We start from the raw sequence: 72,089 nt of genomic DNA on the forward strand, positions 1-72,089 counted from the left end.
GAAATGATAATGACAATATTAGAAGAAGGAAATACTGTACTGGCTACTTAATTGGTTCTATGCGCAATGACGAATTGCATATTAGGGCATTATAGGCATAAGCAAGCACGCAGGGTACTTCAATTAAGCCACATCTAATCTTAATTCACAGAGTGGCGAAGTAGGTCTTATTTTGCATTAAGAAAATTATGGTTGAATAGTGGCGAGGTAGTTCCATCCTCGATTCAACCCATAAGATATTAAAAACGCGGGTTTAGGGCTTAGACAATTCTCAAAAAATCAAGATTCGTGAACTCAATACTGAACTTAAAAATACCTATATGTATAAACTATCTACTCACCATCTAGACACAACAACAAGAGTATTCTTCTGGTCCAATATCTGCAAGAGATGTAACATCCTTCCCCCTGCATGGGCCTCTCCATCATCATCACAGTCCTGCAGTATGCTGGTGCCTTTAGCCGTCTTGCGTTCTATGCGGTACGCGTACATGTTGTGTGTGGCGTTCAGAATCTTCTTGTTTAGCTTCAATTTTGTTAAGACAGCACTGGAAATATTAAAAGACATAGTTTTTAGTGGAAGTTGTGCGTAAAATACTAGCTTCCGAAAGGTTCCTCCCATTGCATCCCGTGGAAACTACGCCGTGCATCCGAATGTAGCCATCCTTGATAAATGGGCTAGGTATCTAAAACTAGGGGAATTTTTCAAATCGCTGTAGTAGTCCTGAGATTAGTGCATTCAAACAAACAAACAAGTTAATCTGTCAGTTTTATTATGTTACTACAGATTTCCCTAGCCCCCAGAGAACAATTTATTTATTGATAGATAGCAAGTAAGTTGTAAAGTATCAATAAGGTTTGTGACTGCAAGAAATCTGCCACAGTTGCACTACATGTCTGTACGTCGTTATATAAAATGTATTGGAATATGGTTGTAGTCACTAGATGTTATACTTACTTGACATCTTCAAGACAATGTACTTCTGCAGCATGACCTTGGAATGAGCTCTTTCTGTCTACGATCACTTCACCATGAGTGATATCCGGACAGTTTATATCTAACTGGAAGTTAAATAAGAGATAATGAAGGTCAATGTTATCATAGTAAAGTAAAAAATTGGGTAAGAATAACAATTTTAAATTAGCTGAGTCATTTTCAAGTGATATATTTTTATTTTATAAGATATTAATCTTTCATAATAGAACACTGTAAGATTAGAATTCTTTACACATTGTCACAAGTCACAACATGTGTTTGGGTCTAGTCAGTTAAGACTGAATTTACAAAAAGCAAGCTGTGATGCAAGGAAATATATGCTATTCAAATGTAACTATGATTAACTGGATATTTCCTGCACTTTTATGGATAAAATGATGTCCTTTCTTTTCTTTGGCTTTAAGCAGTTCCATAGCAAAGTTTATTCATATGGCACTGGTACTCAGCTATGGTTGGACTGGAAGTTGGCCCCAACATAGGTTTTATTTTTTAGCAGCAGGGTTAGCAACGTATCAGCAGTGGCGGCCCTAGGGGTGTGCGAACTGTGCCTTCGCACAGGGCCTCGCGCTTGGGGGGGCCTCGCGCTACAACCCACACTAATATAAAAAAAAATATAATTAAAAAATACATATATATCTGGTCCAAGAAAAAAAATATTTTTCTTTATTTATTTCTTATTCATTCTGCGTTTACTTTTTGAGTTCTCAATTTAACAAAAAAATTGGAACACCAACGTAACAAAAACAACTGGCTCTCGATCCAGTCACGGATTCTTTTTATTTGTGCTTAATTCCGAGTTTAATTTGAGAGTCCTTAAACAAACAATTTAAAAAAATTCGCGCTCGCTACGCTCGCGGCTGTTCACTTGTCAGTAACTACAGTTCATTCTAACATGATTAGAGTACTTTTATGTCCCAAAACTCAAAAATTTTCGCGCTCGCTACGCTCGCGGCTGTTCGCTTGTCAGCACCGTTCATTCTAACATGATAAGAGTACTTTTATGTCCCAAAACTCAAAAATTTTCGCACTCGCTACGCTCGCGGCTGTTCGCTTATCAGCACCGTTCATTCTAACATGATTAGAGTACTTTTATGTCCCAAAACTCAAAATATTCGCGCTCGCTGCGCTCGCGACTTCACCTTGCACCGTTCTTTAATATACAAGTTTAGGTGTTTTAGTGACCCAAAGCTCAAAAACTTTTGCGCTCGCTACGCTCGCGGGGCTTTATTTTCCACTTCTTTTATTTTTTCATCCTTTTTTAGCCGAACCTAGAAGGTAGCGCCGCTTGTAAGTCCTTTTATTAACAAGAAAATAACTCCTAGCTCACAACAGACTTTTCACGTAGGACAAAGGGCCTCGCATAGACCTGCCGCACGTAGCCTCGCAATGGCTAGGGCCGCCGCTGCGTATCAGACTCTTACTGACTCAAACCCATCATCTTCCTTCATAGGCCTTTTATGAACCAGGGTCACGGTAACTCTTTGAAAAATCCTGAAGACCCCAACATAGGTTGGGAAAAGATAAGGGATAAGGATAAGGATGTTGTACTTATATACTCACCAAAGCTAAATCTAGTGACTCAACAGCTTTAGGCTTTGCTTCTACTTTCTTCTCAGCTGGTTTGATTGCTTGTAACACTTCTCGTATCTTTTCCACCCATTGAAAAATCACATTCTCACCTACATTCTCTCTGAAAAATTATATGTTGTGATTAGAAACTTATATATTTACATAAAAGCAAGTTCTGTGGTTGACTAATTATCAAAATTAATTGCCTCTATACTCATCTCCATAAATTAAAGTAAGTATAGATTTAGATTAGTGTAAAACAGAACATGTTCTGGGTAATCATGTCAGGTTATTGATCTACTTTAAAACAACAAAATAATAAATATTATATTGGAGTACTTACCGCCTAAGCAAGTCATGGAAAATAACGAAATAGAGACATGAATATATTGAAATTTTATAGAATAATTAGGTCAGTGGGTTGTGTTAGGGATTAGGAAAATACAGATATTTAAATTGTTAACTTGTGGTGATGGTCAGATAGAGAACTCAAGTGTATTAACATAAAAATATTACATAGAAACTTTATCAATCTTTTATCTCATACATATACTTACAAGTATACTTCGTCTAACTGATGGTGTAGCTGCGTTTTGGCCTTCCGATCCATCCAAGGAGCCGACAACTCATATTTTGGCGGGGAATTAGAAGGATAGTCATCAGGCATTGTCACATACAGCCTTACTTCGTTTTTATTCTCCTCTATTCTAATGCTATACGACCTTGTTACTTCACTCTCTGTGATCCAGTCGTCACCGTAGATGGCACTCAGGGCTTCTACTTCCTCAGCCTAAAAAAGTCATTAATAAATACCACGACACGGGAATATAATCTTTGGAAAAAAAACTTGAATGTAAATATAACACACCTGTTTAGTTAAATTGTCTGAATCCATAGCCGGTACGTTTTATAATAGGTGCTTATTTGATAAAGTTAATTGTATTTAGTCACTTAATTTAATAAAAAAATAGAATATCGATCAGTATTTCGTAATTTTACTGTAATTATGATCAGCAAACACCACGATCGCAAGAGATCTTTTACTGACATTAACTCATAACTGTCAATGCCATTTGTAGATGACAGTTTACGATTAGGGATGGCTAGGTTGCAGTTACTGCTCCGATAATTAACAAAATGATGAGAAACAGGGGCCCGATTCTCCTAAGTTAATAATGTCAAAATCGAATAGAAATCGAATCGCAATATGATCGCAATAGCAGTTTTAACCATATCGGGCATTCTGCCACTAATAAAAGACCAATCGTAGTCGATTGACATTTGATTGGTGTGCGATTGGTCTGCTATTTTGGTGATTTTGGTCTATACGGTAGTTTGCTGTACAATCATTTGCAGACAAAATGATTCATTATTGAATGACAGAAAAGGATAAAAACGTTTATTTCAAAGAAAAAATTGCGGAATGCCACATACGCTTCAATCGTAATCGAGTCGGGATTGTTTCTCAGTCGAATCGAGTCAAACGTGAATCGTATGTTGCTTAAGTAAAATTAGGAGAATCGGGTCCCTGCCAAATGTTTTATGTTGACCAGTTGACGCCAAAATCAGGTACATTTATAGTTTCTGTTTAATTATGTCTTAATGATAAAACTTCAAGCAACCGGAGAAAAATAATTACAGTTTCCAGTACTAACATTTTGTTCCCTGTTTTTGTACCAAAAGTAAGAAAATATATTAAATGAAAAAGCTTACTTTGTATGTATTTTTCATATTTATTGGGTTTTTTTAATAACTACTTGGTTTTCCAAAGTGGCTGCTAGACATGTGATGAACATCCCTATACGGTTTGACGTGCATGTCAAATACGTTTAGTTATCAAAGTTGTGAGAAGAAAGGACAATGCCGGATTTTGTATGGACCCTGTCCCCACCCACCAACAGACTTGAAACTAGTGTCATCGGAAGCGCATCCTTCGATAGATCATGATTATCAAAACGATTTACTCCAAATGTATGGGGTTTTGGAGATACACGACATTTTAATATCCTTAATAATCAATAAACGTCAAGTTTGTTAACCAATTACTCGGAGTTGCGTGGACCGATTTTGATTATTTTTGTTATAATGCAAAGACGGTGTCTCAACGTTAGTCCGATATAATTTTCATCGGGATCTTTTTAGCAACTTTTGAGTTATCACCGGTTAGAATGATAATTGGTTTAATGATTTTGTGTGGACCTTTACTGACTCCAACAGAGTTGAACCTAGTGTCATCAGAAGCGCCTTATCCGATAGATATTTTTTACTGTGACGACATACTCTAAATGTTTGGGGTTTAATGAATTATTTTTTATTTTTAAATTATTCAAATCTCATAATTGTTTTTTTTTTTTCATATGAACGTTTACTAGTCATTGGATACATGAAGTGGGCTGCCGTTGCAAGACGACTAAAAAGTCACGGTGTATACCTACTAACCTAACCTAACGTTACGTTAATTGTGGATACTAAAATGTCGAATATTTCCAAAACCCCATACATTTGGCGTAAATCGTTATGATAGTCATGATCTATCAAAGGAGGCGCTTCCGATGACACTAGTTTCAAGTCTGTTGGTGGTGGTGAAGGTGTCCGCACGACATCCTACATTGCCTCTTCAAACCGATTATTTTAACCGATGATAACTAAAAAACTGCTTAAAAGATCTTGATGAAAATTACATTAGACTAACTTTGAGATAGATTCTTTAAAATAAAAACATCAAAATCGGTCCACCCAACTCTGAGTAATTGGTTAACAAACTTGAAGTTAATTGATTATTAAGGATACTAAATTGTCTTATAGTTCCTAAACCCCATACTTTTGGAATGTGTCTCCATAATAAGAAATGATCTATTAAATGAGGCGCATCCAATGACACTACTTTCAAGTCTGTTGGTGGGTGGGGACGTTTTTAGGCATTGTCCTTTGATTTTGAAAATATCAACAAAATTGTCTGTAGTTGTTTCATTACCCTATTGCTAAAATAAAAATAACTTTATCTTTGCGTCTTTATAACTATACCAACATTTAACGTTCAGTTAGTGTTGGTGACGAATATTTAATAGTTTCACGCTTACACTTTCGTTTTAGGTAAGCAGAGCTTCGACTAATATAATAAAGTTCGGGTGAGAATTCACTGTTACTTACTATTTTTTGTGCGTTGCTCAGAAGTAGTCCTGTGACCTACGCTAACATTCTCGTCAAACAAAGTTACTTTTTTTTTTCTTAGTCCGTACTGTAACACTGCTGGGCAAATGTTTCCCCATTTTGCCTCCAGACATCTCGATCTTTTGAGACCTCCCACCAATCAGGATTGTAGGCATCCAGGTCATCCCACCATCTCTTTCGGGGCCTACCCCGCCTGCGATGACCATCCTGTGGTAGCCACTGGGTGACGATGTTGGCACATCTGTCAGGATGCATTCGGCTGACGTGCCCAGCCCAGTTTTATTTGAATTGAGCTGCTTTTCGGCCCATATGGAATTTTTTAATGTTTATTTTCATTTTAATTTTTTAGCCATGACCTATATGCTTGTTCAAACCCACTTGCTATAGCAGATATTATAGTGGTATTATTTATCTATCACCAGTCACTGGCAGAAACTCGATAAAATCTCCTCTTCTATGTATTTGGGAATAGAATTCCTCATTATGTTTTGATGATCTACCTACTTTACTTGTATTATACTTGTTCCCTTTAATTATATACCTAGGCTAGGCATAAACTTGTGGACCTTACGTGTAGGTACTTACCTCCCTTCAGAATGGAATAACTTAGGTGTGAACGTAAACGCAAAGGCCCTAATTACATTCAAATAACATAGAAATTAAAATCAAATCTCACGTTCTAATAACCAAGTAAATTCTAATTCCTCAGAAATGTCGCGTGAAATGACTAATTCTTATTCGAGCAAAACAAAAATCTATGAAATTACCAAGTTTCCGGTGGTCGCCATATTTCCATAATACATCTATTACACACCATTTGCATATTGTAGGGGTTATTACGCATAGCATAATCCTGTGCCCTTTGATTAACAAAGGCATAAGCACAATTAAGTTTTTTAATCTATGCAGTTTTATGAATTTTGTTTTGACTTTTTCGTAGATATATAAGTACCTATTCAAAGAACTTAGGCATGACAGATGAATGAAAAAAGTAATTAGTCCGGTTTTTAGATAACCCTTTCTTTTCTTTCACAGACCAGTAACAACGAAGATAAAACACGTTTTAATTTTGTGTTACGTCACTCTAAGGTAAAAAAATAAAAATGAAGACGGTAGGTTTCGGCAAATTCAGTTGTTGCTAGATAGTTCGATTAAAAGTACGAATAAAATGAGTAGACATCATAGTTAATTTGTATTTGGTTTATTGTGCCATTTCATAAATAAACAACTACTGTGATTACATTATATACATATAAGTACATCTATCAACTATTGCTACTTACAATAAAATAACTATGATCTCATAATAGTAAAACTAACGACAGAGGAATGTATTTTCAAAGAGGATATTGAATCAATGAATCAACATACATAGAATACTTCCTACAATATCACAGAATTATAAATACGGCATTTTGTGATAGTAAAATTTAGTAAAAATGTTACTATTTTTTACGGGATTCTTCAAAAGTGGATGTGTCTGTACTTTTTAAATAATTTATGTAGGGAAGTATTACATTATTATTGTATTTAACTACAAGCTATTGCGTATCTTCTATTCCGAATATTATTACATAGTATGGACACATTACGCAAATATCTACATTGTAATATGGCATTTACTATTTACAACAATTAATAATAAAAATCTATTAATATGTTTTTTCCTGATTTTTCCGATAGATGGCGCTCTCATGTACTGTTTTATACACGCAAATAATACGCTCTAAGAGATTATGATAATATAGATTTTTGTACTTAACTAGTTTATTTATTTACAATATTATGATACAATTAGTACTATTCTGAATGTAAAATGAACAGGCGTTTCATGCGACAAAGGTAAGTAATATGCGTTTTCCAGAGTTTTTCCTTTTACTGGAATCTCAAATAGAATGGTTCCTAATTTTATTTATATGAATCTCCTTAAAACAAAATATTTTAAGTGGAATGTAATCTAACAAATGTCAAAATAACAGCAAACATAATACAACAATAATATTAACAGCGGAATTAATTTCCCGCTTTAATTTCAGAACTGGCTGATTCAGAAAAGCAGTCGTTCGAAACTCCACTTTGTACAGAACAGAAACTCGCTGGAGAGCTCCTGTTACTCAGATCCTGACTACTCTCTATCATACTCCCACTAGGCTGCCGTAGAAAGTTCTGGAAACCAATCGGATTCACATTGACCATCTTATCAGGTTTTTTCAAAAGCTCCTCTATGGAATACGGATTTTTCTTCTTTTCTTTTTCGTGTGATTTCTGATCATCATCCACGTCAGGCCTATCAGTGCTATCGTCGCTGGCTTCAACAGAAATATGTTCTGAATTCTCAGATTTCACTTCGTCAGGGTTTATTCGGTTTAGAAGATCGTTGTGTAGATTCAGAGCGTAGGGAGAGAAGTTTTTGCCGTCATGGTAAGGTAGCATTATTCTCTGCCAGGGGTTGATTGGGTAAGGTTTTAGGAGGCCTTGGGCTTGGACCTGATTGGCTAGCAGCCAAGAGGTGGCTAGTCTCCTGTCGTATAGCTGTGTTGGGTCTGTGTGTTGGGGAGGGGGTACTCTGACGGCGGAGTGAGCGAAGTAGGGAGAACTCTGCTGTGTTGGCATCGCGGAAGGGGGTAAAGAGTTCTTCATTGACATGTATTCCATCATGTTGGGTGGTAGCTCCGGCTGTGGGTATGATTCTGTAAAGAAAAGAGAAAGAATTTAAAGATTGGCACTTTTCTTTTTAGCCGGTTATTGAAAAATATGAACTTTCATTTTAATCACGCAGTAAGAAAAAAATGCAAACATGTTTTAAATATTTTCCGCTATGTCTCAGTTATTTTTCCTTAAAAACACGAAACATTGTAAAATAGCCAACAAAACTAAAAAGTGTCACAACAAAATGCCCCTACGCATAGCCGCACTGGATTTAATGTCTTTTAAACATGTCCACCTAAGATTTAAACGTAATTAAACAAGAATAATAACTTTTTATACCACTAGAGACTTCCTGACACCTGTTTGTAAGAATCCAACAACTTACGCCTATCTGCCATTAATTAGTTAAATCCGTTTATTTTTAAATCGTTTTAATGTTGACTATTTAACGTTCTTTATTTGAATTTGATGTTTGTGTAACGACTTTTTTTTGACTAAAGAAGGTGTTAATGAAATATTAAAACTTTTTGATGATGCGTTAAGTACCTAATGGACAGTTAAAAGGTACAAACAGCGTGTTTTAGTAGCCGAAAAGTGTTTATTTGGTATAACATCGTATAATGTCGTCATGATTTTCCCCGAGAGGCATTTGGTTTCAAAATCTTATGAAGCTAGGTAGGGAACGAAATTATTCTCATATCCAAATGTTATTTCTAAGCCCTAATTACTCCATCCACTGTGGGTGAAACTGAACAAAGAAAGAGTGTATAAATCAGAAAGGCTTACATCCCACCAATATTCATTATGGAGCTCATAGGGTACTTTAAATTTAAAAAAGAAATCAGCAGCAAAATCAAAGTCTTACCATGTGCATTCCTGGTGTCATCATCACTCCAAGCCAGGCCACTGTTCCTCAGGATCCTATTGACGCTGGACACCGAAGGTATGGAGTGCGGCTCACACACCCTCGCGCTCAGCAGTCTCTCGCGGATCTCCCACGCGAACATACCCGGGTTCTCTTGTTTTAGACGGAGAATCTTCTTCACCACTGTCGGGGTTGCTACTTGCTGGAAAGAAAATTGTAATGTTAGTTTTTATTTAGGTGAAAACTATGGTCGTTTGAGTATGATGAGTTATAATAGCAGTGGCTACGATAATGCTGGTTTCAGGTAGTCATTTGTTACTTAACAGACGTTGTTTAGAAGTTGAAAATATGTGGAGGCTTTCACTTCAGTGTTGCTTTTGACCGACTTCAAGAAAATAAGTTTTTTTTCAAATAAAAGCAATAGAAGAAACTCAGATCCATCAAAATTGGAATAGGTACAAATTCTGCGCTATTATGCGAAAAGTTAAGGGAGTACCTACCTACCTAGTTAAGGGAAGGTTTAAAATGTTACACCTAAAATGACCTTTAGGAACGTAACTAAGATATTCATACACAATCAAACCCTATCTCCTATACAAAACACGTCAGATACCGTATCCTTTCCACCTTTGCAAACCAATGAAACAGAAAAACAACAAAAAAACAAAACGCATCACAAACGGAACTACAGTACTACAGTTAACCGATTGCGCTCAAGGAAGAAGTTGTAATGACGATATAATAACACAGATGATGCGCGTCCACTACTCAGAAATACCATCATTCGTACCTTTATGAAGCACTGTGAAAGTCTACGTTTTTGTACTGTATCGTTTATTTACGGTTAATGGTTGCCGTCTGTTTGTTTTGACTGTACTTTTTGAAAGTACTAAGTTTTGGTTTCTTTACTGGAAAAATAGAGAGTCTATGGATGGTTTAAATCTTATACAAAGTTAGAAACTTGTCATAAGTCTAAGTTTTATTAAAATGGCCTGCATATTATTCTAAGTCACTAGCTAGTAAGTTCTTTCATGATTATCGTTTGCCAAACGAAAGCTTAAGAACATTTTGGACCCACAATAATTTGATGCTATACTACCTTTGGCTTAGGTAAATTAATATTTTATTAAATTGAAATTGAATCAAGATCCTCTACACAACGAACGCTAGAATAAGCTTCTACAACCATAGGAAAGCTAGCTCAATTTTCTATCCAAAACAAAAACCGTATACAATAAGCAGAAAAATCCAACAATAACATCGAAAAAAAACCGATAAGCCATCGTTTAATAAACCGCTACCTCTCGCCACTGCAAAGATATTATCGATAGAGACCCCCTTTACTCGAATCGAATCTGATATATCGACACTCTAGTCGACTAATGAGCAAATCCAACGGGCTAAGCTAAGTCATTACTGAGCACACGTGGCCGTTCGCACGGACTTTCATATTACCCACTGATATTAGTCGATTATTTGAGTAGACTACTTATAATGTTGTAATGAATATTCCTACACGAATAAGTTCGTGTTTGTTCTATGTGTGATAGGAGATAACGTCACTGTTTGGACTTTAATTTTGTATAGGTTTTTCCGTTTTCCACTTGTTATGTTGTTGTTGATGCGCTCTTGTTTTTAAAACTGAGTGACATTGCGGTACTGGAAAGCGTTGATGGATTAAATGTGACTCTTTCAGTTAGATAACATTGTATAATTAGAGAAATGCAAAACTGGATTATTTTCGGCCTAGTGCGTTTATGGTGTTATTTTGATTAAGTAGTCTATAACATTAGCTAAACAATTTCTGCAACTAGGCTTTCATGTTTTTCAGTAGTCCTGATCAGTCTTGCAAGTTTCAGTCTAAAATTAATATGACGCATATAATTTCCCTTAGAACTGCGACAAAATGAAAATTATCAGTTTCTCAATTACAATAGCTGTCTCTTTTCTGTCGGTTAACAATACCAACGTTACAATATACATTATAAAGTATCTCTCTATCAACCGGTACTCTGTTACGGATAAGCGTACGTAATAACTATAGCAATACATATCATGAAGTGATCGTTCAAAGACCATTAAATGTTGTTCATTGCTGTATTGCTGCCTACATTACCCGTGCCTCCCGGAAGACACGCAACAAAATGGTTTTTTCATTTGTTTGTGGCGTAAGATTATGCCTACGTAACTATCTGTGCGGTTGTCGCTTTCAGCTAGTTTGCTAAAATATGTGGTGTCCGTCGGCATTTTTCATATATCTATTAAGTTAGCTTCTTAAGCAGTGGCAAAAAAATATTTAGTTTTGTTCCTTAAACTTGCATAACCAAAAGCTTAGCGCCATTAACTGCTCCACTTTACACGAAAGTCAAAATATTCCAACATTTAAAGGATGACTACCGATTTTTTAACATAATTACACCAATTTCCTCAACACCTAACCATCGATACATCTGTTCAAATCGAATCAATATTCCGACAATTATCTAAATTCGAACCACCGAAAATCCATTATAAGAACTTTTTTCACACAACCTCCACGGCTGTGGTTTTAAAAAATAATTATAGGACTTTTAAGTAGGCTGTCAAACTTAATGGGTAAATAGTAGTGTATGGTATAGGGGAGTGGCTAAGCCAAGGCGTCAATTTTAAAGGGCAACCGATCATTACGCCATTAGATGCACAATTGATATCCTATTGAGCAATCGATGCATCCGAATGCGCATAGTAAATGGTAAGGTTGTTTTTTAAGGGCGCTTTTTAAATTCAAATATGGAACAAGTTTTCATTTGTTTTTATAACGGTTAGTTGGCTGGAAAGTTGTTCCTATAGAGCATATAGTATCAATATCAGTTATTTTTTGCAACGAAATAATTAAAACGATTGAGTGTAAATGTGTTTTAAAACTGGCGTACCTAGGCTTACGTAAAAGAAAAGTTTGTTGAACATTCACTTTCTGATTCCATTAGGTATTAAAAAATAATAGGGGTTAAAGTATGAAATTGCCGATTTGTACTGAAAACCTAAATTGTATTTTTTTTTAATTTTTAACAAACTTATTTAATCAAAATAGTTGCCATTATTATCTATACATTGCGGTCATCTAATAAGAAGGTCATTTATGCCTTTACGATAGAACTCTGAGGATCTAGACTGCACAAACAGTGTGAAAGAATTTTGTTCTGCCTCCTGGGAAGAAACTTCTTGTGACGTAGATAATTGTCCAAATCACAAAAAAAAATGGTCGTCCGTTAGAGCAAGGTCTGGCGAATATGGAGGAAGACGAATAGTTTCCAACTGCAGTTCCTGAAGAGTTAAAACGGTTTATTTTGCTGTATGAGGCCTCGCGTTGTCATGGAGCAATAGCGGTGAAGGTCGATTCATGAGTCGTGGCTGTTTTACTGCTAATTTTTCAACATTATTCGGTGTTCGGCTGGGTATCTGGGTAGTTTGACTAGGATCGGCGTTCACCGTCTCTCTTAATTTCTCGTTAATCACCTGTCAGGCGGTCTTTCTCATGGCTCGTTCTTCAAGTCGAAGTTTCCACCACGAAAGCGTTTAATCCAAAATCGCACGGCGCGTTCTTTAGCAGACACCTCTTCAAATGCAGCATTGATATTGCGGGCTGTTTCTGCCGTTCAATCCCGCGTCGGAACTCATATTCAAAAATTACTCAAATTTTCGCAGTATCCATCTTTCTTGTTTAAGTTGAATAACAAAAACAATTGAACATCGATAATCAAATGTTTCACATTTTTTAAAAGAAAAACATCACAGAAACCACGTGAAAAAAGTTAAATTCGAAAACCTCAAACCATGAAGACTCTATGGCAATTCAAAAACCTACTAGAATAAAACGGCAATTTCATACTTTAACCCCTAATATATGAACGAAATAAAGTAGAACCTGTGGTTTCAATTTATTTACCTCTGTATTTACCTATCTATTTTCTAATAAAATTAAAAAAACACAAACTTTCTCATTTTTTTTTATCATAAATCTTTTTCCATCAACGTGTCGTAGAGGAACAGTGGGTCTTTTTTTTAAGCGGTGCGAATTGCTAGGACTATGTAATTATGGCAGATGCGTATCAAATGCGTCTGTCAAAATATTAAGGAAATCGCTATCCTTTCTTAAAAACCGATCATTAACTAATCTGAGATCTGGTGTTTGCAAATTCCTGATGTAGCAAAAACGTGTTAGTCTGATATTAATATACTTGACTAAAAAGAAAGAAGACATGAAAAAAAATATAGGTAAGTAGTACCTACTGGAGTACTACACCCCAAAAACGGACATCAAAAACTCAGATAAGGTCACATATTACTTATCAGAAAATTCATATTAGTCGAAGCTCACATACTAGTCATAAAAAATAACAAATATTGGCCTAGGCTCCTTTGGAAAATACCTATGTATTTTAGAACCTATCTTGTAGATTAATTACTTTTACCCCAAATAGTTGAACTTATCACGATGTATGGAAATACATCCACCTTCATACAAACCTACTTCAATGTCTCTTATAACTTTCAAAACTTCAAAACTAGAATCAATTAATCAATGGCGCCTTAAAGGTGTTCGCTTCGACACCGCTAGATGGCGCTACCTTCCCACGCGATTGTATCAACCAGTTGAACAAGAATATTTGATTGACAAGCACCCAGCGAGGCACGACATCCAATTACACAGACTCTGCTTACTGAGAAAAAAAAGTTTCGTTTACTAGAAGAATACTTGAAATGTGGTGTTTACACTTGTAAAATTCCCACCGCAAAAGCTTCTGAACTTTGGTTGAAGGTGCAACTGTACTTCAAGGCCTATTGTGGGGACCTAATCCTATGTATGTTTATCAAAGTTTCTATTTAGATACTCATTTTAATCTCTACTACACTGTACCTCTAATTCGCTGAAAGGGTAACGTTGCCTAAAATACTATAATAGGGTATTTTAGTCTAGATGAGAAAAAAATTAAAAGTGAATTACAATGATTGTTTAGAGGAAAAGCAATCGGGAAATGTTAGTTTCACTTCGTAAGGTACATAAATATATTTTTTATTGCAGTTTAAAGTTTTTAGGTTTTTTTATCTGTCTTTGAACACTACGAAATGTCGCCGCCATGCTAATGACGTCATTACGGTAGTGTCAGTTAAAATTTTCAATACATACCTATCAAAATATGTATTACTGACAGCTGTAGTAGCGTAATGACGTCATGACCAAAAAACAATCATGGCGTCCGTTGTGTGCCGCGTTTTCGCGAAATACGCGCGAAATTTGAAATTATGATAAAACAATTAATTTATATTCGTACATAACGTGAGAAAAAAAAATATTTTTAATTTTTTAGAGATATATCAAGACTAAAGAATTTATTTAAGATATATTTCAAAAATGCATGTAATACCCTATTATTTCAGATAAAATTATTTTCCTACATGTGAAAATCTAAAATCAATCAAATAAAGACTGAAATAAAACTATTATAGTACTTTTCCTTATACACAGCCCTGAAAAGATCCTGATAGATATTCGTCATGTTTTGTCTAACGAAGTCAAGCTATGCGTGATTGGCGTCAAACATTCCCGGATACTAGGTATTACAATTCTCACTAGTGAGCTCGATATCAAACTATAAACTGTAGCTCACGATCAAACGAACGCACATAACCGCTTCGCATTCCCTGCAACGTCACGGCCCGTTCCGTTCAACGCAAGTTTTTGCCGACTCCCGCGCATCAATCATTGCTGACACATCCAATATATGTTTTTGCACGATGCCGCAACGCGCTAACTGTCTACGCGTGCGATTAGCCTTTCTTATTACGTACCACGGATTTCTATTAGACTTTCCACGTTTGATGGGGTGAAAGATAATTCCGCGGGGCGTGAGACCCGTTGCTTTAATACCTTAATGGTAGATTGATTCGATATTAATTCCAAGGATGCATTAACAGCAGGTGTCTAGGAGTTGACATGCGCCTTTTTTCTCGGGTAATAAATGGGTCAACGTCAGCTCATTAGGCTTGCATCCTATCAGGAACTAGGGTGTAATTATATGCTTTACGGAAGCTATCAAGAGATAGTATTAAAGCAATCTATATATCATTAGGTGTGGTTTTTTGTGTATTTTGATTGCGAATAATTAATGTTTGTGTGCATGTCGACCGTAGTAATGACATGCATCAGCTTTAAATATAGATTATAGTCTCGTAGTGCAGTAAGTACTCTGAGATCCTGGTTTCGAATCAACAAAAACATATTGCAATTCGGTTACTCTTGCATTATCACGACTTTATAGATTTTAAATGACTTTACACGGCTTAAGCGAAGATCTGCTGGACACATTATAGTTTTTTGGGTTCCATTTCGATTATTGTGCTTAAATTCCTGTCAATCATCTTCAGGGTCGAGTAGTTTTCCTGAGTGTTATAACGATTTTTAAGCTTTAGGCAACTTTTATCTTATATAGCAATAGACTAACCGGGTTATATGAAAAATAAAATTGAGATAAAGTTTTCCGCAACAAAAAATGCTTTTTTTTCTGTCTTCAATAAGGGTTACCTCACATTCATGGATGACAGGCGTGTCAGCATAGTATGAACACGTTTTAGCACGGTTCAAAATGCTAAATCAACAGAGGGGAATGGATTTTTCCGGTGACCATAGCCGATGAGTCAACATTTGTGCAAACAGGACATCACGCACTCTTGTTTTTATGTATTGATAACTTGTATTTGATCAGTTCCTAGCCTGGTAGTTTAGTAGCCTATATCCCTAACAACTACTCAATATATTATGCCATGCTAATTTTGGGTTATTTCCAAGTTCAACATGATCACCTCTTCTTATTCTTCTTAAAGTGTCTCTCCGACCACAGCAGTCAGCTTCACATAAACTTTTTTTGCGACCCTTAGAAGGAAAAACGGTTAGGAGTAGAATCCTGTTTCATTGAATATCACAATTTCATAGATGTCAAAGGAAGCGTTCAGATAGTATTTGTTAATGTCAATCTGCATTGAACATACCTAATGATCGATCGTAAGTTTGTCAGGTGTTTTTATCAATACTAGTAGGTAGTACATATTCTCCTAATGAATGTTCTTCTTCAAAAATTCTTGCGTAACGACTTCCCGGTATTACACTAACAAACCCATTAACTAGTTCAAAGCGTATAATTTATAGAAAGAATCACTTTAAAAAATCTCTGATTGATACAATTTATCATGTGATGCTATATAAGAGTCTGTCCTTTGCCTGGAGACTGGTTGTAGGTGTGAGGAATTCCTATAATGAGCTCATCAACATATCTGTATGTAGTGTGTCCCGTGCTTCAAATAGTTCAACAGAAAAAACTATATCCATGGCGGCATAGCGGGAATCCTGGCTATTCCTAATAGAGGGATGTTTCTGCATCTGTTCTCTCTAATTTGATAAATAAAACAATGATTAATTAGTATATTTGTGGTAAATGTTCGTTTTTTGAAATGTTAGTTAATTTATAATGATGGCGACAGGCGCTTTATTTCGTTACTAGTTTTTTTTTATGAAATCACTAATCAGTACGACGGTTAAATAGCTCTTTTGCCTTTGAACGTCGTCATCACAATACTTTGGGTAAGTTAGCAATTTTGTTATTTTCAATAGCTTTTGTTATTTTAAACATGGAACGCATAGCCAAAGATTGAAAAGACACATTGGCGCACAGATTCAAATAAAAAAAACCGTTATCCAAATTGATCCTCACCACAATCTGCGCAAAAAACAGCCGATCGATCATTGGAAATCCTTTTACCAAGGGTAACGTGCTTCCCAAGGCTTTCGGAAGGTAATCAAGGCCGGACGAGAAGACACGACCATTCCCGACCAACTCGATAATTATCAACTTAACGTGCCTTACTTCTTAACGGAAGAGGTCGGGTAATTAGAGTTTTTATTACCCTTTAAGTGTCGTGATCTCCTTTGTGAATGAACGTAGTTTTTGATGTTAAGTCGCCAGATGTGTGAGGATTTTTTGGTTTTATTGAATAGCGAAGGTTGGAAATAGTGCAGGATGTTTATTTTTAGATTTGCTGTATCAAGATCTGTGTAAGACGGCGATAGTATTCCTGGCTTATTATCTAATAGTCGCATGGTTGATTTATTATTCAAGATGGTGATTCAGTTTTGTCCCACCCGTGTAGTCTTACATGGGTCTCACCGAAACGCTCTTATTTTCGAAACTTTTTAAGTTCTTTATTGCTAACATAGGATTCGATTTTTTTGTAATTCCTTCCTAGACTTAACAACAACTATCTCTACAGTTACACACATTCTCAGACCCTCTTGATACACGTACAAGACCTCTCCATAAATAGCAAAAAAGGCCTGTCCAGCACTTACACCAACTACCCACATTCTAAATAAGACATCTTTTTCACACAAAAGCAGCAATTTCCAATACCATGATAAAGTTGACGTAGCAAGCAATAATTTCCAATATGTTTTATGGACAGGCTCAACGGTATTAAAGGCGAGTAATAATATTGACAGCGTAATCCACGGGGTAACATAAACTGAATGATATCGGTGCAAATCCGACTTAAGTTGCGAAAAGCCGGCGATCAATTCCGATAGTGATGTGGCTGGTTTAGGTGCGTGATTTTTGGTTGTTGCTGTAACGATTATTTGTATCGATTATCGTGTGGATTCGATTCGGGTTTTGGAGGGATTTGGTTGTTTAAACATGTGCTATATTTTTTTGAGTGGTTTGTGGTGTGAATCTAATAAGATGACTTATCTATTTTGACGCCTTTTTGTCATATTATTTAAAACAAACTTTGGGTAAAATATAATATATAAAAATCGGTAAATATTACAAGTTAATAGTATCTACTCTCTACTTTCTTCTCTTGATAAGAATCCAGATTTTAAATACACAATCGAATCAACGGCAAAAAATATACAAAACCAAACCGCCCAACCCTTTAAAAACCGAAAATTATCATCCAAATCCATTCATACCACCAAATTCCCGTATCCTGTCGTCCCCACGCGAGGTTATTAAGGCCTTACAGATAACACAGCGATAGTTTGACATTGTGACAGGTGCCACTCGCTCCCATGACCCGCTTGACCAATCGGACCATTATTGTTACAAATTACCCCCAGATCCGACCCCCGATTGTGTACGGAAGACCTAATTATGTACCTCACTGTTTCCGAACGTCTTTTTTATGAGCTGTCATTTTTGTTAATCAGCTGTTTTGGACGTCGATTCGAATTTGACAGATTGTTTTTTTTTCGAACGTATTTTTGTCAACTGTCACTTGTTTTGATTTAGTTCTTTCAAAAATTGTTAATAAACTATTTTGGATATCGCTCCTTTCATTTGTTTTTGTTAATAAGCAGTTCTTGCCTGATATTTTGAACTGCGTATCATAATCTCACCTAACTCGTATGATGTACGATGTAGCCATAATACTCATTTTGTTTACGCCGGTCCCATTTTCCGTGTAAAAGTTATCTACTTAAGCCTTTAAGCTGTACTTATCGACTATGAAAGAAGCGAGACAAACAATATTATTCGCATTTTATGATAGTAGTCTACTTAGATGACTTAATATTTACCATATATTGGTGGAATATTTACACAATTTGATTTTATTTTAGCTTGATGTTGTATTTATTCTTTGGGATCAACTTGACGGTTATCTATAGATTATAAATTAATTTTGAAGAGTTACAAGGGAAGGGTAACAAAGGAATATATCTACTTCCTTTAGATAAATAAGTTTATTCTTAATCTCAAACGTATTTATACAACTCTTTCTTTATTTAGTCGGTTTCAAGATAAGATTTAAAAGTTTCATTTCATTTTATCAATTTGCCACATGATCGATTTTGTTGTCTTATGGTAGGTTAACTGATAAGGGTGGATTATTTGTCTTTTTCTGGTTAAATTAACGAAATAAAATATCTTTGTCTATTAATTGCAGTCACTTGAGTTATAACACACAAATAAAATGATACAGTTAGATAGGAACTACATAAAAAGTAGTAAAAATAACACTCATGAAATTGATTAAGCACTAAACGCTTTCAGGGAACCAAACGTCCTTATAAATTACGTATATCGATATAATCGTCAGTGTTCAACACTAAAACCAACAATTATCGCAGTAAAACATAAATTAAAATACACACGTAACATAATGTACGTGTCATACGAAACACAGCGCTTCGGTATTGCCAGATCAATTAAAAACACGTACGGGTAATGTGTTGCCAGCGCTGAATATTTAATATTGCCGCGTTATATTGTTTGACAATGCTGTTAATGTCACTTTGGCATGTCATGGCGTTCAGGCGATGACTATCAGTTTTTTTCAATAATTTTCGAATATTATTAAGCAATTTAAATTCATAGAAAACGATTGGTATTCTAGTTAATCAGTAATTGTGTTTATGCGTGATCAATTAGCACTTCAAAAGTGGAACAAGATTTATGTTTAGTAATTAATTTGGCTAATTTGACTTAATTTAGTAAATCTTGTTTTCACCTTGTTGATCGAAATTATGATAAATTATTTATAGCTAAAATATATCAGTTTCCATCAATTCGATTAGCCAATCACAATTCGCCGTTCCTAAACCTGGCCTCTTTTAAAATAGTGTTAATTCAAATGACTCAAAGTTTTGGGTCACATATCTTGTTCAGAATCGAAATTCGAATAGAATCATTTAGTCTAAAAGCTTTGCACTGATGTCTATTGATTAAGCTACCAATTGAATGCAGCAGTTTGATAAATAAAAGACCATAAGAAGAATAAGATCACCCATTGTTTCTGCTTCAGCAGAAAGCCTACTGTAAAAGATTCAGTCTAAACATGCATAACGAAAACTGCTATCAAACCTCCTTGAAAAATAGAACCGTTTGTTCAAAAATAGAACCATTGCAACTTAAAACAAAAAAAAAACATCGCTAAAACCTCTTCTTTCATTCTTTAATCAAAAAGATACCACAAATGAGCGAACAAACCACACTCAGGTAAAAATTAACCCCTCGCGCGACACTCGATGTATTAACATGTTATTAAGATAAACGGGGTCGCCCCTACCCGGGATATTAGGCCATGTGAGGGTTGATCCGATGCATTGTATTTAATTGGTTCGTGTAGCTTTTATTTGTATGATTGTAAATGTTTTTCGTTTGACACACGACAGGTTTTATATCGATCTGTGGTTTTAGGATTTAGTATGGGAATATTGGGGGTTAACTTGATTTAGATCTTTATAGAAGATTTTATTTAAATTTGTTTTTGTATGTGTTTCTATCCTTTTTCAGTCACTCACGATATAAAAAGTACATCTTTTACTCTACCAATTTTCCAGCGGCCACAATCTAGAAATCCACCAAATGAGCTATGCCTAAACAAAAGCCACCTCCACACGTTTCATATATTAGGGCAGCGGTAATGCAGTAAACGTCAATTGTTAACGAAGTTCGCAGAAGTGTGCAAACTTCCTAATTGGTCATAAACAATGAATGGAGCTCACACCTCGAGTTTACGCTGAGATTGACACTAAAGTTATATGTTGTTATCTGGATCTTGGTGTGTTGGTAGCGGAAAGCTTAGGAAAGTATGATACACCCAGCTAATATTTAGTTTATTGGATAGAATTGGTTTGTAATTATCAGAATACCTCCTACCTCGGGTAGATAATAGCACTATTTTTAGCCTTTTTTTCTAGGAAATCAGGAACTCAGGGAAATAAATTATATTTTATATAAATTATTTCCAAACTTACCTATATTTGGAAATTATGTTCTGAAAACCACGGCATTAATTTTCATGCGATTTTCAAACTGGATAGAGTGATTCATGAGGAAGGTTTACACACATACTGGATGACGTCGGGACATGGGACCGTTATATCTGGACCTGATATAGAGCAGAAAGGATGTACAAGAATGAAAATACCAAAAAATATGTAAAGACTTGCCGGAATCACTCTCGAAGAAGGACTCGCGCTCGAAAGGTTATATTAAATTTATTTTAGTTTTCAGTATTTGTTGTTATAACGGCAACAGAGATACATCATCTGTGAAAATTTCAACTCTCTAACTATCACGGTTCATGAGATACAGCCTGGTGACGGACGGACGGACAGAGGAGCGAAAACGATAGGGTCCCGTTTTACCCTTTGGGTACGGTACCCTAAAAAGCAAGCAAAAAGTCTGAAGTCTAAAAAAACTGCGTGTGTAACCATGACGGACAGTTAGCACATAACACGACACAGAACTGTATCAAATGCACATTATCCGCGCGTCACTACAACAGTGACGGTTACAAACCGATGTTCGTGCTCTTGCGCAAAGGCGCTCGTTACTGAACGGATTTCCATAGTATGCAATAGTGACGGCATATTTGTTTTGAAGGTTCCGATTTGTAGGATTTTAATGTAAGAATAGGTAGAATAGTTATGTTGATCCTAAGTTGGTAATAAAAAATAGTTTTACGCGTGCTGATTTAATAGCGACGCAATTATTTGAGGAAAATAAAGTCCGTCGTTTGTCGCTAGTGTAAGTAGTGTAACTATATGTATTTTATCGAATCGAAAAGGAATTTCATATGGTTGACAAACATACTTTTCCTTCTTTTATACTGTATTTTAATTTTCATAATATTCACTTTGAGTTAGCCTATTTAATCTCTGTTATCCATGTTTATCAGGGGAAAACAGAACTTTATGGCTAAACTACTAGTCAGTGACTTTGTGAAAAGGTGTTACGAATTCAGTATAATTTTCCCGCTAACATTGTAATCACAAAAATCTCTTCATTCGAATCGTTTCAATCAAAGGAACCTCTTAATAATCACTGTTAAGATCTCCACCCGTACAATTAAACAGTACCACTAATAAATACAGGAAAAACATCGAAGCAGAACAAATACAAATTCGAAGTTAACACTAAACCGCTGTGTGAAAGCTATGTTCAATGGCTCACCGCCCAGCTATAAAGTCCGGTGGTACTCAGCCCACTAATTACGGTCATTTGGCCATAAATACTGGCCATCGATCATAAAGACCATAACTTGCGCTCATAAACCAGAGATAGGGGATATATGTGAATGTTTCCATGCAAATATCTTGGCCAGTTCGCCTAGCGCAGTCGAAGGGTTGACCCTTTTGTGTCTTTATGGCATCCTAGGATTAAGATGACAAATGTATTGTGCATAGGTTGTAAAATTATGTGCCATATAAATTAATATCTCTATTTAAGGTGAGTTGGTTTTATGGAATGTTTGAAAACCTGTACGGTATGCTTCCTCACTACTTATGTTTGTTATGATAATCTTTATTTATATCTTCCTGTATTGAAGCTATTCAGCTAGAGAGCAGTTTCAGGCTTTGCGTGTTATTATCCATATTTTAGGTTTACGTTAGGGATTTCTGTTTTAAGGAAATTGGTTTCGTTCGAATTATGGTTTCAACGTTGACAGCGCATAACGGAACGTAACGGAATATAGGCAAAATAACATCAGTAAATACGTACATAATATAAGTAAGATGTTTAGTGTAGGTGTACTAGGATTGCTGGTATAATCTTATACGTACTCCATTCGATAAGCTTTACGTTTAAAAACTCGGTTAAAAATCATGTAGTTATAATATGAATGGTATTTTTGTAAAAAGCCCTATCAACATATACAGAGAAGAAGGGACGTGCAATTAAATATAAAATTTTCCCCTTATGCGCGTAACGAATTTTGAGAAAGCAATTAACATTAAAAATATTAAAGCGCTCTTATTTTGTGATAAATTGTAGTCTATTTTATGACAGATTACCATAATCCACTGATTAGTGATGGCGGCAGACACAATTACGATTGATCCCATTACAAAAACAGTCAGTTCCTCGTAAATCAATAAATATTGAGATCACACGGCAAAATGTTGAAAAAACTGATTTAAATTCTGATTCGCGCAATAAATCATGTATTTCTAAATTACCTCCTCAGTTTTGGAGGTGATCGATTGTGACAAATTAATATATTAAATGTAACCTATCGTCTTCCTATTCTTTTCAATATCTTCCTATTCTTTTTTTCAATTCGGGATATCCGAGTATTTAGACAAGTTGTCGAGTCGAGAGATGTCGAATTATGAACGCACGGAGTTATACCAAAAGGAGTGGAATTTTACCAGTAATAATCTAAGGCCGTTTACGATGAAAAACAATATTCATGGACTTTGCGAGAGAAGTTCTCATCTCTGCTTATCTTTTTGAGGAAAGTCGATGTTTCAGCCTAAAACGGTTTATCGTAAATGAAAATTAAAGATATATTACCTACCTAGGAAATCTTAACATGAACGAACGCAACATTACTCAATAAAACAGGTAAAGTTTAAAGCATTTGTTTGCCATTTAGTACCTACTAGCTATTACAGATGGTAAAACTTTCGTGTGGAACAACGGTAAGCATTAACGAACAGCGCTCGTAACAACTTTAATTTTAATTAAAAGTGGAAGCTCAACCGGCCGCTAGAACTATAGAAATATGCTTCTGTAGTGATCAGCAATTAAGTTAGAAAAAGCGTATCGTAATTTTATAATAGCTACACGGTGTAATCGAGCGTTTATCCGAGGTTTTCGCTATTCGTAAACTGAAGTATTAACGGTAAATATTTGTTAGAAAAAATATTTTAGAAAAACGATAGCGTGGTTTCCCACACTAGTGATTTGAATTGGTTAAATTGTTATAGAATGTGTACGATTTTATGTGTTTCACGTTTAGTTTTTTTATCGCGATTGAAGCAATTTGGAGATTTGTAGCGAGATGTTTTGGTAGTTAGATAGGGTGAAGATTTGAACCGTTTGGAAACTGGAGGATAAAGACTGCTTTCGTCAAGCTTGCGTGAAAAGTAAGGACTTATGTTTTGGTATTAAAATTCAACGGCAGTGAAAATACGTGGAGAAATAAATTGTTCTAATAACTTATGGTAGGTGCTTGATATATTTCTCTAAGACACGGTCAATTCAGAAAGGAATCATTTAAACTTTACAAGCCGTTTTAGAAAGGGTTTAATAATTTTACAGTTAACCTTTAACTTTTTTGTGGTTTTTCTATTTCAATTAAAATTAAACATAAAAATAATTACTCCACATTTATTAGGTAGCATATAAGTATAATTAAAAGAGGAAAAAATCCAATTATTATTGGCGATGAACCTGCATAGGGTCGTAAGAATTCAAGGTGCCTCAAACGATATTGTTGTAACCTTTTAAAAACCCAAGGCTGGCCAAATTGTCCAATCAAACGATTTTTCACAGAGAAATCGTTACTGTTCATTTATACTTTTGATTTTGATGTGTTTAATTGATTGAGGTTATCGCACTCGTGTAATCATCGCTGCATGTTTTAAAGTCAATAAATATAACATTCAAAGAATAATTGCAGTTTTTTTTTCGCAATAAAACCAAAGGAAAAGCTTTTAATTTTCCTGCAAGGAAATATGAAGGGTTTAAAATCTACAATGTTTTTTTTAGGATTCAATAATTACTTAAAACTTTGCATTGTTTTATGTGACAATATTAACAATGCAATTTATATCGAATAATTTAAGGCGTTGATAAATTATTTAATAGACAAACTTAATTAATTTATTCGTATATTTTTATTTTCTATTCGAAGTTTTTTATTGTTAAATTGCTGTTGATTCGGTAAAGATAAAACGATGGAATGTATCGTCCCACGCGAATTCGGTTCGGTGGCGACAGACTAAGAATTCATTAGATTTCGCTTATTATTTACCTACCTACAAAAAGGATCTAACTTAGCATTTGTTTATATGATCTTAAAGTCGCAAAAAATATGCGTTTATTTGAAAGTATTATTTTTCAAATGAGAATAGATCACAGCTTTTGCAATTGTCATTAAATTATTATTATTCACGTTTCATAAATGATTAGGTACATAGTAATATGTTATTACATAAAATTTTCTTGATGAATTTAAATTCTTATTCTTCTTCTTTAGCCGAAAATATCAATAAATACCGAGCAACTTTCGCATTTCGTTGTTTATTATTTTGTTCCCACGCAATTATCATCAACTTACATTCTATGAACTATTCAGAGAGAAAGCATATTTTTTTCAAAATCTAATCAGTTCGTTAGGATATGACAATCAATTTCATAACGATGTTGATAATTTATAACTTTAGAGAGCATTGTAATAAAAATATGCATGCATTTAGAAAGTAACAGAACTTGCCAATATTTTATCCCACGAGCGAAATGTCGAAACATTGATTAAAGGCTATAACTACCATTATGTATTCAATCAACATATAAAACATATGCAACCATAAAATAGAAGAAAAAAAAAACGCAAAAATATAATTACGAAAAACGAAACATTTTACATAATTCACAATTGGTTCCGATAGAGATGAGATCACTCACTGTGGTATCGATATGATTCGATACCGATTCTAATCGATACATACGTTTCGATAGATGGTAGTGACGTTTGATCACCTTGATTAGTAGTCAATTAAGTGTTCCCATAACACCGTCAATAAAAGTATGCGGTGATTTCGGAGTATTTTGTTGTAATCAATTTTTTGATGTCGGCATCCGTTTGTGGAAGAACAAATGGTCGTTTTATTGGCGTACCGAATTTAGTGAGGTCGGCGTTGAATACGCTTACCGGACTTTGTTGTGGGGATCTAGTGAGTGGAAGTAAAACGCTTGCGGTACTTGATCTATGTTTAAGGTTTTTTTTTTATTATTTAGCAATTTTATGATTCTTATTTGGTCTTTTCAATAAAATAATAGGATTGTCTAAAAAATTGTTAAATATGTCTACAGTGCGTCCTCAAAAACGCTTCACTTAGCCTGCACGCTACAGGCTCCGAAAAATATTATTTTTATAATAAATAAAAAATATTTACTAAAAAAAATATTTACTCAAGATTTGTTAGGTCCAATTTGTAACTGCAACATTTTACAGCAATGTGCTACAGGCACACTACAAAACATGTGACAACCTAAACTAAGTCAAGCCTTTTTTAAATAAAACTATCCACAATATTATAACATACAGAACCCATCTCAACCCTACCGCTTCGTCCCTGAGGCGTGTCGAAAGGCCAGCTCAAGAAGCCGAAAGTCGGTCCCGGTTAAAATTTTATAGTTTATAATTACTAGTGATTGGTGGCGTGACCCGATCGATTCGCCGGCTATCGATAAAGCCCGACAGTACTGTTGATTTATATTTTTTTCTCTCGATCTTACAACTTTTGCTAAGGTTAAGATATTGATTAAATTCTTTTTTTTTCTGTTTTTTTTTTGTTTCTTTCCTGTGCTTTTTAATTGCTTGTAATGTGCAACGAAAAAGATTTTTCGTTCTTTTCTATAACCTTCGGCAATTTCGTAATTAAAGCAAGTTAATATGAACAAAAGGCAGCTTTCTTGACTGCAAGTTGTTAAAAAGGAAAAATGGCATAAACAAATATGATTGTTTTCTTTATCTTAATTGGTGTCCTCTACCTACAAAATGGTCAGGTATTATTGATTTTGTTTTTGCGTCCAAATATTTGTTAAAGGCACATCAGATTTTTGGAAACGTGCGGGGAATTTTTAGCGAGTTTTACGCTAACTTAGGAAGGAACATTTCTTATTGAATTTCTTCAAAATACCACGACTTAGTACGTATATTTCAGCGAATCTAAAATTAATGATAGTATTCCAAGTATTTTGATGAGAACCTCCAACTTCAAGTCATCTATACTAATATTATAAAGAGGAAAACTTTGTTTGTTTGGTTGTAATGGATAAACTCAAAAACTACTTTACCGATTTTAAATATTCTTTCACCATTAGAAAACTATAATATCTGCGAGTAACGTAGGCTATATTTTATCCCGGTGCGGGCAGTAGCTCCCACGGGACGCGGGTGAAACAGCGGGAAAACGGCTAGTTTTAAATACACAGAATAAAAGAATCTCCTTCCTTTTTGAAGTCGGTACATCATCGTATTGAGATAAATGCCTCCTTTTGAACTTATCACCTACACCTTTAACAAGCTTCCAAAAACAATACAAACACTTACCTTAGTCTTGCTGCCGCCAATAGACCCGGGTCTAATAGACCCCGTCTCGTAGAACCGTGTCAGGATCTTGGAGACGCAGCCATGGGAGACGAGGAGCTGCCTGCTGATGTCACAGGGTCGAACACCCATGATGGCCAGTTCCACAATTCTCTTGCGAACCACATCGGGGAGGGGACGTCCGTTCACGAAGACGCCCCCTAATTGGTTGACGCCGGCTTGACCTGTCGAAGAACTTCTTTTGAATATGCTTGCCTGGTACTTATGTTGTAGTGATTTAAAAAATGGCTTTAAATCATATATTTCGAGTATGTTTAAAATAAATATCTTTTTATAATTTTAAATGCCAATTATTCACAATGTAAAATTGACATTTTATCTGTATTTTCCTAAATCTAAAAATGTTATTTCATTAAAAGGTGACGTAAAGCGATGCTGTTATAAATAGCTTACCTATGTAAAAAAAGACCGAACGTTTATTCAGTAGGTATGTTTGTATGGTGCTGGTTTGAGCTGTTTTTCACCAATAACCGCCAATATTTGAATTCATAGAGAAGATCTAGGTGCTTTTAGTTACCCAGTAAAAAAGGATAATAAAGCTACCTTTCGGAAAATACCTTTCAAACAATTACAATAATATAATAAGCTAAGTATGTACCCGTGTATACCAAAATTTCCACTACAAATAACTGGCTAGCCCACTCACACCATGCGCGTCAGATTCCTATGACGCATCAAAGACATCAAAGGACCACCGCCAGTTAATCGGTGTCCACTTAATTTCAGTAGTTGTTTAAATCTTAACGGTAATAATGAGTCGTGAAGCATTCGTAATTGTTCATCGACTGCCACCACGGGTATGTTACACGCACGACACGCTAATACACGCGACTTGTGAAGTTTTGGTAATTCCCAGAGGCTTCAAAAATGTGCTTAGACTATTTGGAAATCCTTGGAAATCACCAAGATGTAAAAATATAATTAAAAACCGAAAAAAATTAGTCAGGTTGTGAAAATCAAAGACGAGAATTTCTTACCTATTTTACTTAAAAAAAATCGTTATCGTTAAAGTTATTTATGATTTTTATTTTAGTCTACGTTTTTATTTTAGTCTAATATGACCGGGACCACCTATGTAGGTTTATAGGTAAGTAACAGTTTTTTTTTATTTTCTAGTTTTCAGTGCACGTAAGATAAAACCGTTTAACTTAAAAGTTTTTTTACCGATTTTTTATTTTCTAGTTTTTAGTATTTAATGAAAATGCCTACCGAATATTCCTCATTCTATATATGGGTCAGCAGCAGTGAGGGAGTGCCAGACTCTTACTGACTAAAAACCGTTGTGTTTCGTCGTAGGCCTTTTATGTACTAGGACAATCCCGCAGCCCAGGCAAGCCTGGGCCCTGTTGGGCCCCGCTGGGGTTGCTGACAGTATTCTACTTGAGTAGCCCTTTCATTTGATACCCATATTGAGGGGGTTGTGGAAAAAATATGTAATCCGCCATTTTGTACCGGCGGCCATCTTGGATTTATAATGTTATTGATATTAGTATATTGTATTGTCATCGGAATTAAAGGTGTGTACCAAATTTCAGATCAATCTGACAACAGCAAGGTACTTAAATTTGAATTACTAAATTTGACCCAAGAATAAATAATAAAACAAACAGGGTAAGCTAAATAAAACCGTTTAATAATAAAAATCACATCCCACAGACATTCCTAAAATTAAATACAAAGATGATACTATTTGACAGCATATTTTTGCACATCGATCTTTAAAGACGACATAAATAACTTTTCTTCATATTTTATCAGTTCTATCAACACATTAAACTCAAATTACTCAATTATTTCAGCATATAAATTCATATTTACAAACAGCTCAGCCCATCAAAGTTCCCTCGCAGTTAATCAAGATACAACATTTATGCCTCAATTACAAAGGGCACGTACCCTAATTTCGGCACTTCACCTGTCTCAATTCCCTACTAATATTTATTTGATTGCCAAATTCATATCATCGGACCTCGACCAATTATGATCAAGTCAAAAAAGTTTTTTTGTAAAAAAAGTTCTTAGATCTCAAGATATGTCATCGAAATTTATTGCTCAAGTCGTTAATTAGAGAATAATGAGGTTGTTTGTCTATTTTCTATTAATTATAAGTCGTATAAAATGGATTAATAGTAGTTTTGTAATTTGATATTGTTTGTTTTATGAGTTTTCGTTTTGTTTTTGATATTATCGTGGTATCGTGTGTTGTTGTCAAAGGAACCGCATATTCATTTTTATAGTTATGACAAGTAAATGAACTAATAAACTAGGAAATTATTTTAAACGGACCATTTCCGAATTTATATGAATTTCGGTATAAATTTACTACATACGACCATAAAAGGCAAAAGGTTCCACGTTCCATAAATTTGTTACCTAACTAAAGTTATCTAAGTTTTACATATTAATAAATAGATTCGGTTTTAGTTAGTTTTAGTTTTAGAAAATTGATGGATGAAAATAAATCAAAACAAGATGGTGGGACGAAAGACGACGAAAGATATAAATGAGTGTCAGGTATCCGAGAGTGATATCTCAGAAAGAGCGAACTGGAGTAGAAAGCAGACCCCACCACTACGTAGGATACATAGCGGGAAAAAGAGAGAGATTCTGCTGTACCTATAGCTGTGACCTATAGCTATTTAAAAGCAAGGTTTTTCAAATCCGTCCACAGTTTCTAAAGTTCTAGTTCACAGTCTAAAGTTATATAACAATTGCATGATTGTTCAGTCAATGACTAATTAATCAGCCCAATAGCACGACAAGACCAAGGATACATAATTGCTGTACTAAATACTGGTACCATAATAAATTCAAATAAAACAATTTCTCAGTACTTCCATGACATAACCACCGAACGATAACGCAGAGGTGTGTCTCAGCCTTTATGAATAGATGACGTTATACATAATCAATGCGAGTGACATACAGGGCGAGGTTTTATTACATCTTAGACACACTGATTACACAAAATCTCATGCTTTTAAGCTTAAAGGACCACAATATCACACCTTGAAATTCGAACATGGAAAACCTTCTACGCTAAACAGGAAAACATAAATAACAGATGCAGCGAATTTTGCTAATAAATTCACACTTCCTTAAAAGGAATAAGCCGATTATAATAACGAAATCGCAGACTAATTTAGCAATAAACCAACCCATAATGCCCATACTTCGTCAATAAGAAAAATTAATCACATTTAAAATGCTCTCGAAACTCATTCTAGACAACCTGATTTAAATCCTTGCACCTACGTTAACCGCTACTGTAAGCCAGCCCATTATAAAGTAATAAAGCAATCGCTGGCTGCCAAACGGTTTACAGCCTTAATGCTAATAAAATTAGCGTTCTAATTTGTGTGCAGTAATTTGGGTTTATGACGTTCTTCTTTGAAGTGGCCGCTCCCGCCTATACGCCATTTCACGGGTGTTGTCGCGTCTCCTGCTCCGGGGAACGGATGCAAATTACTTCCCTTGCTTTACGATTCCTCTTCCAGACCGCTCGTTGTAATCATTATATAGGTAAGCCTTTTCAAGCTAATTTAGTCTTTAGAGCTAACTATTAAAATTTCATTTAGTTTGACAGGTGTGATAGTGTCCGCTATGTCGATAGGTTCTGCGAAGCGCGGCGAGTGTCATGTACCTACATTGATTGCTTGTGCATGTTTATTGTTGTGCCTGCGTAAATCTATTGGCGCATTTAAGTACCTATTAAGTCTTTTTCCATGCCATGATTGGATGCCTGACTGGATTTAAAATTCTCTATTATTCAACATCTCACTTTGGAAGACCACACTTACAAAAGATTTATCCAGAAAAATCAAAGCTTTCTAACACAGCTAACTTTTCGATCACGTAAAAATTCTTCAAAAAAATCTGCACCAACTTTTCCCTTTACTCGCAACCAGAAAGGGGATCCGAGTCGAAAGTTTTAAAAAAGGGAACGATAAAAAAAGCGGTGAGCTGATAAAATCTCATTTAGTAAAGCGCTCGTAAACGTTAAAGTGAGACTCGCACTGGACGGAATAGCTGCTCGTGTTACTGCGAGACATATAAAAGTGTTTATCGATCTGTGATGAGATTAGAAGGATATGTAATTATGAGTTACCGTGACGTAGGTGAGGATGTTAAATCAAGTGGACCTACCAAGTAGGCTACTGAAGATGAAGATTTAGATAAAGGCTTAGAAACTGATAAATATGTGGAAAGGACTCTATCGATATGATATACTTGCAGTATTTGGTTTCATTACAAGTAGTGTGAAGAGTGTTTAGCAGTGTGAAGGACTCAAAAAAGGAACAATTGCCAATTTGGTACCATCACATTTATTTTATATTATCATTTGGACCATCATCAAATCCCGTGACTTTAAGAAACATCTTTGTTTAAATCAAGACTGAAATCCACATGCTCAAAACCCTATAACCTCAAGACCTTACAACTACATACATAAATACAGACAATAGCAAAACTCTGCCACCCCGACAGTAGATAGCCCTGTTGGCACGCATGTTTTATTGCCAACAAGCGGTTCCCCGTCACCGTGCGCTTACGCATTCAATCTTACAATACCGGTAGCTTTAATTTCGCGCCAATCCCGACCATGATATTAGCCCAGCAATGGCGGCTGGCGTTAGCATCTTTGCAGCTCGTAAAAGCCTTGTAAGAGCGTTATTAGTGTTTTAGATTTGGTCGTAACTCCAAAATTGTACTTTATTTTCTTTTATAGAAATAAGTTTTGCCTTATTATTTTTTATAAGAAAGTAAGCCGAGGTTTAATTCGAAAGACCTCGGCTTCAGAAGGTTTCAGTTAGTAAAAGTGTAATACTTAATTCCGCTGTTATGTAGTCAAAGAAGCATGACATCTCCTTTGAGCTACCAAAAATTCTGCCTACCAACAACAATAAACCTACACATTTTTAGATGTTAGACACTAGATAACAAGAGTAACACTATTTCCACCTCCAATATCGAAGACAATACCACTTCAGCATTCATAGATATAAACATTCCTGTTAACAGCACATCTCTCTTGAAAACAAAACCAAACATATTGGGAAAATAAACGCCAGGGACAACAAAAGGCGTCAGACAGAATCGCAACAAACCTAGCGTAATGTAAATTCGTGGAACACATTTAAAGTTACGAATTGCACGCATCTCGATAGCTATAACGTTAATATGCTTCCAGTTTTACAATCGGTCGGTTGTTAAACTCTTCGTGTTTTTTTCTTCGTTCGCGTCTCGAAGGAATATCGACAGTATATCGTGCAGATTATTGCCAGTTTTACAACTTGTGACTGATTTTACAACACCGCCGATGGCTCGCTGTTAGGGATACAGGAGCAACGATTTTTCGTCCCATACTTTACACCTTGATGGGTATTTAGATGTCAGGGGGGCTTAAATAAGCGTTTACTACTATTACTTTGTAAAAGGATTCGTGGATGAAGTACTTTCTTCGTAATAGGTATTATAATCTATGGATAATTCATAATATTTTGTGTTAAATTATGTCAGAAAAATGGAACACCTCAGCAGGCACCAGTGAAAAAGTGTGTAATTTTATATCACAATTTATATTTTTGCTAGATATATCAGAGCTTACCTCTTCTATGGATTTCCGAACCTTAAATAGGAAACCACTCCATTTAATATTATATCTGGTAGTAGCTTCTTATAGCCACAATTTCATAACCAGATATATCCATTATTTTCTTACCACCTACAAAACAAACCCAAAATCACTAATTGAAACTCCTTTAATAACGAGGAATAAAGACTAACGAACAAAACGCCTGTCAAAATGACAGTTGTAAAGCAAAATTATTTGTCAATTTATTTTGGTGAAGTGGTGTTTAGTTGGCGATTACTTCCTCATGGACCGGTGTCGCTGTGCCGATTACAAGGCAGCTGTGAAGAACCTCAAGTTCTTTACCGTCGGCACCCACAGGCCTGACATTATTGAAAATTATGATAGTAAGTATTGAGTGTGGTGACAGATGAGTGGCGTGCACTTGGAGAGGCCTCCGTCCAGCAGTGGACTGCAATAGGCTGATGATGATGATGATGATGATGATGTGGTGGCAGATGGTTTACGCCCAGACTCGACCAAAGTGAAGCTTACCCAGTGTCCGTTTTTTATTTCTCAGTCTGGATTTCATACATCGCACAAATGTTGATCCTACTAATGGCCAGTTTCTTCATCAAAAGTTAAAGTTAATGTCTAAAGTTAAAGTAACGGTCAAATTCGTTTTTTCAAGGCTAAAGTGATAGCAAAATTCATAGAAAAATTGAATTTAACCGTTACTTTAGACATTACTTTGACTTTTACTTTGGCTTTAACTTTGATGAAGAAACTGGCTGTTAGTATTTTGAACTAGAAAGTTCGTGAATTGTAGTGAACGGAGTGAAACCGTGGACGGAAACTAGTATTTTTTTTTAAGATATCTTTTCTTAATGTAATGGACTCAATTCCCAACAAATTATTTACAGGAGGTGAATACGGCGTAAAGTGGATGCGTCACCCCTCCGATTATGATGACCTGAACTTCGAAATACCGAGAGCATATAAACGGGTCAGGCCTGAGGACTTGCCAGAAGCTAAGATACCAAAACGTTGCCTACAAATAGAGAAGATGTGGTGTCCCTTCTTAGTAACACCCAAGACTAAGAAATAAATAGATAGAATATAGAATAGTTATCCAAGCGGTGAACAATTGTTATTTATATAGTTCTACATAATTCTGTTTTAATAATATTCCAATTTCATAATGTATTCTTTTGCTAAGTACTTTGGAATTAAGAGTTAACTTTGCTATAGATAAATCTACAAGTTTTTAATTTGAATATAATTTTATCTCACTAAATAAACCTGTGTTTCTTTACACTAATTTTATTGGGGCATGATTGGGGCAAAGGTTTGTGATTGTGAGTGTCTGCATTTTACTTCTCACGCGCAAACGGCTAGAGCGATTATAGTAGTCGGCGACGATACAGTATGCGGTAAGCTGACATTTTGGAGTAACATAGAGGCTAGTTTTATCACACTGAAACTGAAACAGCCAATTAATCATAAAGAGAGCCCCTGTGGAGTGAATTAAAATCGCGACTCACTTCCTGGGTTTGGAAACTTGATGCCAGAGATCTCTGCTCCTAACTTACTTTTTTTCTAACACAAACCTGAAGTTATCACAATGTTAAATCACAAAATATATTACTAGTAAATAGAAAAAAATAAAATTTCAGAACTTGATTCCTTTCCAATTGCCGAATCTTTGATATTTAAGCTCATATAGACGTGGGCACCGTTAATATATCGATAAATATCTTTATGAGCAGCCAATACAAGTTTTTTCAATAATTAATGAACAATAATAAAAGGAAATAAAGTTTATGATGTAAAATTGTAACATAGTTGTAAACATCCAAGTAGAAAATCGAATCTGATGTTTAGATTCATTTGATATGGACCGGAGTTATTATACAAATTGTAGCTGATCTTAATATGGATGTTACTTTCAAATTGAAACTTATCTTTTTGAGAAGTCGGTTAACACAATTTTTTTAAATATTAATTGGGTATTCTTTTCGGAAAGAAGTATTGGTCTTATCAAGCAACATAAATAATGGAGAACATCCTTTAGAAGTTCGTACTTTCTCCATTATCTTGTTAGAGAAGTGGCCAAATAATAAATGCATCGCGAGTCATCATCTGCCTTGCCTTTTCCCAACTACGTTGGGGTCGGGTTCCATTCTAACCGAATGCAGCAGAGTGTCATTTTTACATAGAGTGATTGCCTATATGTTCTTTAGCTCCAGTTTTCCGGGCAACCCGATACCCTTTACTAACACTGATTGTTTGACTTTTGGAAAATAAATTCTTAGCTAGTTCTATGGCTGTATTCACGGGCAACGGTGCAGTCAAAAACCTAGTCTATGTATCATAAAATTTAAATTAATTTTGTCTTCATTAGAAGTTGTTACAGTCTTTAAATCACAGGAAATTCATTCATCTCAATTTAGGTTTTGATTTGATCGAACTAGACGAAATAATATAATTTAAATGTAAATATCTCTCAATAGCAGCATTTTAATGGCGTTTGTTTTTAATTTTATTTTGCAAACATATTCTTGGGTGGTATCTAAAGTTAGTAAAGTTTCTTGTTCACACGTATTTAAGTTCTGTGGGGATGCTGATAATCTTTATAGCCTAGGAATCATTATTAGTTTGGTTTTACATTTATTAGTCTATGCTTTAATGACAATTTTGCGACGTGATTGCAATCTTAACGCCTGGGCCATTAAAATGTCGCGAAACGTTTTCTTTCAGATAATATCATGGCGTGGCATGGTTATTTTGACTTTGTGAAGTGGTTGTTTACTGGTTTTATGTCCTGTTACTCTGTTTTAATTGATAGTTAAAATAGTACTTACCTCCCCAATCTAATCTTGAACGATTATTATGTATTGGATGATATTAAGATATTTTTCAGAGAATTCGGAAAACAGCAGAAATCAGTTAACAGCTTTTACAAAATACTGCAGTTGCTGAACTCAAGTTCCCCAAGGAAAACCAAAGATATCCAAAGCTTCTAGATCGGCACATATTTAAATTTAGAACTCACACTTCCATATTTAAAATTAACGACCAATCAACGTATAATTTAAAGGTGTGTCCACATTAGCACGACGCATGATCGGCCGTCACCGTCCATCGGTCAGAGCTGCTCAATAAGTTAATTTGGCGTCAAACCGACGCTTGAGTTGTCGCGTTTAAACGCTTTTACAAAGCCTCTCGACAGATTGTCCGTCCGATAGTGTAGGTGTTGCCTAATGTTCGATTTAGAAATTATAATCTGTTTTTTTTTTATTAGTGTTAATATGATGTGTGAGCCGGTAGCTTATTGTGTGGCGTTTTGGGTTGGCCAGCGAATGAATTATATTGGTTTCTTTCTAAAAATGGCGGTTTTTTTTAGATTAAAGCACGAAATGTGAAAATGCTGCTATCACTGCAAAACTAAAAACTGAAGTCTTTTATTATTAATAGAATAACAATAGATGTATTTCAACGGATGCATGTCGGGCATAATTTCAAAGTGACTTTTGTAATTAAGAATATCTCGAGCACATGTAAATGAACCTATTAAAACCGTTACAATTTCAAAACTGATTTCCGTCAAACGTCCATGTTTTCGACACAGCTTCAATAACTTTCCAACAATATAAAGAACGGCTTTTAATTAGGCGTCTACCAATTTATTCTTCACCAAAATTTACTAAACAGTTTATATTCAAATTTAAAAAAATAGAACCCGGAAACTTCGTGTGTGATCTCGAAAAACGTACGAAATCATTCAAAAATGTCTCTGTGCTCTGATATCATCACGTTTACCGAAAGTTATTACTCTACAACAGATATGTATCATGAAAATGATATTTTATTGCTAATAATCAACTCTCACATATTTGTGACACTTATTTCGTAGGTGTTAAAGTTCAAAATGTGAAAGAAAGTTGCGTGTGACATTGTGAGCGGTCAATTCAGTGTGAGCAGATGTTAATAAGAAACTAATGTGGCCGGAGCATGTATAATGTATTAGAATCGAGTGAGTGTTGATGCGGGTGGGCCGACTCGATACGGATCCGATTTTATCTCGATACGAGATTTGGACTCGATTGCCTTAATTACTGTTAATGGTTGTGGACGGTAGTAAGGTACCAGGGTCCATATGTTTTGTGTTTAAAGTAAGACTATCTGGATAATGAAGTGTAAAGTAGGTAGTGGAGTGTGTGCGTGCCCTTAATTACAAAACAAAATAGAATGTTCTTGTAAAGAACGACAAGATTTTTAGATTAGATTAAACCTAATAAAATATATATGTAGAGTTAATCAATTGGACAGCACTTCAAAATCAGTTTGGAAGTCACAAAATAGGGTTATCATAAGCTTAATAACTAGCAAAAATATTACGAAAATAGGGGGCTAAGTATATGAAACTATTAACAACAGTCCTGAAACTTGAACACATCATCTATTGACACAACGTTTCCTTGATTTTTATTTTAATATAAAAAAACAGGAATGACTCCAAAACCCAAAATGCATAGCCACAGTACAGCAGGGGTTCTTTGAAACGCTTATGATTTCAATGCGTGAGGTAAATTCCTGTATCAGGCGATAAGACAAGGCTCCTTCGGTTTCTTTAATGTTAAATGCTCAAGTTAATTAAGATCTGAGCATTTGAGCATCTGAGTATCGGAGCCGTCATTAGCTACCAGTTACAAAGACTTGATTTTAAACGTTGATATATTATTTTACTTAGCGGTCAGTATTTAAGCGTATTTTGATAAGAATCGAGATTGTTTTAAGCGAATTCAGTTTTTGCTGCGTGTGAGTTCCCGGTGCTGGTCGTTCCCGTTTTGGATGCAATTTTCGGGAATTTGGTCAGCTTTGGTTGTTGTGTATTGATTGAATATAGGTGGGTACCTATGTGTTTGCGGAATGGAGTAGTAAATAGTATTTTGCGTTGGTCTTAATATGGTGCTTAGAGTGTACCTAAAAAATCTTGTCCTAATGTTTAAAAGTTTACGAATTTACATTGAATTGTTGAGTGGCAAGAATTGGGTTGCGTTGTAATGTTTAATTCCGTATGTTACATATTGCCTAATTTAACGCGGACTGCAAGTGTGTAAAAATTTCTATTAATTTATTTAAAGACTTACAAGCGTATCAACAATGTAAAGGTTTATCTAAAAGAAAAGCATTCACACCTAAAACAGCACCAGAATTGACCTTATTCGATACTTAAAAAAATATCGTGCAACAGACATAGATGCAAAACAATAAATACAATTATTTTACCTGTGTGTGGCATTCCGGCGCGGAAATATTCTGAAAGAAAAACATTAATCGATTAATATATACAAGATATAATTAATTAGGAGTTGGTTGAAAAAATGGCGGTATAGGTATGTGACATCTGTCAGGCCCCACGGGAGTTTAATGTCGCACTCAGGGGGTCGAAACAAGTGTTAAATGTGCCGTTACTCTCTTGTTTTTGAGATTCCATTGTTGGAAATAGTCAATAAGTAGTGTAACAATTTAATGTGTTACTGGGGTATTTAAAAACGTATGTCAATTCAATCGATGAGTATTAAAAAATATAATCCATAATAATTGTATCATGCTTCGTGAAATGGGCTTGCCATTTACACATTTCAAAATTAAAGTGTTACTTTAAATGAACTGTATTGTTCTTGCAGAATTAAATGTCGTAGACTTATAAAACAGAATATATTTCACAAAAACATTTAACCACAGCCTTGTATAAATCAAGGCCTTTAAACCACATTAAAATCCATTAAAAACACCAACTTACAGCTAACACATTTGAAATACAACGTCAAAGTCGTAAAACTGGCCACGAAAATTTAAATTTTACGAAATAAACAAGAAAAAAAGGTTAGAAATTTTTATTGCTTAAAAAAATCTTAAAATATTTCGTAACAAATGCTAGTAATATAAGTTTTGTCCCCTAAACATTGTAATCTAAGTGTTTAATCGCTCGTGAGTCGAAATTATAAGCCTCTGTGACATCTTTATCGGGTCTCTCGCGATAATTGTGCCACGGTAATGACGTGACCATGGCGCGGAGTTAATGTTTTAACTGTTCACTTGGAACTATTTTGCTTTAAGATTTAGTTAGGCGTACAAAATCTGAGTAGGAATTAGAAAATAACTGAAGAAGGTTATACTGTATTATTAAGTAAATACAGTCGTCCACAGGTCGTGAGCAAGCCAAAAATGCAATAAGTTACAGGACTACTGATAGACAAAAAAAACCTAGTTGATTACATTATTGAACTCTGTATCAATTAACGCAATCAAGTTATATAAAAAAATATCTAATAGAAGGAAACAAAAAAAAACAACCGATTTTTAAGAACTCTTTCTTTTAAAGTCGATTATAGTATAATGAAAACATCGAGTCATTGTCACCGTAAACAAAACACTGTAGTTTCCCAACACTATTCGCGGCCGCGCGGCGTGACGTAACGCAACGAACCACGGTTATGATTACAACCGCCCATTCCGTACGATAACACCCTTAAATCATAATTTATTCAAATTAAAAATACTTATCAAAATGTGATGCGGTACTAAATCAAGAATTAAGTGACCGGGTGCGTGTTACGCGAAAAATCGATGCTATCAAAATGGTGGATCAGCGTGAACATTCAAAAAGAATTACTTACAATAAGACGGTGGACGCACGCGAATATCACTTTACAATGTAACTTAAAACTAGAAATGTGTTCCTTGCTTAAGTATTGTTTATTAATTACTCCGTTTATTTCATGCGGAAATATTTCGTGCTCATGTAGGTAAGTAATTGGTCTGGCTCCAACGCCCTTAAAATCGGATGACTTTAATTTCAGATGGGTCCTTTTACAAATGGGACGTAGAAGAGAAGGAGAAGAGAGTATGAAGGAGTATCAGGTTTCCGAGATAGACGTCGAAAATATAGGGCAGTGGAGAATAAAAATCAGGAAAGCTGATCTTACAACCTTATGCAGATATGCATACCAGGTTAGAAAGAGTCGGTCCCTTTAAAATAATTCAAATACATACTAGGTTCTAAGCTACAAATATATTGAGTAGAAAAACTCGAAATCAGCAATAATTCCAGAAAATAATATACCAAAAAAGTTAAAAGGCTATACTTTGTAAACAATCGTGAATATATTCGGTTCAAAGGACCAATGAGTTTGCTACCTTACAATTCCATACTTTCTAAACCACACAACGAAAAGGGTGGCCTATTTATAACCAGAGTCCACTGCATCAATAACTTAGTTATTGATAAACCTTTCCGCTAATTGAGATACAATGTAACGCCATAAAGTCTTTGACTTATCTATATTATTTATGTCCCAGTATTTATTCGACGCTAGGGTTCACGCCAGCCTGTAAGTTCTTAGTGTAGACTTCTTGAATAGCTGCGTCGAAATTAGCTAATTAAACAAGACGTTTATGTTTGAACGTCGATATATTAATGTGCTGTTATTTGACCTGTCATTAACTATTACATCAGTAAATAGTACGTATTATAGGTACTCTAAGGCATGCATCAGTTAGTTTCTAAACCCCGTAAGCTGTGATAGATATGATACCCAGTAGGGATGCTGTAGGGTCGATAAAATGATAACGATAGTCGTGAAGAAAATTGGACGAAACAAACATCGATTGTCAGAACCGCGATTTCCAAAGCTGGCAACTGTACTTCTTGCTATGATTATTTCTACGGAGTGCTTACAATAATTATACAAACAAGATAGAAAATTATACATCAAATCAATTGGTATGACATAAAATTGCATCGAGTTTCAACCTCTTTAGTTCATAATTATTTAGGGGCTAAATAAGTGTGGCTACGCTTAATGCGGTCACCGATCTGATAGTGTCCGCTCTACGTTCTGCTGCTTTGCATAACAGCATTGTTTAGTGATGTGCTTCAGTGTATCGATATCGATAAACTTTTTGAGGCACGATTGGAAAACTTGACGATTTTAGTCAAGATATTGTTGGTCAAAAAATGTACTACGTTAATTTACTTCAACCAAGATTTAATTTTAGTGCATTTGTTGTTGATGAGTTGACAAAGTCTTTTAATTAACTTTATGTTCCACATTAACACATGGTTTTACTAGAAAAATATATAATTTCCATTATATTCGGCCTTTGTACTGAATTTAAAATTTCAGAAGAAAAAATATCGATTTGTAAGTTGTTTTGGACCACATCATTATTTCTGGAGGCGTCACGCCAACCTACGAAAATGCGCGCACACATATCTAGGGCCGGATTGTGAAGTTTTTATTGACTTTAAATTTTAATTTGACTATTTATTACGTTTGATAATATTAAACAAATAAAAGGTTGTAAATATTTAATATATTTATAAGAATAGGATATTCTTTGTTGTATTAGGAGAAAAATTATATGGGACAGTAGTAACAAATACTGAGTATTATTTACTTTCGATGTGATTTTGTTTTGTTAAGAGTATTTTCAAGTCTGGATATTGTGAAATAAATACGTATTATTTTTGGGCATGTATTAAGTAACAGTATATTTATCTATTGCATGATGATGAGCTTAGATTGGAAGATTAAAATTTTAAAGAGCCAAGGCTTGTTTCTTACAATTCTATAGAAGGAGTGTCATAGTGAATGTTTCATAGAAAAACCTTGAAAGCACGTGTTTATATCGCGTAATAAAAACTTATTGCTCACTTTAAAGCTTATTGCAATCGCGAGTTTTTGAGGTTTTTATTTATATGATTAATGTTCTACTAAAATAAATTCTAATTTTGCGCGAACCTATAAGTTTTTAAATGTGCAGGCATTTTTAGAAAATCCATGAATGTAATTATAGAGCGTCTTGTACATTATTTTCAGTGAAATTATTTTTTCATAAGGAAACAACAAAGTTCTTAAATTATGTGAGGACACAAATATAGAAGTTAAGATTATCTTAAATCAATGTGCAATGTGTGCAATCATTGCAAGTTGGCATTAATTTGCAAAATATTTTTTGTCTTTCTCAAAAATACTTAATAAATCTCACTTTCACTATACAGTTTACAACAAAAGAACACAAACAAAACATTAAAATATTAACAAGCACATAAAAATCTAAGTCCGTACCAATCCCCTGCGAAGGGGCGACCGTATCGAAAAATGTTATGGAATTATTAGCATAATGCTATACGACAAAATGGTTAAATTACAAGCCGCTGCTGGTTCAACACGCTCAACCAGGACGTAAGCAGCTATAACTGGGCCGATTTATAGAAAGGACACTTTCATGTGAAGAAGTTAGAAGAATATTATCTAAATTGCCTGATTTTCATAAGAAAGAAGATGTAAAATTAGTTCTAACTTTACTGATAGATATTATGAAACTGAAGAGTTTGTTCTATTGGTTGTATCTCAGGAACTAAATGCATACAATTGAAGCTAATCTTGTCTCGTAGGCGAATAGCCGTTCTGAATAGGGTTCAAGAAGTAAAGTTAAGGGCTTCGAGAACTTAAGATTTAAAGATTATGACCTGGTAGAATTAAAATATTATATTCCAAGCCGAAATAAGTGCGAGTAACCATCTCATAAGCTACCTTATACAAAGTTAAGTTGGTACAGTCATAGGCAAAAGTGTTCACCACCAACAGTATACATATGTATGTACTCTACTTACCTCCAACAGGAAGTAAGCGAACAAAGTAAAAGTAATTTTCATAATCTACGCCACAAAATCGGTTTTAGACACCGTAAAATTATTATTCAACAGCAAACAAAATAAAAATAAAATATTATTGTATTTCTTTAACGGCCAAAACACACGACCATGAGCTTTTCTAAATAACCACTTCATTTTCCACGACTAAGACACTATAACCCTAAAAACGCGTGACCACAGATTATATAAAGTATCCATATCAACAAAAGTTTTGCGTGAAACCGCTGCCGCGTGCGTGTTATTCATAATTTGTGCATATTTTACACACAAATATTTTTTATCGCGACTGTACCTAAATGGGGTACGTTTTGCCCATAGTATTTTACGATTATTATTGTTTAAAGTCAGTCAAGGTTTCGTTTCAGGGTTAATTGTGAAATTCTATGGGATGATCTAGTGATATGAATCGGGTGATTACTTTTTATGTTTTCTTGAAGATGGTCTATTAATCTAATTTAATGTGTTGTACTAACCTTTTTGATGTACCTACTATTGAATAATTAACCATTATGAAGTGTTAAAAATACCATAACTTTTTGATATCTTACTATATTTGGACCGAATACCTGGTTTACCTAACATCCACAAAAACATCATATGTAGATAGATTCCTTTATTTATATTAGGCACAAATCTAGAACCATCACATCGCCAAAACAAAACGACTGCAAAAATACATCGAAACGTTATATTTCCGCTGAACAAAAGAAAACTAAAGTCCGCCATTATGATAGCCATCTTGAAAAAAAGGTGACATAATTAACCGCAAAATATACACGTAAAGGATACTCCATTGCTTATCTGTTCCGAGAAAGATATATAGCGTTCTAGTGGGAATGGGGGAATATAGAAACTGTGGACATGACTTTTATTAGAAATACTGAAAAGGAGTTGCGTAACATGGACAGTAGGAAAGTTGGTTTTACACTTTTCATTCTTTGCAATGAAAGTCAAGATAATAGAAAAGTGATAGTCCCTACAGCTTTATTAGTTTCTTTTTTTAACCTTTTTCTGACTAAGGATAAACCAGCTTGACAATGAGGTGAAGGTGCATATCTTCAAACGCAAAACAAAATATAGCACAACTCCAAAGTATAATTAGCAATGCATTCTTAAACTATTAACTATATCATTTCAATTAAAAAAAAAGTAACTTATTTTCAAAAAATTACAATAATAACTGTTAATATAATATGTGTAATATGTCTATACATATATTTTCTTCCATATAAAAAAGCACATTTATGACATAACTTCTGAATAATTAAAAGCCGTATCCTCAATTTCCAGGATCCGCGTGGCCGTCAGCGCCTAAAGACCACACTGCGATATCTTCACCGTCCACGAGACGGTAAATTATACGCTCCGACACAACATTGTGCGTCCGTTCCTGGGTTCCCGATACAGACCTAAGCTTTTAAACGAAGGAAAATGATTGTTTGTTTTAAAACAATGATTATGGAACTCTTAATTCATATTTCGTTTTGGTCTTGGTACAGAAAAGGCACAAGAAAAAAGATTTGAAGAAAAGAGTTGAGTTGAGTTCTCGCTGCACCCATTGATGATTTCCCATCTTCGGAAAAAAGGTTCTAGAAGTGAATTTTGAGAACCCCTAATTCCTTTTAACCAAGATATTACCCAGATAGGTATTGTATGTAGGTAATACCAGCTGATGATAATTCTACCAGTCTAAGGTTTATCCATTTATGCAAAGTATCCTGCAAAAAAAAACTGCAAACGCTACTCCTTAAAAACCTCTAAATCAATCACCACCACAAAAGTCAAACAAAATTAATAATGTAGCCAGCAAAAGGGTTAAAACACCTACCGGTAAGTTTAAAAAACAAACTGGTGAATTGATTAGCATAACCCGACGCCTTCAGACCCCCCACGGGTCAGCTCTCAATTAAGCCACTTGTCTTTAGTCGCACCGTGTGCCAACAGCCTTATCGCGATCGTGTGGACTGACTTTATTTTATGCTGAATTTTATACTAGACGCCTCGGGGTTGCGCCTTTTTACCCGCTTTGCTTTTGTTTTTACTAATGGCTTGCGTTTTGAGAATCATCTGTTTTGTTCAGATCCTTCTTTTAGGGATATAGTTAGGCTACGGTTTCTTGGGTAGTCGAGTAATTAACTGACTTCCAAAAACGGAGGAGGTTTTCATTTTGTCTGTATTGTTTTTGATAATAGACACATTTGATACGCAAAATTAGTATGACGACTTTGAAAGACATATTAGCTGATAAATGAAGGGAATTGATTTTCGATATATTGACAGATTGGATGTATTATGGCTCTGTGTCTAAATAAGTAACATCCAGTAGCTTTTGACCTTTTAGTAAACTTTATAATTAGCAGGTCAAACGGATCATCAATATCTAAATCGACAACTAGTTTATACTCAATTGGTATGTGCATTCTAAATATTCTGTGACATGCATCTACTACTAAGAATCCAAAAGACTCAGTAGGTACTTAATTTATATAATTTTAGCTTAAAACATTAAAAACAAAGAAACTGATATACATATAGACAATATTAGTTTCTGCCTAATTCTTGGATATTTCTGACCGCAAAAAAGTGGCGACACACAACAACCAATATGTGGCCAAAAGCAGCAGAAATGACAAACATTTGACAAAGCCAGCTTTCTGGGAACAAATGAAATACCGCTACCGGAATTCCTAAGTTACAACTGTTTGTTAAAGGATCTTATACACTTGGTTTAAATGACCGAATTGTTGGATTTTATTAAAGAAAATTCAACTGCATTCAGCGATAGATTTACGAATCTTCGCAAGAGTCCTCTAACAGAATTTTATTTAAGTTTTCTATAATTTTCATACCAATAAATTGTTATTCTGTGCAGCAGTATGTATGTCATGACGTATTAAATATTCTTTCATTCAAATACTTTTTAATAAAGAGATGAAGCAGCATGTAGTTTTAAAGTTATTTAGAATTGACTGGGCGTCTCTTTATTGTTGCGTATTAAATTTTCAACCAGCCAATCTGAAGAAATATGATGTGTTTCTCCTACAGTCTTCTATAGATAATTATCCAATTTTAATGAGAAAAGTCTTTTAGAACCAACACCCGAACTTAGGCTTAATACAAAAACGATTCCTTTGCGATACCGAACAAATGAATTTACGAAAAACCTGATTGTGAATCGAGATCCGTTCGGTTTGCACGAAAACTCTTTTTAATTGTGGGTTGGTTCGCCTCTATAATTTATGGAAACTCCCACATCTACAGCCATATTTGACGGTAAGACTTCTTGTTTGTTTTCTTTTGATAGCTCCGCCTTTAATTAGGCTTATTTCTGTTATCATGTTTATCAATAAAGGAGTTAAATTGGTATGTTAGACAATTTCATTTCTGTTTTCTCCAATTAATGGTGTGAATGATTGTCAAACGTAGTCCTAGTTTTGAATAGATTCAAAACAATTTTTTTTTTAAGATTTGATCACTTATCAGAGGCGAGTTTCGTTTTATTTTTATGATTAATTTGTTAATGAACAGTAAATAGCCGACGACGCTATAATTTTATTTCGACCGCGTATTTGCTCCCCACTCCCCACCACAGCTACAAACACAAAAAAAAAACCGTAAACACTTCAACCGATTAAAACCGCGAGCTACCATACAAAATACCATAAAAACACCCAGCAAAAATAACCACCATAATTTTATCATCCACTCGTTTAGACATTTTTCATCATTAACTTTTTGTTAGCAAAACTAGCTTAATGAAACATGTGCTAATAGCCTTGTGCAGAGTTTAGCCAAGATCATTTACCAGTAACTGTTGAATATATCTTCATTACTGGCACCAGTCGGCTAGGACTCGGCCTACTGTTACACCGAAGCGGAATGTAAGGGACATTCTTGAGACCTGTAGTTTGTGTATGAGACTGTGACATTTTAATGTAGTTTTGCTCCTTTTTGAATTTCTTACATTATTTTGTAAACCAATGATTGTACTTACATATTTTTTTGAATTTACATAAATATAAGGACTTTTGTATTTTATTGCAGTTTCCAAAAAATGTCTATGCTTTTGGTCTATGATCCCTTTCTATTCACCAAGTAATCGAAGCCAATTGTACAAAATGCACATTGCATCCCACATTCGGTGTTCGGTTCGGTGTGACACGAACCGTGGCTATACTGACAAAGATAAAGATAGCGCGACAGCACCGCCGCACTCGCATTTGCATATATATACCACACAGCGAGACCACCCCTTAACTTAGCTATCGGACAATTTTCACCTCTTATAGCACTTAGCTTGCTTAAGCTGCGGATAGTTTTTACGCTACTGAGAGTTTTTTTTTCGTTTGTGGTGAAACGGTGATTAGTTCTGAGCTATTTTAGCTGTAGTTTTTTTCAGTTTTTCACCAAGTTTTCCTTCTTCATGTTATGTTTAGGAACCTTAAGTCCTTTTTTAGATCGGTCTAGAAAGGTGATGAAATAAATACTTTCGGTATGTATACTTTTATTCGTATGTAATTAGTTCTTTCTTTAGAAAAACCATGAGTGATTTTAGGAACTGTAGTCTTTGATTAAAAAAGTGGAAATTCCGTGAATAATTACACGGTATTACGATTATTCAAAGTAAGTATTAACACATGCAATGTCGACGCGTAGTCGGGGACGCAATGGAAGCTTTTGCGACGGACGAGCGAATTTGATCAAGCGACGCGAGGGCGTTTGTGTGAAAGCAAACATTTTGGTTGTTTGATACAAATGTTAGTTTATAGTCTGCACTTACAATAATTGAGTTTTCTAACATGAAATTATATCTCCTCATGTAAGAGATAAAAATTAATTTATGACCATGTGTGCGTTAGAGCAGAATATACAATAATATAAGTGCATAGGTGAAATATGTTTTTTAAATAAGCTGTTATTTTAATGTCATGTCCTTGTTATATCCTTCTAAACAGTTTGACGTCACAACTTTAATATAAACATAACGTCATATATAACATGTGTCACGCTAAACACGACAAAGAAAAATTTTAGCAACAAATTTTATCAGAGCGTCCATAAAACCCGAAGTTCTAATTAAGCGACTAACAGTACCTTTGAAAAAAGCCTCTCATTATTTAGTTTGACATAAGGAAAACTGTGGAAAATTTGCATTTTCGTGCAGCATGAAACAGGCTTGATACGGGTACGAAGGTTTAAAACACTAAAATTTTTTAATGAATTCGCACTAGGATTTACATGCTCAAGCTTAAGTATCGCGCTCCAATTTTATAATTAATACAGTACTGGCGATGGAAAAAGTGCCCGATTTCTGTTTTAGTTAGTGCGACTAGTGTTTTGTTTTTGGTGGCTTTGTGTTAGCTTTTATGACGTTCGTTTAGCGTTGTGATGTTATCTGTACACTGCAAGTGGGCTTTTAATTTGCTAAATGTGTCAGTGTCACTCATATTTCCGAAAAGGCTGAGTTTTCATTGCTTTGGCTGGTGTTATAATTTTTGTGTCAAAGTCTTATAAGAATTTTCTTTTGGCACTATTAAACCACCATTATTATTTACCTAAATTATACTATTAATAATTCTGATTTGAGTTCTGTTTATTTGAACGCGTCTCGTGGGAACTACTTTGCGTAGTCGGATAAAATGTAGCCTTTGGCACGCCTGGATGAATGGGCTATCTAACACTGAAATATTTTTTTTAAACCAGTTATTCCTGAGATAGAGCGTTAAAGCAAACAAATACACCAATACACAATATAGACACACATATTAATTTTCAATACCATCTTCCATCCATCCATCTTCTTCATTGTACCAAAAGACCAGAATTTTGAGCCATTTGTTGCTTCGTTCATCAGTGTCGCCCTACGGCGGTTATCATTACCTTCCAATTATTTAAACAAGGGAATTACCAACAATTCTGATTGCCCAGTAGCTACTCCAACTCATTACGGTCTGAGCTTGTTTTCAATGAGCATTCAATCAGAACTTTGCTTACCTTGGAAGAATTTGTAGTTGTTTTGATGTATGTAATTGAATAGGGTAGCAATACGTTGCTTAGGTATGCACGAAAATGAGTGGGATGGAATATTTAAATGTGATTGACACCTATATCTATATAATGAAGCTGAGGAATTTGTTAATTTTTCCGGTTGGGGAAAAATTCTACTCAACAAATTCTACTTTGTTTTTTTTACAGCGTTAGATAGCCTATTTAGCCTATTTATAGAGGAAGGCTATAGGCTACTTTTTGAACGAGTGCGTGAAATAGTTTGCACGGTAAGCATAAATAGCTGGGGGTTGAGGACATTTTGTTATAGGAACTTGATGTGCTAAATAAATTTTATAAAGCTGAAGTAAATTAACCAATGGCTATTAAAAATGCAAATACATACAATATAATATGTTACATTTGATTGGAACCAACAGTCTTGCAAGGTATTGATGCGCATAGTTCGAAGGTTCCCATACTTTTGACCATTTAGCCAATGCGTGAGGTCATGCCCTCATTTTTTTATTATTTTTCAATCTTAGTCTACGCAAATTAAACCAATTAAATTGCAGAAGATCACTGATTGTAATTTGAGTATTCTTATGAAACAGAAGCTCGTTATTAGAATTGCGTAATTTGGTGAACAGAACTGTTTCTCATAGAATCAATTTGAGTATTTTTACCAATTAGATGAGCAAGAGTATTTGTATGAATTAATTCGTTTACTGTAATTAAAATACCACCCAAGTTTACTGTTAGTTTCTTAGTTAAAATGCATAGATTGTAAAATTATGTATTACCATTATATACCAGGGATTTTGTTATTATACCTCGGCGTTTTGAAGCCACTATTAGTGAACTGAAACTAAACTGAATTACTCCTGACAACACAACAACACTGAAAACAGGACTTTTTCTTGCATTATCTGGATTGCTTCGATAAACGTTTATCTTCAGCAGGCACTGTTCAAGCGTATATAAACGTCACATTGAAAATCTAACACCCAATCTCTCCTCACAATAAAAAAAAAAAAAAACAAAAGAAAAGCAAAATGACAGCCACAACTCAATTCTAATAACACAACAATTATCCCCCAAATACAATCACGCACATAAGTCTGAAAGAATATATTAATTAATTTAATGAGCGTGTGTGAACAATCACTTTGAACATACCGGGAGCAACAATTGATCCTTTAGCCTGCGCGCACACTGAAGACTAAACAGTCGGCCCGTTGGTTAGGATTTTTTTTCTTAGAAAATCGTGAATTTAATCAAAGTTTTTAGTCAATCTGATACCAAACAAATACCTGATCGTTGTTACGTTTGTACTTCCATTCGTCTTCATACTGATTTATAAGTCCAAATCAACTATCGGCCGACTTAAAGTTTATAGTGTGCGCTCTCTTATAATGAGTGTGCAATTTTATATGGCTCTTAAGCCTTTTTGGAAACAATGCGATCGAATGCCGCTCATTGGTCAATAATGATTGCTTTGACGGCTGTGTCGTATCTGTAATTGATACTGAGTAAACTAATTGGATTGTTGCGTATTTTGGGTAGAATTATTTGTAATTTGTAATTGTACGTGTTTTCTTTGATGTTAGTCGGGTTTGTTATAGGTACTGTTGAGTGTTTGGTTATTATAAGACCTGAGTACTGGGAATCCTGCTTTCAATTAGAACGAGAATAGGGTATTTTGGTAACTTACAAATAATAAGTAAATCTGACGTTATGATACTTTTGCCAATTGGACCTTTTTTTTAGTAACTAAAAATGTTATGACAAAATGCAAACAAGAAATACCCTAGTACCTAAAATAACTTTGAAATATTAAGCTTGTTGTTTTTTATTTAAGTACTTTGAAAGTTTCAAATGGTAGGGTAGTAGGTAATATTATTACAAACAAAGTGAGTAACCAATTAAACACGCACTTCTAACACATTACACGTTTTTGCCTATAAATCAGCGTTAACCTGTGTATGCTGTTATTAATTAAATCAACCCCTAGTCACGGCTCTCTCCACCCCATCGCATCAAGTGTTATGTTGTAATCAAATATTGTACTTTTTGTGTAACAGTTTTGAATTAAATTGATAAAAAAAAAACACTTTTTCTATGGCTTTTATATTGTCCCACAGACACGATTTTTAATTAGCTTTCATCTTAATTAAAAATTGTATTATGAAACGTAAATAACAAATATATAAATGACAATCATTGATCGACAGAAGAGAAATGAGGGATATACATAAAATAATAAAAATAGTTTTTTTTTATTAAAATCGTAAAAGTTTTTCGCTCACCTGTACATTTTCCTTTAACTTGTAGTAAAAAACGTTTTGGATAGAAATTTTAAAGTTCTGACGACATATTTTGAAAGGCTTTTTTGCGTGTAATTGAAATTAATATTCACATATTTTTTAAAGATATAAATTGTGGTACACAGTAATATCGATTCCTTTTTATTTAGCTTTTTATAAGTCATATGTTTTACTTTCTGGTGCTGATTTCTGAGCTTTTGATACCTACCTATGTTTATTTTGTTTTCTCCTACTTTTAAATAAACCTTCACAAACAAAATCAAACTACACTATTCTCATAATATGGCTAACAAATAGAGCTTTCTTCAAGAAATTCTCGTTTACAGCTGAAAGAAACCCCAGTCATAATAAGCATGTTATATTAAAGTGCAGTTCTACTGTATTAATTGTGATTTCCGTCACAGTTGTTCTTTGTTACGGCTGATCTTGTGCCGCGGCGTGACGCTCAAACGAGTCGCAGTCACGAACGCCCATAACTTGGTCAGCTATATCGTTTGGTGGTTTTTTGTTATTGTCCTACTGTAATCCTAGTACTAACACTATAAAGAGTTATTTATTTTATTTGCTTGCTATCTCAGGAACTATTGGGCTAATTTAAGTTCTTAAGAGATAGGTAGCCCATTGATTCAGAAAAGATATAGTCTACTTATAATCTAGGTCTGTTAAGTTAATCTTGGCGGACGCGGACTAAGGTGTATTCGTTATAAATGTGAGACATATTGTAATCCCACACAAACGGCTGATCAAGATTTTGGCACCTTCATCGTTTTGCATATTACTGAATTAATGTTCAGTGTTCAGACATCGCAGATGCATTGCAGACTAGGACATAACTTAGTAGGTACTTTATAGTATAGTAATTTTCTAATGCTGTAAAGCCATATCAGAGTACAGTTACCTGCTATAATATTCCTGACTTTACTTAAATTGGGCATAAGATATTAATACCAGTACCCAAGAAATACCAGTATCTGAAACTATTTTGCAAAAAGTGGATACTATACGATAAATAAATCTTTCTATATATCTACTAAAGCGACATCCATTTATCATCAGGTTATTTATCTTTATTTGGTTGCAGACGATAATTTCAGAACACCGTGTTTAGTAGCGATAGCTTACAGATATTGATGAACTCTGTAGACATTTTCTTAGAAGAAAATATATAATTTACATAGCATTTAGGCCATTCTAGTAATATGTGATTTAAGTTCTATGTGGTGTAGGTTACTAAAATACAAAAAACTGTTACGTTCATATTTTATTACAGTTTATAAAATAATTCTTTAACTTTTTAAATTTTATTCCGTAAATTGTTTTCTTCTGTAATGAATGTGAGATGTTTCTAAAATGGGAGACATTTTCTGAAATAAACTATTTATTGTTATAAATAAAATCTTGCTGCAATAGTAATTTTCGTACTGAAAAACCAAAAAATTATGTCGAGTGTATTCGGTAGTCCATATTAGTGTTATGTATCTTCCTTATTATTTTCACTTTTCATCCACCAACTGCCGAAGTAAAGGTTTCATAATATGTGATAATTGGTCGACCAAACGCATATCCTTTACATGAACTAATAATTTTCAGTCCAAACGTTGCAAATTAGCGTCAAATTAGAATTTCAGTAATAACCCTTTCTCTAACTACGTCAGTCGCGCAGCTGTCTTCATAACTAAGAAATGTAATTTCCGACCAGTAGAGAGGCCTCGAGGCTTCGATAATTTGCTCCTAACACCTCGCACTTGCAACACCTTAACACTGTGATTTGGACGCTTTTTGCAAATTTGACAATCACCACTCTTAGTTGACACCATACGCGGTACCGACGGCATTTAGCTCCCGGCGAAATATTTGCAAACTTACATCTGCAGTTGACAAACTAATCGCCACATTAAAACTGAAAGGAAAGTGAAGTTCCTGAGCTGCAAATATAACTTTGTTCTTTACACCAAGTATCCTTTTCCTTTCGTCAAATTTCGAACGACCCCATCCTTAATGTCGATGAACGAGGAATCATTTAAGGTGTTTTACCTCATATTTGGTGTTAATTGCGCCGAATTACAGGGCGAGTGCGTACAAAAGTGCGAAAATTGGGTGCTAAAAGTGCGAGTCGGTGATTACGGTCTCGTTAGGGCTGAAGTGTGGAGAACACGCGACCGATACCAAACTTGATTACAGTAGCTTTTGGATCCATGAGTCAATGTGAAGCTGAGTAACTCGAAAATTATTTGTATGTAAGGTTTCTATGTAAGTTAGAAGCTGGTTTGTGGTTGCTAGAAATGTTGATGGTGGATTGGTATCTATTTAAGGTTTTTGTAAAGAAAACATACGTAAACAACAAAGAGCTCAAAGAACAGTAAATATAAAGGCAGTAAATAATATTTACAGAGATATTTGAGGCCTTTATAAAATTTGACACTAATGAAACTCATTATTGGAATAACATAATTTTTAACCCGGGAAGATTTCCAAGTGCGAGTAAAATCACGGACAACATCAAATTAATAATTTTAGAACACCCTGGTAAAACCATCCTTTAACATAGCCTTATACCCATAGATATTCAGCTGACTACAGGTGTGAACATCACATACCGTTCACAACACGGAAGTCAGACAGCCAGTAAAGCCTTAAAGTTCACATAATTCGTGAATAAACGTTGGAGTTATATTTAGCAGTAACAAGTCTAGCGGTTCAGCCCCCGGTGATGTTAACGACGCGAACACACATAAAACTCAGTAAATACTTAATAAAAGTAACATGCTCAATTATATTTTGAACTAGCTTTTCAATACGGATTTGGTTGATGTATTCTGGCAATATAATATAAGTATTTTATTGCCAGAATACATCAATACATACAAAAAAATACTTTCGATTCACTGAACATAAAAAGTGAAACAAGATATTATAGCTGTGCCTATCTATTTAATTTTCCTTCCCTTTTTTCCTTCGAAAATAGGAGGAGGGCAAAAGCTAACATTAATTTTAATGGAGTTGTTCCGAAAAATATCAGCAATAACTCTATCCAATTATAACATACATATAGATATAAGTTTGATATCTCTCGACGTTGGTAGTGACATCAATAGTCTAATAAGATTAAATAAACGATGCATTCAGGATTGAAGAATAAGTGGTCTATTCAATGTGGCAAATCCACTTCATCACTACCCCCTATCATATATCTAGCCTTTTCCCAACTATGTTGGCCTCAACTTCATGTCTAATCTGAGCTGGGGGGTTTGTGTATCACGTCGACAATACCAGTGTTTTTCAACTACCACCCAAAGCTCTTAAAAAAAGAAGGTCCTTGTCCATTTAAGAATTTAAATGAAACATACACATTTCTAACTTAAAAACCAGACACCACATTCTAAGTTATACATACAAATTACAAAGTGATAGTAAAGTCATTGACACTGGGTCAATTATAAACGTTTTCTTTGGCGGTGGGAACATACAGCGAGGTATCAAAGCATGCAAAGCTTATGATTCGCTTACACGCCGCGAATTAACCAGCGGCTAGATCAAAGAAGACGCAACGCTTTGATCTGTGGTCTAAGTTAGAGATTAGAGGGGGCCAATGTTGTATGGTTTAAGTGAGTTTTAAATGTATTTTTTTATTTCAAGATTCGTTATATTCTAAAAAGGATGGTTTGGAGATATTTTTTGAGGTAAGGACTGTTTGAAAAGGTCGATTGCGATAATATAATAAAAAAATTATTGGTAACCTTACCAACTTAAAATAATGTCTAATGCAAAACTAAAAATTTAAAAGAATAGGACACTAATTACCAGTTTTTGAAACTTGATCGACTAATCCATATTTTGCGTGTGTACATTGTCGTATTTTTTTTTAATTCAAAGTTTAAAGAAAAAAATCTTTCACAAGTTTTCCGCTTTCGCCTCTTCTTAAAATACAAAATTTACCGACACCTACCACAAGAGTAACAATGTCTAATCATAGACAAGAGAGCTTCAGTCACACGGTGTGACACACCGTGACGGTACATAACAAACCTACATGGTTATTATAATTGTCTATGTTTCATAAAAAAGATGTGCTTGTCTACGGTTCATGGGTTAAGTAATAGATAAAAGTTTTTGTGGTTCTAAGTTTGTGTATCGGTGTTTAGGAGTTATAATTAATTAGGCTTTTGTATATTTAAATATGGCCTGAAGTTTTAGTGTAGTATTTTCTTTTTATAATAATCATTTAACTTTTTTAACGGTTTAATTTGTTGGCACAGCAAAAAAAAAATTTTTTACTGAAAAACATTGTATGTATTTTGTTTCAGATTTTGGTAAGAGATTTATTTATTAGACATACTTATGGATGATGGTAAAGAGACATAAAAGAATGAGTAAATGCTGAAAGGAGCGGGGCGGTGACTGAAAGCTTGTGCAGCATTTATCACTGTAGAGGTGTGAATTAAGATATCACAATAATGTGTTGGTAAACCTATCTACCATTCTCTCCAAAAAATGCTGCAATGATCAAAAAATAGGTACTACTACAACACAATTATGTTTTTGTGTCAGTAATAATAGAAGATGAATGCGGCTGCTAAAATTATTGTATCCTTTTTTCACAAATTAATGTTTATAAAACTCTCAAGAAAACACACGGGAATCGTTAAAAACAAACACAGGTGTAATGCAGTTGATTTTCTTTAAACATTTCCTTTATTTACTTTACCTTCTTGAAAATTAAAGACATTATATTAATTATATTTACATATATTAAAAGCTCATATTTTTCTTACACAAGAAATAAATAAAGAAAAACCATTTATTTAACACAAGATGTTATTTTACAATAAAAATGTAAAAACGATAATCTTATCTTATCAAGCGAGACATCAAGTGCGCGCGTTGATGTCTTTTCCTGACACTGAACGGGAGCTCAAAAACGATACAGAAAAAACGTTAATAACGCTCAAAAAATTATTATTTTGCATTCATTTTGTGAAATGGGTGTTTATTTGGAGCGATGATGATGAAGTTTTATTTCCTTTGAATTAATTTTGAATAAAATATGGTTACATAATAAAATCCCCCAAAAGTGCAACATTAAACTTGGATTTTTGAAGTATTTATTAAATGAAAATTGTTGTCAAATATCCTTTCCTGAAAGTTGTGATTATTTTCTTATTAGATGGTGATAAGTTTTTTTTATTTCTATATTATGCTTTAAGTTCAATGATCAAATGATTTTGCACGTATTTCTCTAAGAGGAGACATTGTTTAACTAATAGAAAAACAGTGTCAAAAATGCCAAACTCACCAAACACTCGAAAGCAAAGTTTCAACTCTTCTAATTAAAACAAAAGTCCATTATTCAGCCTAACACTCAAAAAAGTCCGTACCAAAAAGTTTGCTACAAAAACAGAACTTCACAAAAAAGAACTGAACTAATATTCGAAATTCAAATCACTCGAGAAAAAAACACTTGAACAGCGCAGTTCCGAATTCAAAAAGCGTGCGTTCGGTTGTGCTTCACGCGTAAGCTCGGCGCGATGCGTGGAGCGCTTGTAGCGGACCGACCGTGTCCGAAGCCCCGCCCACCGCGACCGAACCGGAGGGGATACACCTCTTAGCTTCTTCACACTTCCCTCATACCTACTAGAAGGACCAGTTTCTCTTGACCCACCCCGCCCCGAAGGACCACAACAAACCCAGACTTTTGAGACGCAGTTCTACAAATCTCATAGATCTTTCTATACCAGACGACGTTTGTAACGGATTAATAAGATAGTGCAAGGGATTTTGAACTTTATTGTTATGTAAATATGGGTTGTTAGTTTGGTGTTTTGGGACGGTTGGTGAATGTGTCTGGCATTCTCGGGGCGGAGAGCTAAAGACTGTTAAATAGATAACGTCGCATATAGATACGTAGTTGTGTAGGTAGGTAGGCGAGGAAAATGTAAGCTTAGCGAGAAGTTCGGTTAAATCCTGCTGTGAAGTTTCAATATTTTTGATAATATTTTTAATGGAAATTGGGTTTAAGGTATAAAAATGTATTGAGATAATTATGCATGAATGTTATTCTGTAATATAGATAAGTTTGCAAGTGTAAAGTAAAGAATTTTGATAAAATAATCAATTGACTCACCTTGTAATTTATTTCAATTTCATCATGTTAGAGACGATGCCTTTTAATAAGAAACGAACCGTTTTGCTTAAGGAGGGTAGCTTATGCCCTTATTAAATGACCGTACCCTTTTAAAATCAATAAACCCGCGTCCCTTAGAACTATTTCACGCACCCGGATAAGAAGCCTAACCTTCAGTATTAAAAATCTTGCATCTATCTTAGATGGAAGAATTTTTATTCCACAGCATCAGCATAGTTTTCATTTCACATGATGCTGTGCTCTTACATTGACATGGAAATCTGCGAACTCGAAGAGGAAGATGTCCAGTATAGAGCGAAGTGGAAGAAGAAGATACGGGAAGCGGACCTCGTCACAAGACGAGATAAACGCTAAGAAGAAAAAGAAGATGCTGTGCTCTAACAGGGTCCACAATTGTCCTTAACTATAAGCCAGCTATACTCAACCTTTTTTTACCCTGGGCCACATAATTGCTACTGTTTAACCTTGCGGGCCGCAGTAATTTACCTACATACCTATGTCACCTACATCATCTGCGAATAGTCTATCTATGTACCAAATTTCATCAGAATCGATTCAGTGGTTTATTCACGAAAGCGTAACAGACAGACTGGGTTTCTTTCGCATTTGTTACTAGTGATGAAGCGAAGATTATGCGACAGTTAAATAAAACTATATAATAAAAAAATAAGCATTTATTTCTGTCATAAAAATTCATGTGATTTTTGACATTGTAACAATTTTTTGTCAATTTTTGATAAATCAGGCACATAGTTACTGCATGCTACTCTCAAGACGTCGTCTAGGTGCGAATCGGTAAGCCGAGATCTGTAGACATTTTTTGCATATTTCATTTTTGAATATGAGGATTCACATAAGTAAGTTGATGCAAACAATGTCAAGAGTAAATGTGGGCAATTTTTTAACGTTTCATAGCTATCCGGTACTAATTTCCAAAATTCTTCATATTGAGCGCACTCAAGTGTGATCTGTGTGTACGCATTAAGGGAGAAAACATGAGTAAATGCGTGAATTAATAAATACGTTAATTTTACGTAATTTTGGGCCCTTAACGTGGCTCGGGCCGCAAAAAAAAGCGCAGCGGGCCGCAGGCGGCCCGCGGGCCGCTGGTTGAGTATGGCTGCTATAAGCCTACTATAACACCTTATGAATACTTATGAGAGATTTTTTCAAATACATCCAGTACTTTCTAAGATGAGCGCGTTCAAGGAACGAACAAAATAAACTTTTCAGCTTTATAATATACCTATAAATAAAGGTCCCATATCATGACATAAGTAAGTACCTACATAAGTTCAGTACATGATACAATGTGACATTAGTATTACTTATCGGGCGCAGAGCTGTAACCGGCCGTCATGCGACACGTCCGTCTGTCTGCCTTGTTATACTGCTATAAGGTATAAGAGTACAGCGATTTAAAGCTTATTATAATTGTTCATTAGATAGGTTCGGTCCATATTATGACGACAGGCCCATGTCGTTAGCGCATTTCATTCTACGCGCTTCTTAAAAAGCTGTCAAAAATTCTGCAAGAAAGCCTGTCGCTCTTTCATCGGCCACTTTTGGTCCCACTGCAGGGCCTGGTTTCTTCTCATACATACATAGACGCCAGAAAAGAATAAGCGTTAATCAACAGACCGTTTTTCAATTGCAGACCTTAATTTGATTCTAGATTTCCTTGAGATGTTTTCATCATCTACTCAATCATTGGTGTCCCTTGTCTTGTGTCGTGTTCTGTGGCGCTGACTGTTAAATTATAAAACCTCAAAGTATCTTTGCATTCTCTTTAGCTTATAACTTAAATCCCTCCACAGGACATAGCGACATACGACACGGTATTTAAACACACTCCGCTGTCTGTCCGTATGTCCGTCGCGCTCATACTACGCTCATTGCTCGCTGACACTACGCTCGTTGCTCGCTCAATACACGCGTAATAGGCGTAGTAATGTACTAACTAGATCATTTTGTTGTCTGTCTGTCTGTTAGCTTATAGGACGAAGATATATGAGGGCCTTGATGGTTACGTCTTTATGCATTAAGTTTTTCTTGATGTCTCTCTGCTTCAAGTTTTCGTTAGCACAAAATAAGTTTGCTGCCCTGAAGTCAACGATTTCGCTGTTCGTTGGCAGAAGTATATACAGCTGCCGAATAACCCATTATAATGGAACTGTAATCTGAAAACATACATAGAATTATAAATAACTGTGACCTGAAAGTGTAGCAATATAGAGGAGGAAAATGTTTAAAGAAACGATGGATAGATGATTTTAAAACGACATACTTAGCTGGAAATAATTTTGCTTACGAGAGGACACCAGTCAGATAAATATGATAGAGGAAGATGTCATGCAATGATCCCAAATTAAATTGGAATAAGGTCTGGAGGATGATGATAATGATGATAGTATTATCGAAACACAGGCCACGATTATAATTTCCAAAATTATTTTATCGATTACTCACGATTGACCCATAAAAGTTTGTGGTAAAGTTACAACAACAAAAACCGCTGAAAAATGAAGTAACAACGAAGTTAATGATAAAGAAGGTTTTCCAGGTGTAAGTAATTAGTGCACCAAAGTGTTTGTCGGAGTGCGTTCTATCTGAGCAACAATCTGCTGGCCACCCTCCAATTATGGGGGAATTACTGGACATTGCGCTTGGGTGCTGCCAATGGTGTGAACTTGGACAACTTTTGTTTGAGTTCGATAGAGATACCTATTATTTATTAAATTTTTGGGGAAAATGTTAGTTGAAGATGTTGTGGCTTCATAAGAAAGCTGGATAAAAGCTGTGTGTTTACTTATCTTCTTACTTTTTGTGGGAAAATTTTGAATCTGAAAGTTATCTGGAATGGAATCTATACTAATATTATAAAGCTGAAGAGTTTGTTTGCTTGTTTGTTTGAACGCGCTAATCTCAGGAACTACTACTACAGGTCCGATTTGAACAATTCTTTCAGTTTTAGATAGCCCATTTATTGAGGAAGTCTATAGGCTACTTTTTATCCGGGTTCGTGCAGAGGTTCCCACGGGATGCGGGTGAAACCGCTGGCAGAAGCTAGTTATTGATATATCTGTATGAATAAGTAATGTGTTGCAAAAAATACTAATACTACAAAAAAAATAAAAGCACACAATCAGCAAGCCATAAAAATAATTTATTGTAAGAAAAGAAAGAATATTGTCATTTCTTTTTGTCAACGATGACGAAAATATGCATTTTAATGTTTCCCAAGTCCCCATCCCCAGTGGTCAGAAGGACAGAAAACGTAAAATTTGAACGTAGTCACACGCATCTGCCTTCCGTCTCCACCTAGTAATTACACTCTACTGAAATAATAACTAAACATTGACTTTTTAACAACTTTCTTTCGCAATGACGTATTTATTTTAAATATTATATGTTATAATATGGAATAGTAATAATATATTATTACATGTTATAGCGCCAAATTAATGCACCAAATGAGTCTTTTCTTAATATCTTAATTTTAAATGCAGATGTTTAAAAAACTATGGCGTTAATGATTCTGTGGTTTTCATGATATTGTGGTTTTGTAAATTATAATTGAACTGGTCATGAATTACATTATTTTAAACACGCAGCTATCATTGAAGTAATTTTTACTCAAACGATACCTACTGTAAGGAATACATTAAATAATATAAAAGGAATTATTTAAATATTCACCAAGTAAACGAAAATTGAACAGGTAAGTGTCTTATTTCACAGTAAGTATAGACTTAATTCAAAGAAAAATAATTATTTTCTTAATATAAAAATATGTAAATTCGAAGTAAGTAAAATAAATATAATTAAAAATCATAATTTTATTAAAAGCACTCATAATTCTCTAATACCCTGAAAAGATTACAACAATTTCAGCTAACAATTTTCAAATTCATTAGGACACGACTCCTCGTACAACAAAGTCACAATTACCAACACCACAAAGCACAAATTTGCTAAGCAAACTATGCACTTACGACCTTTCATATACCCACTCCAACTAGGTCACGAGAACGAGACAGGCACACCACAACTGCATAAGTTAAAAAGGGATAGTTATACTGTTCTCATTGCGTTATATAAAAAGGCGTGTCTAAATAGATAAGTCGTGACGTAGGATGGGATGTTGTTTTTATTTACATATTATGTTACGGTCGAATAGAAAAAAGCTGTTAATTAGCTTCATTGTTCTGTTCTAGTGAATAGTGATTGATTAATGTCAACTTTTTATCGATATTCTGTTGTATTTTCATTGGTTATTGTTGAGCCAATATGTGCACGTGTTGTGGTGTGTAATAAGAGTTTCATTGATGAAAATAGTTACAAGTACAGTTATTTTTTTATGATAGGACCAAAGTTTTGTTATTAATAAAACATTAAAGTAATGTAGATTACTGTTAAAATATGTGAAATGTTCTGTAAGACGCGTTACTTTTCAAAACCAAGCAGTCTACCAAAAATATTAAAAATCTGTGCAATATTATTTTTATGTGAATTACCGAAAAAAAATACTCAATTGAAAATCCATTCACAAAATTTACTTAACCACAGAAGCATCTAAAATGTAGGTAAATGTAGGTTAGGTACTATAACATTTACCATGAACCATTTACTCCATAATTCGCAATAAATAAATAACTAAATAAAATAAATACATAAATAGAACACAAAAACATTTAATTACAAGCATAAAACTCGGCAATTTACCAGAACGTCCATTACGAAGCGCCATTAGTCGTCAACCGTTATTTTTTCTAGACGACATCGTAGTTTTTACCAGTATCCACGTGCGACGAATAAAAACGTCGCTCACTGCACACTGCACCTTGATACCTGTCCCACTAATTGATTATAAATTACGTACTTTTGATAGAGTAACTGTAGTTTTTTTGGACCTTCTTGGACCTTGAGTATGAGTTTTTTTGGGGTACGGAAATATTTGGGGGCGCAAGGACAGTGGTTTGTTTTGTTTTTGTTTTTAGGACAGTTATTTTGGTGGTGGAATTTTGTTTGGTAGTTCATTTTTCGGTTTTGTATGTGTAAGTATTGTTAAGATGCCCAAAACCAGGATGGTTGGTAATGGGCTAACATGACATTGTGTAAGTATAAACAATGTTATGAGACTCAAAAAATATTGCTTTTCATAACACCTTTAGGACTATCAAGTCCAAAAATGTCTGAGGCAAGCTTATACCAATATGTCGTGTAGACCTTCAGATCTTTCGCTTTCTCAAAAACTCGACTCAATTCCGCATGACGTTTCAATCTGTTTCTTGCATCACTCACAAGAAGCCAAACAAACTGATATAAATAAATAACCCAATGATTCTCAAACCATTTGACTAACGAGGCTAAATCCTAATCCTTTCAAAACTCTTCAATCATAACTATAACAAGAAAATGTCCAATTTGACCGTGTTTTTACTAAGCAAAACTCGCGTCCTTATTAAGAATCTCCGAATCAATTCCGCAGCTTCAAGCAAAAACCTCTCGCGATCATCTGTCAGTGGTCACCTGTCAAATTAGCCTTCAAGACATTTTAATTTGAAGTTTTTAGCGTTTGCAAGCTTATAACTTTGGTATTTGGTATCTGTCGGGGCTTTAGCATATTTGTTTTATTGCTATATGATTGGTTAGATTCAAAAAAAGCCAATTAGAGTTTTGGCAGGCACCTGTTTGCTTAGGCCCAAAGGTGCGTTGGTGACGATCCTTGTAACAACATTGTTGAACCAAGACATATGTGCTGTCAGTTTTGAAAGAGTAAGAAGTGTGGTAAATGTTAAAATAAAATAAATTAAATAATTGTTAATTGAAAAGAAAGGTGATTAATTAATTGATGTGAAAGGCATAAATTGCTTAGACTCATTAAACTAAACATTGTTAACGTATTCTGTCAGCAAGGTAATCTAGTGAGACAGAAAATTTAATTATGTAAATAGCAAAGCTATTCTAGCTAGTCTTATTTATTAAGTCATGTTTACTACAAACGTATGGGCTTTGAATGTAGTTTTTATTTTTGTTTAGAATTTAATTAATCTATGACACATGCAGCTTAACTAGAAAAAACTTAAAATGAAAATTCTATGTTTTGACAAAAAGTACAAGCAACAGTTAATTTAAAATAGGAACACAATTTATTATTCTTGACTGAAAAAGACACTAATCACGTCCCTTATAACCAATTTGGTCCAAAACGCAAATTTTCTCAAAAAACGTTAATGTTAAATTCGTGCCTAAATTACGTTAAAGTAGGATCCAGCCCCCGTATGCAAATACTTAGTCGGGACAGTCGTGTACGAAATAACATAGTGTGTAATAACACTGGGTGCGCATGCGACTGCCACGCGCCTGTTCACGTAGGGCTGGCAAAGTATTGATGATTAATTTTTTTGTAGAGATACTATGTATATTGCTACCATGATGTAGAATATTTAGACCAAGGCAAAGATGCATGAAGAAGAATCATTAATGAGTAGTAAAATAAAATAATATAACATTTCACTTAAACTGAAATCACACGAAGCAAGACGTAATTTTTTTGCCGATCAATCATTACAGAAGCTTAATTTTTATATTATTATGTAATTAACAATCTTTACGCTATAATATCTATTTCATTTAGCAGCAGGCATGTATAAGTAGATAACACATAAAACTATACAAATATTAATCACACTTCAGAACCTCTTCTGATACAGAGAAGTAATGAGCGTTAATCACCACACCTGCTCAAGGCAGCTTGGTGCTTTCAGTCCAGCTTTCCTCAAGATTTCTTCACCGTTACTCAGTCACTGATACCCGTTGGACATCATAATGTTTCCTAATTAATAAAGCACAGCCCTGCCTTCATCGAATTAAGATTAATGCTACCCGCGGGATAATAAATTACCTGATGTAGTTTCTGCTTCACACATCCTGTCTCACCTAATTATGTTGATAGATATTGCAAATTTTATTACCTCGAGGTGAATGGGTTTCTAGCCAGTTTTTACTTTGACATACAACAGCTGGTCTACTAGGTTTCACAAAAAACAATAGCCTGTAGTGTGGATTATGGTATTAATTGCTTGTAATTAAGTAAAGAGATACCTGTTGGAAGCGACCTGCATCCAGCGTCTTCCGGCGACCTTTATAAGGTCGTCCAACAGGTATCTGTGGAGATCAAAGGGGGAGGCCTATGTTCAGCAGTGGACGTCCTATGGCTGAGATGATGATAATGATGATGATGAAGTAAAGAGATAATGGTGCTATATTACTTTATCTGCGTAGATAAGCAATTACGTTTACGAACTATTCCTGTACCTAAAGACCAATTAGGACCGAAAACTCTTTCTTGTTCTTTAGGCAAAAATACAGTACGATCTTTTATCTTAGTAAACACAAGTATTAGTTAGAATAATAGGCTTTCAAAGAACCATGTTTACACGATACTTATCCCAATAGGTACTTAGACTCACCGCTGAAATACCATTCGTAATCCCTTCTTTAACAGCAATAAAATATAACTAAAAGTTTATAAAATTACCAATTAATTGAATGCAGCTGGTAATAGCATTAGTAGAAAATTGTTTGAATGTTAAATTCAATTAATATTAAGTGCATTATTATACGTCGATGAAAGGTGAACGGTAATTTTATATAGGTACATATTTTATAAGTTTTGGTGTGTGGTCTACGTTTTGATTTGATGGGACTAGAGTACTTTATAATGTAAAGAATACAAGTTGCATAAATGTGTCTTTTCCTATTTTTATTATATGATAACAAACAGCTACAATATATACTTTTTTATATAAAATCTTACTTGTATCTCTTAAAACCATAATATGAAGTATTAAGGTTTTGCTTAAGAAAAAAAGAAAAACAATGACAGTGTAAGCCACAAATGACTTTTCAGTCATACTTTAATGATCTTATAAAGTCACTTCTGCTACTTTCATTTTCACAAAAATATTGACATATAAAACCCTATTACACATTTCCCAACAATTAATTTAAACCCAGATCCTAAGCAGTCTTCTTTATATCTACTAAAATAAAAGCGGGGATCTCTAGGCAAGAAGACTGCCTCATGTACCTTAAGATCTTACTCTTTAATACAACACACTCCTTCATACACTCGCTACAAGACACAAAACGAGTTTACCACCGACCTGGCAAGAATTTACGAGCATGTATTAACTCAAATTATTATTGGGCAGTCGAACGCACAATTACTTGGCGACGCAGCCAAATTATTGAAGAAATTTATTGTTTTATTACCTCGCGCGGCGGTCATTTGTTAATGAACGGAAGTGTAAGTGAGTTGGTTTATATGGTGAGCAACTGAACTGGGTATTGCTTGCTGTAAGGTTTGTTCTATTGCTAGGGGACTTAATTAGTGTAGTGGGTATGATGAAAGGCTGAAAGGTATGTTTGAAAACTTGTGTGCCTAAGCCTTAAAATATAATCACTAAAGTACTTCTGTTTCATTTGTACCTACATCATTAGTACTGCTGCTAGAATGTTTGTTTTTCTCAATTTAAAGATATCATCCCCAAGATATATGTGAGAGTAGCTCAATTCTAAAATGACTTAGCATATTTTGTTAAAAAAAACTTCAGTCTTTTGAGAAAACAGAGAGGAGGGCCCATTCTTCAGTCCTTTAAGAAATAATGCTGATCTCAATGCCAGTTTTTCTATTTTGTTAAATGTCAACTACCAACATATTTTTATTGTCACTTCTTTTAATACAAGAAAATTCCGAAACCAACCCTAAAACAAAAATCGTAATTTATCAACCAAATTACATCTTAATGTAAGGTGTTTAAAATTTAACCATAGCTTATCATTTTTGTCGAGCGAGCGCCCAAAGCTCGTGCACGCGGCACCTGCGCGCGCGCCGACACATGGCGACGATTTACGTTAATTGTGACACTATTAACATGAATATCACTGATATTTGTGACGTATCAGCGGGTTTTAATTACGTCATTCACGTGTGGTCTTTTTATTTTATCGATAGATTTTTTGTCGACACTTTTTTACTCTTGTGTGGTTAAGCCCAAATATAGTATCTATCTATCTACCTCCTTGTTTAGGCAACTAATGTTTTCTTCAGTTTTAAAGTAAAAATATCTCAATTTTCAATCAAGTGTAGTCCTTTATTTTAATATCATAATGATTACCTTCAACTTGCAAAGAAAATTGGTAGTGTCAGCAAAATTGACAATATAACAGCCCACTGTCTTATGCAACGACAGCAAAATTAGTGACATCTTTATTTTGGAATGTTTCTTCTATACTTTAGAGGACGTAACTGAACTTAATGTAATTAAATTCAATAAGTACCTAAGTATGAGTCAGTAAAGGCGATAATTTACCCACAGTAAACACACAGGATAGAAGTGCAGTGATGGACACTTATTCAAACATGTACAGACACTTTAAAAAGTTTATTGTAGTCTCAAATACTTTATTTGAAATACACTTTCAAATAATTTATTTGAAAGTATTTGAGATGATAGATAGTTGGTTGAGAGTTTATTTGAAATAAACTGTCAACCAACTATCAGTCAACAGTTTAGACTGCAGTATGCGGGGACTCTTTGAATGCTAACATTATTATTATCAATTAATACCATCACCACAGTCCACAGATCTGTTGACTCGTGTAATCCTCAAGTGAAGAGTTTTGAGGGCGAGTGTCACTTCTACTGATACAATTCTACTGGGAATGTGACGGACGGCCCAGATTGTAATCTACAGGGAAGGGAGGGTGGATTTGGTGAGAGTGGACATGTTAGAACTGATTTTAATGTTTGTTGTAAGACTTTTTTGTTAATTATGTATTTTTATATTCTACCAATTTACCAACCCAACATTTATTTATTTATTTAGTACACTATGGAGAACTTACAGCTAAACAAAAACTGAACAATAGCAGGGGACATAGTCGACAGAGAGCCAATAAAAAACATAAAAAAAACATAAACGTGAAAGTTTGTATGAACTTAAATCCATGGATATTTGTTCCTTTTTTATGCAAAACCTACTAGATGGATTTGAATTATTTGTTCTATAAATATTTCATAGATATTTATTTTATTCCATAAATTAAATAATAGGAACCAGATAATGAATACAATCATATTTATGCTTCTACTTCTAATGGGCGGTTACTGACTATTTTTCAAATTATTAATTAAGCAGCCGACACAGTACTTAGAAACACGCTATTAGAAAAGTAGTCATACTTACCAGTTCAGAAGAAAATATTCCAATATATTTTCACACAGAATTAAGTAACCGATATGCTATGATCCAGAAAATCTGTGATGTGTCACACACTCCATGTCTGTCTATGCGTTTGTCATGCGTGAGACAGGGGAATGTCCGATTACACTACTAGGGAGTGACAGACAAACGCGCATAAATAGTGTGAGATCATTTGATATTTGTAGCAGATTGTTATCTGAATGCTTTTCAGTTATAGCCGAGGATCAGTGTAAATGTGTCTCTAGAATCGCCTTATTGAACTTTTGAAACCATATTTTACTACTCTTACACGAAACAAGAAAATACTTTCTGTTAACAAGAAAACATGCTGCCATGTAAAACGGCGTAATAGAAATAAGCCCAACTCACTGGCGTGTTCGGGTCAAAAACTTTCCTACTATTATTAGAAGTTGTTTCTCACAATAAACATTAAGATATACATCATCTTCTGCAAACACTAATGAAAGCCACTGAAAGCTCAAGAAAGTAAAAGAAAGTGACTAGTCGCATACCCAGTGGTTATCAATCAATCACGATTCGATCGTGACCACAAAATGCTACTCTTGCTTTTCAGATTAGCAATTTTTGACAGTTTTTTTCGAAGATTGTTCTTTAGTTTTAACATGGGGAAAAACTAATTCATAACATCCTTAGTTCTACATAAACAAGATAAAATAATGACACACTGTAACAAACTAAAACCAACAAACAATTCTCCACTAACGTAGTAATAATCCATCATCAGGCACATTGATATTACATCGATATTATACACTGTGCCATCGATAACCTGCAGGCATCATCATTTCAAACAAAATCGTATTAAAATTTCGCTGTCCCCAAGGAATAATATCGTAACCAAAAATTTAAAATTTTACAGGAAAAATAAAAAACCGTTTTTTGCTTATAACTTCTTAACCGATTTACATAGCAACATCGTTGGTATATCAAAAACTGGCTTTTTTTTTCTTAAATATTTATTTGTCATATAAATAAATATTGGATTTATTCTCATTAAGTTTTAGCTAAAAATGTATATTACCAGAAATGTAACAAAATTTTGAACCATAATGCACAATACGATTTTATTCATGTAAATTGTTGACAATGACCTACACACGGCAATAGTCCATTGCGATTGTCTTGACTGTAAAGTAGCGATGTTCATTATAATGGTAACTTATTATTGCCATAGTATTCACTGCTCAAAACAATCTATTGTGGTAACAGTAAACGCGAATAATATGGTAACATACTTTACCGAAATCAGTTTTATTTTTTCTACTTGAATAAGTTTGTAATAACGGTTTACTGAAATATCTAGAGTAAATATTTAGAGTAGAATACTATGGGTAAATTCATTACAAAATGTCTAACTCAAAAAGTAATAGCACGAATCACGTGAAAAAAATTCACAGGGTGTAATCGCACCTCTAGAACAATAATTCCCCATAAAAGCACTTCTATCGTAACAATCGACTACGATATTATTCGGTGGGGACAGCGATTTGACATAATCGATTATTCGAGACATCGCCATCGCATCATTATTCGATTCAACGAGAGGTGATTTGTTTAACGCGCGTACAAGCTCCCTGTTTACTTATATCATTAAATCGATTTTTATTTTCGTAAACGATTATTAAGGGTCTTTATGATTATGTTGATGCACATTTTAAGTTTGAAATAAGTGTTTTGAGCTGTCTTTGATCAATGATTTCATTAAATATCCTTTTGTACAAATAATAAATAATAGGATTGGGAGCCAATTTTGGAACCATGTAGAATTTATGGGTGTTGGACAGTTGTTAGAAATGTAATTATTTTGAACAAACGAGTAATTGGTTGTAAGTTATTTTCGATCGGTAGCCATGAAAATAATCAAACAGGGTAACAAACTCAAACCAGACGTAAGTTTGGTGACTCGTGACGGCACCTGCATTTATTACCGAAACTGCACCCAAAATGTTAACAAAATTACCATCCACATTATTAGAAGTCAGGAAATAATTTTGTAATATCTTCGAGGGACCTGAAACAAGCGTTTAAGGCTAAATTATTCTAAAGAAGCAATTAAATTTTGTGAAAAAAACTTCGCTCCAGTTGACCACCCTGTATGATTAGTTGATAATTTTTAAGTTGGCAACACTCGCCGCCTGCGGCTGAGGCGTGCGCACGCGACTGGCGCGCGCCCATTATACGCATGCGATTGGTCGACTTCTGTCTTCGATTTTCGAACATCAGTGTTCTAAAATTAAAATAATAGATGCTATTATTAATCTGTTCACACTTTTGTATTAGATTTGAGTAAGACAGATGGTGTTTTTTTAAGCAAAGATAATTTGCTCCATGCGAGGATAATTTTCAAACATTTTTGTAGCAAAATTGCTGCTATTTAAGCTACTGCAGCCCAGTGAATAGAAGATACAAAAAATGAGGAGATATATTAAACAGTTAGGCATTGTATTTGGTATTGTTGACTACCTAGCACCCATGGTCCGGGATTATTTTTATTAGACACAAAAATTAAGAAATATAAGTAAATGACAAAAATATTGTACTATAAGAATATGTTATCCTACGCTCTATTTCGGGAGCAGCAACGCAGCGCCAACATTCAGCAACTGGATACGAAGCGGCGCCGCAACGCAACGCGGTTATATGTTCCGTCACAATAGGAACTGGGCAATCATTAAACACAACAACATACATACATGCTAAAGCATATTTCTACATAATGAGCTACCGTGTGGCGAACGCGTGCCGCGTCACGGGCCGACCGCAAGTTTGCACCGTTCCAAATTAGAACCAGACTGCATTTCGTTGAGAGCATCCATATTTGTGGCGGGACAAGCATTTTGTATTAGTACTTATGCAAGTTTATGTTCAACGTTATGTTCAGAAAAAAATTAAATTAATAAAGTAAGTTTATATTAATCACCACTTCATCCAAAAGAATCGCCTTGTTTTTTTTAAAGTAACTTTCATCGCCGCAATAGAACACCTAAAATAGGTATTAAAGTATAAGTTACAATATGCTAGCGTTAACCAATGCATCTAGTTACATAATATAAAGTAGAAACTTTACCTTTCCTCCACAAATGGGCTATCTAGTGACACTGAAATTAATATTTACCAAATCGGACCAGTAGTTCCAGAGATAAACTCGATCAGCCAACATTAGTAGGTTACCTATATGTAGTTTGCCCTACTACTTTCTATAAACACACACGAAAGATTAAAATTACAAAATCTCTTATCCCTTATATCATACATATTAATTCTTCCACAAAAATCTAGGACCAGTTCTCCAAATTGCCAAAATCTTATGCACTGTGCTCGCATCTAGATAATCGCTGCAACCGAGAAGTTTAGACAGCGCCATGTGTGAAACGGTCTACCGTCTCACGCGAACAACTGACTCCCGCGCGTATTTGCTAACACTTTTATTGAATATCAACAAATATATGGTTTGGAAGTAAAGTGGTATCTGATTTATAATGCACAGTAGCGACGCTCGGAATTCTACCCAGTGTTTTGTAGTAGACCGTTCGTCGTTCGTCGCTGTTTCAATAGCTTTCCACAATGGAACGTTAAAATTGATAAAGTACCTACAAATGAAATTATCGGCGACTAACCAATATAACTATTTATTACCGAACAAAAAAAATAATATCAAAGATACCATACTTAACCATAATTCTATTAAGTTTTTCATTTATTTTGATAAAAAATAAGATAAAGGCCTAGATATAAGATTAATTAAGCAGGTAACAAACAAAGAGTATAGTAGGCCTACAAAAATACATACATTAATTTCTGTGCAACTTTGTATCAGCATTTGTATTCTGTAGCTATTAATTTTGCCTTATAAAGAGCCCTGTATATAAATGAATTTACCGCTTATTAACACACTTTGAATTTCACGACTTGCGATTTGGCAAGTCCATTTGCTCAATTCGGATTTGCTACGATTACCGTGATAAGAGATGAAAACAAGAAAGTAAAAAATATTTTAGGTTCGTTTGTCTGATTACTTTACTTTCATTTCCATAATAATTTCAAGCTCCAGATTTACAAGCTAGAAACACATGTCTGAAAATCTTCTTCACCCCAACAAATCGATCTACTTCGTGCTAGAGTAACCAGGTATATACCGGAGACGGCATAAAATCGTATTCGTGAATCCCTCGACGTGTAAACAGTCTCATACGAAATCTGTAGAGCCACACTTAACACCACGTTCCTTTCTCAATCGGACACAGCACACTTTTTACCATTTAGCTCCACAATCGGTATTCACTTCACAAAAACAACCGAATCAAAATTCTTGGGCCGCATCTTTTATTTATACCCTACGTTTCGACTAACAGGCGTAATTTTTTCCGGTAAACAATCAGTTTTGCCAGAAAAATGCGAGACGGGAAGAAGCCGTAAAAAGATTGCTTGTATTGTCGTCGAGATTTTTTCGCTTCTTGCGAATTCGGTCTCATAAATATCGAGATATGATTGGCGATGGGCTCGGTGGAATGACCGACGCGCGGGACGGGGATACTAAGGTTGTAAGATCGTATTTTTATATTTAGTGTCTTTGGAAATGGTCCTGTTTTATTTTTGACCTTTCACCAGACGAAGAATGTAATTTGGA

General features: G+C 34.7%; 2 protein-coding genes across 2 annotated transcripts in view; both read right to left on the minus strand.

Annotated features, from left to right (window-relative positions):
- The window catches only part of LOC110381009 (protein IMPACT-B), a 4,763-nt gene extending 1,135 nt beyond the window's left edge, over positions 1-3,628 (minus strand). The window contains exons 1-5 of the mRNA XM_049849960.2: positions 3,435-3,628; positions 3,124-3,356; positions 2,558-2,687; positions 959-1,062; positions 342-548 (exon numbers count right to left, since the gene is read on the minus strand). Of these exons, the coding sequence (XP_049705917.2) occupies positions 342-548; positions 959-1,062; positions 2,558-2,687; positions 3,124-3,356; positions 3,435-3,461 (701 nt within the window). The 5' untranslated portion in view covers positions 3,462-3,628. The remainder of the gene's footprint in view (positions 1-341; positions 549-958; positions 1,063-2,557; positions 2,688-3,123; positions 3,357-3,434) is intronic.
- Positions 3,629-6,941: 3,313 nt separating this feature from the next.
- On the minus strand, positions 6,942-56,577 carry LOC110381007 (paired box protein Pax-9). The gene is made up of 5 exons (XM_049849949.2): positions 56,318-56,577; positions 38,275-38,304; positions 27,354-27,574; positions 9,252-9,453; positions 6,942-8,427 (listed from the first exon to the last, which is right to left on the minus strand). Exons 2-5 carry the CDS (start codon positions 38,285-38,287, stop codon positions 7,751-7,753), a joined length of 1,113 nt encoding a protein of 370 aa, XP_049705906.1. The 5' UTR covers positions 38,288-38,304; positions 56,318-56,577; the 3' UTR covers positions 6,942-7,750.
- Between the last annotated feature and the right edge of the window lie 15,512 nt (positions 56,578-72,089).

This window comes from Helicoverpa armigera, chromosome 24 (genome assembly GCF_030705265.1).
Source record: "Helicoverpa armigera isolate CAAS_96S chromosome 24, ASM3070526v1, whole genome shotgun sequence".
NCBI classification, from domain to species: Eukaryota; Metazoa; Arthropoda; class Insecta; order Lepidoptera; family Noctuidae; genus Helicoverpa; species Helicoverpa armigera.

Bases quoted from the DNA above. Each gene is read 5' to 3' on its own strand.
- LOC110381007 (XM_049849949.2), bottom strand. The intron at 9,454-27,353 runs GTAAGTGTTTGT...TTTTCTTTCCAG, and splicing joins TTGGCGGCAGCAAGACTAAG to CAAGTAGCAACCCCGACAGT. The intron at 8,428-9,251 runs GTAAGACTTTGA...TTTTCTTTACAG, and splicing joins TGACACCAGGAATGCACATG to AATCATACCCACAGCCGGAG.